Source organism: Myxocyprinus asiaticus, chromosome 20 (genome assembly GCF_019703515.2).
Source record: "Myxocyprinus asiaticus isolate MX2 ecotype Aquarium Trade chromosome 20, UBuf_Myxa_2, whole genome shotgun sequence".
NCBI classification, from domain to species: domain Eukaryota; kingdom Metazoa; phylum Chordata; class Actinopteri; order Cypriniformes; family Catostomidae; genus Myxocyprinus; species Myxocyprinus asiaticus.
Genome location: NC_059363.1, coordinates 36,204,634 through 36,276,722, shown reverse-complemented (window position 1 = coordinate 36,276,722; position 72,089 = coordinate 36,204,634). Strand labels below are relative to the sequence as shown.

The window sequence follows — 72,089 nt, the reverse complement described above, 5'->3', positions numbered from 1 at the left end:
ATGACAATTTCAGCAGATGCTGTCTGGATTAGATCAGTCAGCATGCATTCATTATGGAATGGATAATGCACATCTAAAGAACAATTAAAGCTTTGGAGAAACTCTGCAGCCAAATAAATAATTGGGCAAAGTTCTTTTATGTTTTATAATCATAATGGACCTGGGTTTTGGCAAACCAGTGGCAAACTAAAAGCCTTGTGCATGACTCTTGAAATAGGCCGAATTGATTCTTGAAGAAAGAGAGATCCAGTACAGTGAGATACATATATATTCATCATTTTTACCTTAGTAATAAAAATACAGTTCATTTAACATACTTTGTGTGACAACATGCCCCAAATGCAAGGCATGTCGCCATGTTATATGGTGCAAGCTGTCACAAAAAGAACCTGCTTTATTTTGATGGTCACTGTAAATTTGCCAAGGTCATGCTCCTTGCTCACTGATTTAAGAAGAATATATTTGTTTGATTAAAAAATAAAATAAAAAATAAATTAAAAAATAACTCAGCAATAACTTAAACAGTAAAACTATTATAAACAATTCATAAAACAGCAAAAAGGGAATAGGTAACATACAAAATATAAAGCACGTTTGATGCCTTACCCCAATATTGATGTGACAACTTGAAAACCTGACACATACACTTTTGCTGAAAATACAGTTAAACCTTTAGGGCTATCTGCATTCATTATACAGTCATATAGTCACATTATCTGACCTAGTAATGTAAAACATGCCCAAGAGAAGGGTTAGGGCAATAAATGAGAGAGCAACAAACAATACAACAGTTCCATCTTGTGTCTGGATTCAAGACCACAAAATCACAAAGAATGGTGGATAATGCTTTTAGTCTTTTAATTTGTACCTATTTGCAAGTGCTGTCTTAGAAATGGCCTCTTTGATTAAATGCTACTTAGGGTCAAAATTAATGGAAATCCATTGGCAAAATAGGTCTGGTCCATGTCCAGGTTTGGGAGGGTTACTTTTTAAATATATTCCACTACAGATTACAGAATACATGGTAAAAAACCGTTAGATTACTCAAGGTCAGTAACGTATTCTAAATACTTTGGATTACTTCTTCAGCAGTGGTAGATTTTTTCACTTGTTTTGACTATAAAACTCTGCCAATACAGTAAGACAATATACACATGTTAAAAATACATTCTCTGAAAAACATAAATATCTTATGCAGTGTTGTTTCTAAAACAAGATAAATCAAATTGATCTTGTTTTAAAGATTTTTAGTTCCCTATCTGTCACTCACTCGACGTTGTGTCGATGTAGTGACACTAGGGGTCACTCTTGGGAGCCCGAGACACCTCTGGTCTTTGATAAAAGGCCAATGAAAAATGGCGAGTGGTATTTGCATGCAACTCCCCTGGACATACGGTTATAAAAGGACCTGGTATGCAACCACTCATTCAGATTTTCTCTTCGGAGCCGAATGGTCATGCTCACTGAGCTGAATTACTACTGTTCATTCACTTCTGCTGGATCTGACGGCGCATTTCAGCGGCTTCTCCCTCCTCTGCACTGGTGCACTGCAGAGAATGCCCCTGGGTGCTTCAGCAGAAAAAAAGAGAGTATTTTTTCTGAAAGAGTTTATTTCTCTAAAAGAGTATATTTCTCTAAAAGAGCGGCACACACGGAACATCTTTTTAAAGACGCGTCTTTTTAAAGATGCCTTTCCGATTGTGTGTTATTCCTGGTTGCGGTCGTTATCTATCATCTTCGGATGGTAATGATCGCTGTCTTTCATGTCTGGCGCGACACATACGGAGGCAGCGTTTATGGATGGTTCATGTTCTCACTGTGAGAACATGACCATGGCAACATTGCGGTCACGGCTTGCTTTCATAAGAAAGCAAGCCACCCCAGCGGCTCCCCGCCTCGGTCCTTCTACCTACGGGTATGAGGCCAGCACGGCTAGCACTGCGTCCACCGGGTATCCCCCCGCAGACCTCCCATTCCCCAGCACGCTTGTCTGCCCCAGTCGGGCTTCCGGATTAGTCCGCCGTCTCGTCTCATGGCGAGTCTGGCCTCTTGTTCGGAGCCCGCGAAGATGATGAGCTCTCGAGCGCAGCATCGGAGAGTGGGCTTGTCCATTCGGACGCAGAAGCCTCAGCTGGGCTCCCCCCCTCGGGGACGACTGCCCAGTCACAGGCTGATGCAGAAATGACGGACATGCTTTCCCGGGTGGTATTAGAGTGGAATCCTCTGCTCTCCCCTGAACCCTCACGGCTCGATGATTGATTCCTGGGCTTGCGGCGCCACTCAAAGCAGCCACGCCCCGCTCCAGTGCCTTTCTTCCCAGAAGTGCACGAGGAGCTGACGGAATCGTGGGGGGCACCTTTTACTGCCCGACCCCGATTCCTCAGTTCCCCCGCCCTCACTACCCTCGATGGCGGGGTGGCCAGGGGCTAAACGGTGATTCCCCCGGTGGATAAGGCGCTCGCAGTGCACCTATGCCCGCAGATTGCCGCCACCTGGCGTGGACGCCCTAAGCTCCCGTCCAAGCCCTGTAGGTTCACATCGTACCTGACGGCTAAAGCCTACAGCACTGCTGGACAAGCCGCCATGGCTCTCCTGCAGGTCCATCAAGCCAAGGCATTAAAAGAACTGCACGAGGGTAGTTCTGCCCCAGATTTGATGCAGGAACTGCACTCGGCGACGACCTCGCTCTCCGAGCGACGAAGGCCACATTAGTGGTCCAGGAGCGCCACCTTTGGCTCAACCTGGTCGAGATGGGTGAGGCCAACAAGACACGGTTCCTTGCTGCCCCCATTTCCCAGGCTGGCCTATTCGGCGACACCGTCAAGGACTTTGCCCAGCAGTTCTCGGTGGTGAAGCAGCAGATGGAGGCTATCTGGCATATCCTGCCCCGGTGCGGCTCAAGATCCAGCACCCCGAAGAAACCCACTCACCTGGAGCTGGTAAGAAGACCACTCCATCCCCCAGTGGAGGGCTGGGTGGAGAATCTTTTGTTGCCTTTTTGTTTGATTTCGCCACATGCCCAAGTGGCTGCGGTACCCAGCAGTTCAGCAAAAGAGCGGTTTCCTTCTTCCCTGGGTCACATACCCAGTGTGCATGGTCGTCATCACGACTACCATCCACGGGTTTTCCTTGCAGGATTGGCACTCCAGCGGTGGTCTTCCCGCCCCTGAGCGCCCAGCTGTGGCACTCAGCCACCCCCGATGTGGCAGTCTCCACGAGTTACGAGGAAAGGCCTCTTCCTACCCCGTCCCAGGCTGTTCCGGGGGTGGTCACAAGGAGCCAGGTAAGTGCTTCGATGTCCCTAGACTCAGCACGGCCACAACATGGTGTGGCACCTCGAGCTCCGCCCCGCCACGAGGCCCCACCTGCCGGTATGTCCGACGACGTTGTCCCCTTGGTCCACCTTGCGCAGAACTTGGATGCGTGGCTTGCGCTTTCCAATCCGTCGCGATGGCTGATCCGGACCGTCTGACTTGGCTATGTGATTCAGTTCGCCAGGCACCCGCCCAGGTTCAGCGGTATCCACTTCACCTTGGTGAAGGACGAAAACGCTGCTACCTTGTGCGCGGAGATCACTACCCTCCTACGGAAGGGCGCGATAGAACCTGTCCCTCCGGCTGAGATGAAGAAGGGGTTTTACCGAAAAAAGGCGGTGGGTTGTGGCCAATCTTGGACATACGAGTACTGAACCGGGCCTTACACAGACTCCCGTTCAAGATGCTGACGCAAAAACGCATTCTGGCGAACGTCCGGCATCAAGATTGGTTTGCGGCGGTAGACCTGAAGGACGCGTACTTCCACGTCTCGATCCTTCCTTGACACAGAACCTTCCTGCGATTTGCATTCGAAGGTCAGGCGTATCAGTACAAGGTCCTCCCTTTTGGCCTGTCCCTGTCTCCTCGCGTCTTCACGAAGGTCGCAGAAGCAGCCCTTGCCCCGTTGAGGGAAGTGGGCATTTGCATTCTCAACTATCTCGATGACTGGCTAATCCTAGCTCACTCTCAGGACATGTTGTGCGCACAAGGGACTTGGTGCTCTCACACCTCAGCCAACTAGGGCTTCGGGTCAACTGGGAAAAGAGCAAGCTCCTCCCGGTTCAGAGTATCTCTTTTCTCTTTGACAGCACGCCTCACGAACGAGCGCGCCCAGTCGGTGCTGGCCTGTTCAAACAGAAAACAGCGGTTCCACTGAAACTTTTTCAGAGGCTCCTGGGGCATGTGGCATCCTCAGTGGTAGCCACCCCGCTCGGGTTGATGCATATGAGACCGTTTCAGCATTGGCTTCAGACTCGAGTCCCGAGATGGGCATGGCGCCGTGTGACACATCGCATGGTCATCATGCCGGTCTGTCACCGTCTTTTCAGCCCTTGGACAGACCTCTCATTTCTACGGGCAGGTGTTCCCCTTGAACTGGTCTCCAGGCACGTCGTTGTCACAACAGACGTTTCCAAAACTGGCTGTGGCGCTGTTTGCAACGGGCACGTGGGCTGCATTGGCACATCAACTGCCTCGAGTTGTTGGCAATTCTGCTCGCCCTGCGGAGGTTTCGGCCGTTGATCCAGGGCAAGCACGTGTTAGTTAGGACAGACAACATGGCAACAGTAGCATATGTCAACCGGCAAGGCGGTCTGCGCTCTCGTTGTATGTCACAACTCGCCCGCCATCTCCTCCTCTGGAGTCAGCAGCACTTCAAGTCGCTGCGAGCCACTCGCATCCCGGGCAACCTCAACACTACAGCGGACGCACTGTCATGGCAGGTTACCCTCAGGGGAGAGTGGAGACTCCACCCTTAGGTGGTCCAGCTGATTTGGAGTCAATTTGGACAGGCACAGGTGCACCTGTTCGCCTCCCAAGAATCCTCCCACTGCCCACTCTGATACGCCATGACTGAGGCCCCCCTCGGCATAGACGCGCTGGCACACAGCCGGCCCCCTGGCCTGCGCAAATATGCGTTTCCCCCAGAAAGCCTACTTGGTCAGGGAGGACGAGGAGCAGGTCGTCCTGGTAGCACCCTACTGGCCCACCCAGACGTGGTTCTTGGACCTCACGCTCCTCGTGACAGCGCCCCCCCCCCCCCCCACGAATTCCCCTGAGGAAGAACCTTCTTTCTCAGGGACGGGGCACCATCTGGCACCCATGACCAGACCTCTGGAATCTCCATGTCTGGCCCCTGGACGGGACGTGGAAGACCTAAACAGTCTACCACCCGCGGTGGTAGACACGATCACTCAGGCTAGGGCCCCCTCTACGAGGCACCTGTATGCCTTTAAGTGGCGTCTGTTCGCTAAGTGGTGTTCTTCCCGACAGGAAGACTCCAGAGATGCGCAGTCAGATCAGTGCTTTCCTTCCTGCAGGAGAGGTTGGAAGGGAGGCTGTCCCCTTCCACCTTGAAGGTGTACGTTGCTGCCATAGCAGCACACCACAACGCAGTCGATGGTAAGACCTTAGGGAAGCACAACCTGATCATCAGGTTCCTGTGAGGCACCAGGAGGCTGAATCCCTCCAAACCGCGCCTCATTCCCTCATGGGACCTCTCTGTAGTTCTTTAGGGTCTACAGAGAGCCCCCTTTGAGCCTTTTCAGTCAGCTGAGCTTAAGGCATTCTCCTTGAAGACTGCCCTCCTGACTGCGCTCACTTCCATCAAGAGGGTAGGAGACCTGCTAGCGTTCTCTGTCAGCGAAACGTGCCTGGAGTTCAGTCCGGGCTACTCTCACGTGATCCTGAGACCCCGACCGGGCTATATGCCCAAGGTTCCCACGACCCCTTTTAGGGATCAGGTGGTGAGCCTGCGAGCGCTGCCCCAGGAGGAGGCAGACCCAGCCCTGTCGTTGCTGTGTCCGGTGCGTGCTTTACGCATCTATTTGGATCGCATGCAGAGCTTTAGAATCTCTGAGCAGCTCTTTGTCTGCTTTGGTGCACAGCGGAAAGGAAGCGCTGTCTCCAAGCAGAGGATCGCCCACTGGCTCATTGACGCCATAGCTATGGCATATCATGCCCAGGACATGCCACCCCCGGTAGGGCTACGAGCCCAATCTACCAGGGGTGTAGCGGCCTCCTGGGCCCTGGCCAGAGGTGCCTCTCTAAAAGACATTTGCAGAGCAGCGGGCTGGGCAACACCCAACACCTTTGCAAGGTTCTACAACCTCCAGGTGGAACCGGTTTCATCCCAGGTAGTGGCACGCAATACAAGCGGATAAGCCCGGGATAGCCAGCCGGGTGTATCGCTTGCACATAGCGCCTTCCACCTCTTTTGAGTTTAAGACGTGCGCCATTATTTTCCAGTAGTGTTCATAAACTTTGTTCCCTGGTTGACTTCCTCCGAGCCCTGTGGCAGTCGAGTTTTCGGAGAGACTCGCTGCCGGCCCAGTACACATGCTAACTAAGAGCCCTGTTCTGGGGTAGGTGCTCCGCATGTGGTGGTTCCCTGTAAGGCAAACCCCATGCGATGTATATCTTCCACTAATTCATATCCCTGTTGGCAAACTGCGTCTTCCTTGGGCAGAGCCCCTCTGCCCCAGTCTCCATGTTTGTAGTAACTCCTCCCCCATTGGGTAGGATCTACCTTGAAGACTCTCCACATGGTCGGCAAGACCATGTGACGTATTTTTCCACTTAAATGTCCCCCCCCTCTTTGGGCGAGGTGTGGTCTCCGTGGTGTCCTCCCCTTGGGAGGGACACCCCCGACTAGACCTGGCGGCCCAGTCGGATAATCCCCCTTCTTTTTTAGGGAGTGGAAAAAAAGAAGGGGAAAAGAGGCCACAACTGGGTTAGCCTGTCTCTATCTTTTGGGTAGTCGACTTGTCCCCAAAGGTCCATTCGACACTCATAACTATGTTGGGGGAGGTTACATGTCGACTTGGTGTGCTGGCTACGAGGCACACAGTGGTCTGCCCATCACACACCGCCAGTTCACGTAACACAGTTCAGCCAGTTGTGCCGTTTCGTATAGGGACCCCTAGTGTCACTACATCGACACAACGTTGAGTGAGTGACAGATAGGGAAAGTCATGGTTACTTGTGTAACCTCCGTTCCCTGATGGAGGGAACGAGATGTTGTGTCCCTCCTGCCACAATGCTGAACTACCCGCTGAAATGGCTGGACCTTGTCTTGGCTCCTCAGCATAAAACCTGAATGGGTGGTTGCATACCAGCTCCTTTTATACCCGTATGTCCGGGGAAGTGGCATGCAAATACCACTCGCCAATTTTCATTGGCCTTTTATCAAAGACCAGAGGTGTCTCGGGATCCCAAGAGTGACCCCTAGTGTCATTACATCGACACAACGTCTCGTTCCCTCCATCAGGAAACGGAGGTTACACAAGTAACCATGACAATATTTTTACAGGAAAACAATACAAAAATTATTATCAAAAATAAGATTTTTGCCCTAATATCAAAGGTCTTTCTAGAAAAAATAAATTATGATCCAACGTGAATTTTCTTGATAAAAAATATGATCGTGCCTGGTCAAATGTGCATGTAAAATGGCTAGAAATAGCATTTTAGCTTAGAGTAAAGCTGACAATTTACACAAGGTTTATTTCTATTTCTTGTGCTCCAAACTTACTTCAAACTTACTTCTCTGTCTGCTCGTATGAATGTAACACTTCATAAGAAAGTATTTCACTGCTGTTCAAATGCACTTTGGATCGCATCATTTATAAGTATAAATGTTTTCCATCTGAAAGGACTAAATATTAAATGAAACAAATGACAATAAAATGCAAAGTAACCTCTTTAGTAATCAAAATACTTTTTTAATGTAATTATTCTGAATACCAATTATTTAAATTGTAACTTTAGTGGAATACTTATATTTTGTATTTTAAATACGTAATCCCGTTACATGTATTTCATTACTCCCAACCCTGTCCATGTCAAGGTAAGATTTGGTAATTGAAATTACACTGAAATTCATATAAATTGAAATGAATTTGCATAAGTGTCAAGCTTAGTTAGCCAGTATGGAGGGCCAAATTAATCAAAATTAAATCAGTAAATAAATATTCAAAGAAATCTTCAAATAAATAATGAAATTGTAAAAAACAAACAAACTAGAAAATAATTAAATTAATCATTAAATCTCTAAATAAATTGGGGGCCTGGGTAGCTCAGCGAGTATTGACGCTGACTACCATCCCTGGAGTCGCAAATTCGAATCCAGGGCATTCTGAGTGACTCAAGCCAGGTCTCCTAAGCAACCAAATTCACACAGTTGCTAGGGAGGGTAGAGTCACATGGGGTAACCTCCTCGTGGTCACTATAATGTGTGGTTCTTGCTCTCGGTGGGGCGCGTGGTGAGTTGTGCGTGGATGCCGCGGAGAATAGTGTGGGCCTCCACACGCGCCATGTCTCCGTGGTAATGCGCTTAACAAGCCACGTGTTAAGATGCGCGGATTGACGGTCTCAGACGTGGACAGGCGCGGACTGGCCATTGGGAAGTTCGGGAATTTTCCCAGTGGGCCGGTCTTGTGAGGGCCGGTCTTTTTTTCCCAGCCCCGGCATTATATAGCCTATATACAGATATTCAATAAGTCATCTTAGCTGCAGCGACACAGCTGGTGCAATCCGTAATAGCAGGTAGCAGTTGCCATCACAACTGATAGTATCTAGCGCTCGTTGAAAGTATCTAACACTCGTTGCCGAAACATGGATAGAAAGAGAAAACCCACAGCCGGCGGTGCAGGGAAGGTGCGCCAAAAAAAGAAAAAGGCTTTGAGAGATATGCGTGGACATTTCAAGTATCTTTACTGGCCTGTTATGTTCTCACCATTCATGGTAGGATCTCAGACATATGTATGAAACCCCAACATTTTACACTCTACTCTTCAGAAAGGAAATCACAAACAAAAACCATTGTGAATAGTATGCCTTGTGTGATATAGTGTGAATATAGTGTTCTTTATGTGAATTTAGTTTGCTGTAAATATAGTGTGCTTTGTGTGAATATGTAGTGTGAATATATTGTGCTCCTGTGGATAGAGTCTGCTGGTTCTAATTTAGTTCTGTGTTTAAACACTGTTGACTGTTTTGCAATATTTTAAATAATTCTGATTATAAAAGCAGGCTATTAAGTCAAATTAGGTGTCAGGTGATCATTACATTAATTCAACTTTGAATTTTTGCTTTCTGTACACACAAACATGGGGAGGAAAACCTTTAGAAAAAATTAGTTTCATCATTTTACATATTAGCTTAACACAAACAATACAAATGAACATATTTTTTTTTTTTTTTTAATTAATCATTGTTTTATCGAGAAACAAGTTGTGTCAGTTCGAATTTGGTGTAACAAATTGGGGCCGCTTGACAGCAAATTCCCGGGCTGCTTTTTATTGCCAGTCTGCCCTTGGACGCGGAGGCAACTGAGATTCGTCCTCTGCCACCCGGATTGAGGCGAGTCACTACGCCTCCACGAGGACTTAGAGTGCATTGGGAATTGGGCATTCCAAATTGGGGAGAGAAAAAATCTCCAAATAAGTCAAATCAAATGTCACCTGTATTTCATTTAGCATAAGTTTGCATCCATTTTCATTTTAGCATTATCTTTGAGTTGATTTCCCATTTAAGCATGAGCGTTGTGTCTTTTTTCATTTTAATTTTCAGGTTTACGACTATCTGCATGTCACTCAATGACAGTGGGCTTCACTTTTTAGTATTTTCTGGATAGTGAGTTTAGGCACGTTTTTTATTTTATTTTATTTTTCCACACCGCAACTATGGCTGAGCTTGGTTCAATAAGAGATTTGCAGATGAAGCTGCCAACCACAACAATGACAGTCACTTAAGTTTAACCCATTTAGAGAATGTAAGGGAAATATTGGCTGAAATAAATGCTGTAAATGACCTTAAAGGAAGAATATGTAACATTGACATCAAGCGTTTAAAATAGGTACTGCAGTCCAAATTCAAAATATTGGAGAGAGTTGCCCCCTCCTCCCCAGACTCGAAGCTCACGCGGGTTGCCAGGTTGATGACACGCAACAGGAACGAGCAAACTGACAATGGCAATTGATGAGCCTTACACTGTAAGTTGACTAGCTAATGTATACATTTGCAATGTTTTTGTATGAAATAATATTATATAATAATAATATTGTTTATAACTCTGTCAATGTTAGCTAGATGTATTGCTGTCTTCCATGGATGCAGCGTGCTGTGTTTGCCCGCTAACTTGTTTCAAATCTGGCAACCCGGTGTGTCGAAATACTATTGGGAAATCGCGTGCAATGGGCAGGATCACGTGACAGGCCAAAACACAAACAGAAATTCCGGGGTGTATTCCAGAAAGCAGGTTATGCAACATACCTGGATAAATTTACAGATAAGTTAACGGATAACCTCAGCTTTCGGTTCCAAAAATGGAGGGAACTTTCAGGGTTTATTAGTAGCCATAGCAACTTTCTCTCTGAACATAACCAGCTCCGGAGCAGGTTATGTTCCAGGGTTAGTTTGTTTCAGAGAGCTGAGGGAGCATGGTGTGCCCTTTTGAAGAAGATCTAGTGGACGTGGAAGCACAGATTATACGAAATCTTTTCCGCCGTGAGATGGTGATAAGACCACGTGTAGATGTGTTTTCGTATCCAAATGAATATTTGCGGGAGCATTACCGTTTTTCACGAGAATCGTTAATTTATTTAACAAACCTTTTGAAACATTTCATATCCAATGTGACACATCACAGATCGGCGCTTAACACAGAGTACATTTTGTGCATTGCCCTTCATTTTTTTGCCACGGGGAGTTTTTTTTGTATAACGTGGGTGATGCAGAGTATGTGGGAAAGGCAACTGTGTGCATGGCCCTTCGTACAGTATGCCTTGCACACAAACGGTTCCTACAAAATTTTGTGCAGTTCCCTGGCCTCAAACCTTTGAAAGTCATTAAAGAGGAATTCCACAGAGTGGCGGGTTCATCCTTTGTGATATTCTATGAGAGACCTTTTTAGTTACATATAGCACTACTTCATCTATCCATCCATACTGTACATATGTACACATCCACAATCATTTTAAAATGTATCTAATCATCTAACTTTCAATTTCAGGGTTCCCAAATGTCATTGGATGCATTGGTGGAACCCACATTCCTATTAAAGCTCCTTCAGTCAATGAAGGAGACTATGTTAATAGGAAGTCATTCCATAATATCAATGTGCAGGTAACAATAGAATATTGGGTGCTAAATCAATATTTAAACCATTAAATGCCACTCATTACTGGTCCCCACTAACTAGGTAATATGTGATGCATCCCACCTCATCACAAATGTTGAAGCCAAATGGCCAGGGTCTGTAAACGATGCCAGAATTTTCCGGGAGTCAGCGTCGTGACACAAATTTTAACAAGGTATGTTTTGCCTTACACAATACTGTATGGTTTTTTGGTAATTCTAGTATTTTTTTGTAATTTGTTATTAACTAACCACCATTATAGGAAACTTCAGTGATTACTTGCTGGAGGACAGAGGGTACCCCTGTCTGCCCTATATGATGACCCCCTACCCTGAACCTGGACCACAGACACGATTTAACCTGGCCCACAGCAGAACACGGGCCAAGGTGGAAATGACCATTGGCATCCTGAAGGCCAGGTTTCAGTGCCTGCGTGGGCTCAGGGTTAGTCCAGAAAGGGCATGTGACACAGTGGCATGTGTGGTTCTTCACAACATTGCCACAATAAGAGGCAAGAGGGCCCCCCCTTCTCTTGATGAAGATGGTCAAGAGGAACCCCCAGTGAACCCAGTGGACCAAAGAGATGGAAGGATGGTACGGGAGGTGATCTGCCAAAATCACTTTTAAATTAAATGCACAAAGTGAACAGTCAAGTGTTATCGTTTCTTTATTTCCTGTAATAAAAAGACATTTGTATTTATTGCTTTACCATTCAGCAACAAATTACAGATTAATCACCACTAGACAAATACAGTTCCCACCTTTAGCCGATGCTCCAGCAATTCAATTTCAAGTCTGGCCTTTTTTATTTTCAGCCTTTTCTCCTCCATTTGAAGCTGTATAAGGTCCATCTCCATGTCACTTTTTCTTATTTGCCTTTGAAGGTGAACCTTATACAGCTCCTTTGCAGGCAGCTAGGAACACAGAATGATATTTCAAAATGATTGCTAAAGTCTGTAATACATATACAGACCAATTATTTTAATAAAGACAACTGTAGAAAATGTTTCATACTGCTAAGATTCTGTGTAGAGGTAGATGGACCCTCCTCTGTATAGGAATCCCCAGCCATATTCTGTAACAGGACATTGACAAAGTTTTAATCTTTTAAAAAAAAAAGAAAAAAAAGGGAATGCATTATACCTCTATTGGCCTCCCAGCATTTTCATTTTCTAATTCTGTCACAGCAGAATTGGGCTTTTCATCTTCATCCTACAGTGCAAATGACTAAGGATGTTTAGTCTAGCAAACAGAAACAATACATAAAGACAATAATCACTTACAACTGTGGCAGGCTGTGCTGTTGCAGGAGGGTCCATTAATACAATGCATTAGCAACTGCAAGAAAATTAAACCAGTAAGATACTTAATGTATCTTCTCAAACAAATACAACTAATAAACAATTAGGAATATTACAGTATACACCATATGCAGTAAAATAAATTATGCATAATGCACAAGTGAAACAGTTACAGTAAATGCATTCAGAATGCTTTTATTTATTTTTTTAAAATAGTGACAGTGTTGATGGTTTAAGGATAAAAAAAAATAAAATAAAAGCTTTCTTCCTATTGGCTACATAGAACAGAAAGAAAACTTACTATAAAAAGTTGGCCAATTAGTACTTAGGTTACATTAGTTTAAGGAGTTTAGGAAATATTACCTTTTTGGAGAATGTTTTTATGTTTCATTTTGACTTGGCTCAGAGTTCTTTTGGCTCCAGAAAGATTACATCTGATAAAATAAGGCAATATATTACTAGCCAATGTACATTACTAAAGTATGTACAATGTTAAGAAATTAATGGAGGGCAAAAAGTAAATGCTTATCTTAATTAATGCTTATTAAATGTTTTTACAACATGCCCAATATGATCAATGTTCAATTTAGCATCATAATGAAAGAGAAAATGGTATTTATAATTTTATAAACTCACGCATTTACTCTATCAGTTGTTTTCTGCCAAGCCAACTCTCTGTCCTTCTCCGATGCAGCAGTATTACTTTTTTTGTTGTTGTTATAATTGACTTATATTCTTCATAAGCATGCATTAAAACCTCCAACTCCGCTTCGCTGAAGTATGCAGCTCTTTTTTTTTTTTTTTTTTCTCCTTGGGTTTCCATGGTGACTTCTGAAATCGGTGATCCATTGACAATGTCTTTAAGTACTCAGCGTGCGCACGTTAACTCTGGGTTACCAAAAGGAGGTTGATTGAACTAACCCTTCACAGGCATTTTGGAACTGACATACCCAGAGTAAGCAAGGAAGGGGTTAATCAACCAAGAGTTCAGGGTATATGTGACGGTAACTTAACCCTGCTTTCTGGAATACCCCAGAAAAATATTATGCTAATTTTATGCTTTAGTAAATATATTACATATTGCACCTTTAACATTGGCTTAGGTGTTGATTCGGTGAGAGGTCATTATGGAAGAGGACGTCCTACTTTAAAAGGCAACACTACTGTTATTGAGTGTCGAGACTCGAGAGCCGGCCCGTAACCCTGAAAATGAAAAGACTTGAAACTCACACATAAATTAGAAATCAACTTAAAGATAGTGCTAAAATAAAAAATAAAAAAAATAAATAAAAAAAAAAATTGATGCAATCTAATGCTAAAATTAAATGCAATGAACTTTTATTGGTTTATTTAATAATGTAATTATTAATTTAATAGTTTTTTTTTTAACAATTTCATTATGTGTTTCACAATTGATTAAAATATTTAAAACATTATTTAATTATTTAATTTAGATGAATTTGGCCCTCCATACGCCTGCCCAAAACTGGTTAGTTGTTGATTGAGGGGCAACAGAATAATAATAATAATAATAATAATAATAATAATAATAATAAATAACTGAATAAATGGACATTAAATAAACTACTACTACTACTACTACTACTACTACTACTAATAATAATAATGTGAATAATAATATAAACAATAATCTTAAAGACGCAGAGGTCATTTATTTACACTGATTTTAGCTGAGAGTAGGCTAATACTTATATTGCTCGCCAAAGCTAAACAGCACGTTTTTCCAGTGTAATGAGAACGAATTATATAATAAACTACATATATAAAATATAGTTAACTACAAACAGTAAATATATTTTGCCATAACTTTACTTGGGATTTGACAGTGTTGACGGACGTTGGTTAACGCAATTTGGCGGGGGCTTTTGTTTTGACGGCGACGTGAGCCGGAAGTTCTTCGATCACACACTGCCAACATCACACTGGGCTAGTTAGCGATCAGTGGGCAGTCGGTATTGCGGAACAAATATCAAACTAGATGAGTTTACCACAGCAAAACCATGTCGCCTGATTAGGAATCATCATGCCGTTAACTGCAGCATGAGATCAGAGAAGTAGACTATGACATGCTGTCACGGATCTTTTGATTTGTTTGTTTAATTTCAGGCTGCTTGTGATGATATTAGCGGTTGCTAAGCGTTTCGTGATTGTGTGATTAAAGTTGAGCAACAACATCCAGACAATCGATCCAAACCGCTCTGGCAGCATATCAACAGTGGATGTACGTCTTAGTTCTTTTGATCTGTAGGGAACAGATACACACATACAGTTCTCTGGCTAACTGGCTAGTAAACCAGTCCATGTAAGAAGGTTCTGTTGGCATCAGCCAGTGACTGATTGCTCGGATTTTGCATCTCAGAGTGAGTCAGCGCTAGGATCTTTTGTCGTTTTGCTGCTCTCACGGGTGATCGTGTGGAATGGATGACTTCAGCTCCATCAGTCTGCTGTCTCTGGCTATGCTGGTTGGCTGTTATGTGGCTGGAACTATTCCCCTGGCTGTCAACTTCTCTGAGGTGAGCTATGGCCTGGGTTGAACATGTCTGCAGGTCTGTATTTAGGACATTTTGGATGTTGAATGTAATATCAAGATTAAGTTTACTGTAGACATAAGCTGCCTAATATAGATGCCTCCTACACTGGACTGATTTAACCCTCATTTTCTGTTTTGATTGACTGTACTGTATGATGTTTGTCGACATTAACCTCTTATTTGTCTTTATTACAAATTCTTTTTTATGTGTTCCTCTGATCTAGTCAAAACCTTGTAGGCAGATACTGTAGAAACTTTAACCCTCTGTTGTATTGCAAAGTAGATATAGGCCTACTCTTTTCAGAAATGTGACTGTTATCTTATATAGTAATGTTTCTGTTTCGGGTCAGTTTGTCCCCAGTACAAATATTGTAGAAGAATGCAATATGTGTAATCCAAATAGACAATGTTCCTGTAATGCAGTTTGTAGTATACCAATCCGAGAATCTTGGCATGTAAAGTCCATTGCGTCGATTAATTCTCTTTGGTCCAAACATAAATAATGTTAAAAAATTGTAATAATAAATACATAATCAAGAAGGATGGTTGAAGCGTGTTATCAGTTTGAAATATTTTTTCTTATCAGTTCTCATAAGATTAGAAAAAGTAATGAAGTATTGTCCTGATGCATTAAAAAGTACTTTTAACTCCAAAGACTCCAAAAAGAACGTGGGTTAAACAGCGGTGCGTTGTCTTATAGGGATAGTTCACCCAAAAATGAAAGTTCTCTTGTCATTTACTCTCATGCCATTCCAGATGTGTGTGACTTTCTTTCTTCTGGGGAACACAAATGAAGATTTTTAGAAAAATATCTCCGCTCAGTAGGTCCATACAATACAAGTGAATGGTGATCAGACCTTTGTAGCTCCAAAAATCACATAAAGGAAACATAGAAGTAATCCATATGACTCCAGTGTTTAAATCCATATCTTAAGAAGCAATATAATAACTGTGGGTGAGAAACGTTTCAGATGTAAAAGTTAAAGTGGAGATTTAAAATAAAAAAGGACTTTTTGATCTGTTTCTCACCCACACCTATTATATCGCTTTTGAAGACATGGATTTAAACACTGGAGCTTTATGGATTACTTCTATGCTTCCTTTATGTGATTTTTGGAGCTACAAAAGTATGATCACCATTCACTTGCATTGTATGGACCTACAGAGCTGAGATATTCTTATAAAAATCTTTGTGTTCTGCTGAAGAAAGAAATTCGTACACCTGGGATGACATGAGGGTGAGTAAATGAAGAGAGCATTTTCATTTTTGGGTGAACAATCTTTTTAAAATTCTGTTCATACTTCTCTGGGCAAGAACAATTATCAGTATTGCTTATTTGTCCATGCATGCCTCTGTTTGTGACAGTATACTGGAGATACATTTTTTATGATAACTGACTTACACACAACATTTGTTAGTTGGATACCTAGTCTGTCTATCGGTAGGAAAAGCCAAACTGAGGTGTTTGATTTTTATTTTTTTTTCTCAGGAGAAGCTCAAGTTGGTGACTGTAGTGGGTGCGGGACTGTTATGTGGCACTGCACTGGCTGTCATTATTCCAGAGGGGGTTCATGCGCTCTATGAGGAAATGCTGGAAGGTAAGCTACGGGTTTAAGGCCTTTTCACACCTGAGGTGATAATGCAAAAATGACAGACGAATCACAGACGAATGGCCTATTCACATTAAAAGCAAGGCAAACGATTGCTGTTACCACATCCACACCTTTACAGTAGGTGGCGCTGATTGACAGTCGATTTTACTCCGGTACAGTAGGTGGTGCAATGCACCCTTCAGCAGGTTTGCCCTTCACTATCACGAATGAGAAAAATTAATTGACAAGTTCATGGAATCACAGTATGTTAGACAACTGAGTTCTCTAGCGAGCCATTTAAAAAATAAAACAGATTTCTCGACAAGCTGCTGCAGTGATGACGAGTTTGTTGTTGATTTGCTCAACAAGAAAGAAATCAGTGGAGCCATTTTCACACACTGTAAATTCGCATGCAGGACAAGTTGACTGAACATATATATATATAGGCTACACCACAGTCTGAGGGTCGATTAGAAAGAACAGAGTGTAAAAATAATATTAACTCTTCAAACAAATGTTAGCAATTGGAACAATACTGATTACCGTGTGAATGCTATGTGCATCTGCTTGTGTTGTTTACATTTGTGCAAAATCATGCATGTTAAATTAAACGTGATGATATAACACTTACAGAATCTGTTTAATATCAAAGCAATAAAAAAACAAATCCCAACCAACAAAACCCATATTCAGTCTGACCCATTAATAGAGACATTGGCAAGAAAAAGTATGTGAACCCTTTGGAATTACTTATATGTATACATTTGTTTTAAAATCTGGTTTGATGTTCATTTAAGTTACAAAAATTAACAAACACAAACTGTTTTAACTAATAACACACAAATTATTGTATTGTGCTTGTACATATTGAATACATCATTCAAACATTCACAGTGTAGGTTGGAAAAAAGTTGAACCCCTAGGATAATGACGTCAACAAAAGCTAAATGGAGTTAGGAGTTGGCAAACCTGGCATCCAAATAATGAAACGAGATTGGAGGTGTGGGTTAGAGCTACTTTGACTTATAAAAAGCACTCACACATTTTGAGTTTGCTATTTACAAGAAGCATCAGCCAGGGCTCGACCATAAGAACTGCCCAATGGCCAGGGGCCAGTATATGAGAGATTCGGGCCAGTTGCTAGAACTGTCACTTGCCCCATCGGGCCATTGCTGCATTTGCAACGTTAGTGCAAGCAGACAACAAGCGAGAGAGCACAAAAATTACATGGAGCGAACAAAGTCTTCTAACCAAGCACTCAAAGACGTGAGAGCGTGATTATATTCAGCTCGCAAAGATGCGCGAGCGCATAATATACTGGATGCGGCGAGGCACAGTCGCGTGAGCACACAAGAGTCTGCAGACACCGAGCATGCTCTCCCAGAACTGTCCTCCCTCTTTTCCAAGTGTCTTAGCAGCAGCTATTACCAATTTATAGAACATGGCAGAAAAAACCCCACTTCATGAATTTCGTAGCGGGATTGCACATCTTGCGCAATATTTTAAAGGATTAGTTCACCCAAAAATGCAAGTTTGGGCAGAGATCTCTTTGCTTGAATCCGAATCTGATTGGATATGTTTATCCATAAGAATCATGCTTTGATTTGTGGTTTGAATGGATTCCAAAGCTGTGCTCTTCCTGTTTTGGTGTAGCTGGGCACCATCATGGCCATGGGAAGGTGGAGGCGGAAGTTTCCGAGGCAAAGGTTGTAGAAGGTGTGGTGAGGCCCAGCAGTGAACACGGCCATGGCCATGAGCAGCTCCACGCATATATCGGTGTCTCTCTGGTGCTGGGCTTTGTCTTCATGCTGCTGGTGGATCAAATCGGCAGTTCTCACATGCACAGCAGTGATGGTCAGTGTGCTCGTCCTTTAGCACTGACATTTTAAAAAGTTCATCTCTGTAAGTGTTGCATGACAAACAAGAATTGATATTGTAAAGTTGCTGAATCCATTCTGTCCACATTTTTAGATCCAGAGGCAGCAAGGGCTGCTAGCTCAAAATTTACCACAACACTTGGATTGGTCGTCCACGCTGCAGGTAAAGAAAAAAATAAAAATAAAACTATGGCATATCAGAGGACAAACACAACTGTCTTCGCATGAAACATTTTTAGTTAGCATAAAGATACAATATATAGTTATTTTCTGTAAGCTATTGTGTTTAAAAAACTATGTTTGATTCTTTCTCTGGCTTTAGCTGATGGGGTTGCGCTTGGAGCTGCTGCGTCCACCTCTCAGACCAGCGTCCAGCTCATTGTGTTTGTGGCCATCATGTTGCATAAGGTACAGTCATCCTAAATCAAGTTTAGCCCAACCATCCTTTTAGTACTGAAGCTCCTTGACAATTCCCAGTGCTGTCCTAAAATGTTTCTTAATTAAGCAGGTAGTTTTTGTTTCACAGTTTTTTTATGTTTTCTTTGAAAAATGTTTAAAGCTGAAAGTTAAGAATTGTCCATGCAAAATGTATTTTGTTGGCTTAAAGGCAGATTTATTAAAGGAATAGTTTACCCAATTTCAAAAATTTGCTCATTTACTTACTCTCAGGCCATCCCAGATGTATTTGATTTTCTTTCTTCTGCAGAACACAAATGAAGATTTTTTTAAGTGGAATACCTCAGCTCTGTAGGTCCATACAATGTAAGGAAATGGTGGCTAGAACTTTGGAGCTCCAAAAAATCATATAAAGGCAGTAAAAAAAAAAAAAAAAAAAAATCCATACAACTCCAGTGGTGAAATCCATATCTTCAGAAGTGACAGAATAGGGGTGAGTGAGAAACAGATAAATATTTAAGTATTTATTTTTTTTTACTATAAATCTCCACTTTCACTTTCACTTCCACATTCTTTTTTTTGTTTTTTTTTGGTGATTCACATTCTTCGTGCATATCATCATCTAGTGGGCAGGGAGGATAATTTATAGTAAAAAAGGACTTAAATATTGATCTGTTTCTCACCCACACCTATCATATTGCTTCTGAAGACACAGATTTAACCATTGAGTCGTATTGATTACTTTTATACTGCCTTTATGTGCTTTTTAGAGCCTCAATGTTCTGGCCACCATTCATTTGCATTGAATGGATCACCAGAGTTAGATTTTCTTTTAAAAATCTTCATTTGTATTCTGCAGAAGAAAGAAATTTAAACACATCTGGGATGGTATGAGGGTAAGTAAATGATGAGAGAAGTTTCATTTTTGGGTGAGCTATTCCTTTAATGTTTTCTTTTGGATTTCAACTGGTTATAAATAAATACGGCACAATACATTAAATACCTTTGCCTTGTTTATGTTTTTTTGTTAATTGTGTAGCTTTAAGAAAGTGTTTCTTGCCCTTGCAAAAGAACTACTGAGAATTATTTAAATGTTTTGTCTGGTTTGCTGTATTGACATTTGTATTTCAGGCCCCTGCTGCATTTGGACTCGTATCTTTCCTCATGCATGCCGGTTTAGAAAGAAACCGTATCCGGAAACATCTGTTAGTCTTTGCCTTGGCGGCTCCTGCTTTGGCCATGCTCACATACGTAGGACTCAGTCAGGTATGTTCAAGTATAAGTAAGAGCAGACGGTTACCTTGTAATCGCAAAGCAGTTTCATGCAGACAATTTTGCTCTAGTCTTACATTCTCACTTCAAATGTATTGAGACAAATTTGATCCTGTAGAAATATTTTAGTAAAAAAAATAAATAAATACTATAACAATAAGCAGGTTATTTAAAGGTTCACTCAGTACTTTTTCCCCTTATTAAACAAGTTTTATACCTAAAAAAACAAAAAAAAACAATGAGTAAACTTTTTTCAGTGAAAATTTACCTAAAGAATACATGACTTGTATACGATGGGATTTTCTGTAAAGCTGCTTTGAAGCAATGTGTATTGTGAAAAGCGCTATACAAATTACAGTTACTTAAACTCTTGCTTTTGCGTGACGAAGAATATACACTGATAGGTGTCAGTATTAGTGGTCGACCGATATGGGTTTTTTAATGGCCGATGCCAATATCCAGAGAGCAGGGTGGCCAATAGGCCGATACAATGCAGATATATCACACAATTTAATATAGTAAATAACATAAACATAATATTGCTAAAAAAATAAAAATAATAAACTTATTATTATATAACTTATTTAGCACTATATTAACTCAATCTCACACAAAAACTTTAACTTTGTAAAAAATAATCTAAACAAATAATATTGTATTTTAAATGGTAGATAGCAGTTTGTTCTGATTTCTGTTTAATCATCAAATTTTAGTAATTTATTTGCACGTAAATATATTAGGAAGAAGGAAACAACAGTACACACAGTAGTCAAGCAACCATGGATGGCATGTCCACGTTAGCAATCGCATTTATTCCAAAAATACCAAATCAAACCAATTGTACATACAATGCATAGTGAATAAGACATTTACTTATACCTTGAACCTCGAATTTGCACTCACGATTGTGCGGATCCAGTGCAAGCAGCAATCTCCTGACAGTATAAACGGCCTGGATCGCCTGCTTGGATTGTTATGGACTGACCGTCGTGATTTGTGAATCAGATTAACTTTTTATCCTGATCCTGAAGTTTTGATTCTGGCTGATAGAAAATGCGCTTCAGAGGAAGATATTAGATGAGTGCTGGATTTTCGTGAGGTTCGTGAATTACATCTGTTTAAACGAGATATGCGCATATTTGCAGATGGTATATGATATTAGTTTTATTGATGTTTGCCTTTTTATCATTAGACAAGACAGTTAAAAGTTACAGGGAACTGCTGAGGAGAGGCTGATAGAATACGTGCTGTAGAGGTAAATAAATGTGCGCTCCACAGGACACTGGAGCTGCTCAAGTTTTGTGAGGTTTGTTTATTACATCTGTTTAAACGAGATATGCGCATATTTGAAGACGGTACATAATATTAGTTTTATTGATATTTGCCATTTTATCATTAGACAAGACAGTTAAAAGTTACAGGGAGCTGTTGAGGAGAGAGAGGGAGAATGAAACAAACGAGCACTTTAACATTATGAGCTCAAATGCGTCTGCCGATGCTTTGATATGCGGACCGTTTAAATGACACTGTGTTGCACACCAGTCTATTATTGTAGTAACATGATGGCACATAACAACAAAACGAACTGTGACTGGTCATTTACATGTCTCAGTCGCTTCACATGCAAGCAGGCGATTTTCGGTGCCCACAAGAAACAAATCGGCCAAACAGGAAAATGTATCGGCTGATGTCGATAATTAAAAAAGTCAGAATATCGGCCGATTTATCGGCCTCAGCGATATATCGGTCGACAACTAGTCAATATATGACACCCCTGTTGAATCAGCAAATGAAACAGAAATTACTTTAAAGTACACCTTGCAAGATCAAAACTAACACTACTACTGAAGTGATACTTTAAAAAAATTACAATTTTGAACTGTTAAAAAAAACCAGTTTGCCCAAAATTACAATTTGCTATTTTATGCGAAACTAATTATTAAATGTGCTAAATTTGCATATAAGTCAATTTCTAACTCTGACTGTGCCTTAAATTCCCCCATCATGTAGTCTCAGCCCAAGACAGCACACCCACGGATTGCCCACAATCTATTCAATGACTCTTTGATGCATATTGCACACAAAAATGGCAAGCTCTGGCTGAAATTGCCAATTTCTCTCTGATTGGCTGGTTTTATGCAACTTCTGGGAGTAAGCACAAATAAAGTCAGTCATGTTTACAAGATACTGGCTTGATTCAATATATGCTTTTGAGAAGAACTAATCACTGGATTTGCCAAAGTTTTCCAAGTTAGTGGCATGACATTAGTAATGGGTCACAATGGTCGACTTGTCGTCCAACAACCTAATAGTCTATTAGTAAGGTTGACTAAGGTTGTCAAATAAAAATTAAAATATTTGTCAAATTTAAGATAAAAATACAAATTTGAATGCTTAATCTGTGCATTTGAATTTTGGATGTGTGCCAAGCACTGACGATGACTTAAAGGAATCGTTCATCTAAAAATGAAAATTCTCTCATCATTTACTCAATCTTATGCCATCCCAGATGTGTATGCCTTTCTTTCTTCTGCAGAACACAAATGAAGATTCTTAGAAGAATATCTCAGCTCTGTAGGTCTATACAATGCAAGTGAATGGGTGCAAAATTTTAAAGCTTATGAAAAATCTCATAAATCAGAATAAAAGTAATCCATAAGACTCAAGTGGTTAAATCCATATCTTCAGAAGCGATATGATAGGTGTGGGTGAGAAACAGATCAATATTTAAGTCCTTTTTTACTATAAATGATCCTCCCTGCTCAGTCAATCTCCACTTTAACTTTCACATTCTTCTTCTTGTGGTTTTGGTGATTCTCACTCGTCATGCATATCACCCCCTACTGGCAGGGAGAAGAATTTGTAACAAAAAATGTTAGTAGTAAATGTTAGAGAATTTTCATTTTTGGGTGAACTATCCCTTTATGTCCGGGGTATTCTTGGGCTAAAAAAGCTTTATGCAGCAGAACAAATATAGGCCTAAGAGAACACAGGTGTAACAAGGCACATTTTTAAAGGTTGAAGTTCTTTTTAACTTGACACGGCATCTAAAAAGAGGAGTGAACGTTGTGCCAATTTGAAGAAAAGCACATCTCATTCTGTTGCGCTTCCATCTAGTGTCCTGGCTCAGATACATGCTGTTATCATGGTGAGGTAGAGTCTTACTGCTTCACAACACTGCGACATACACATTTAGAAAGATTAATTTGGCCAGTGCTTCTACCAATACTTCTGTTGGCTCCTATTCACTTCCATTGTAAGTGCCTCCCTTTCATCTGGATTTTTGCATGTTTTAAAAGAACGGTGGTGAATCGTGAGTCGGACGGCTCTTCTCAACTGTAAGTGCTATAAACATCGATCAGCCACAACATTAAAACCACTTGCCTAATATTGTGTAGGTTCCCCCCGTGCCACCAAAACAGCGCCAACCCGCATTCTGAGATGCTATTCTTCACACCACAAATGTACAGAGCGGTTATCTGAGTTACTGTAGACTTTGTCAGTTTGAACAAGTCTGGCCATTCTCTGTTGACCTCTCATCAACAAGGCATTTCCGTCCACAGAACAGCCGCTCACTGGATGTTTTTTTGTTTTTGCCATCATTCTGAGTAAATTCTAGAGACTGTTGTGTGTGAAAATCCCAGGAGATCACATTTGAGTTATAATCCATCCTAAATGCGTCACAGACAGCAGTGAAGCACCACCTCTCACCTTTCAATCAACTGCTGCGCTTAAACGAGTAAAAAAAAAATTGAACGTTGGTTTATTAATGTGGTATAATCGGTTTTAGATAACCCTGCCCCTGAATGCACACAAAAACAAAAAACTGTGGTTGCAGGGCTCCAGACTGCGACTAAAATGGTCGCAAATGCGACCAAAAATTATTGATTGTGACAATAATTTAAAATCTAGTCGCCACTGGCGACAGTCGGGTTGTGTGCTTTCATATGCAGTTTCGTCAGATATTATCTTGTGAGTTACTGAATACATCTTGAGAGCTCACAAGTGTGTCTCGCGTTCTGTTTCTGACAAGCTCGCTGCACCACACACAACAACAAAGCCAGTGTGAGAGAGTCATGAACAAATTACTCTTTTGAACCATTTTTTTTTTTTCGCGAATCACCTGAAAATAAATGAGGGTTTGAACAAGGAGCTCAGGTTAGCAGTTTGAATCAGATTCACTTTCTCAGCGAATCAGCCATCAATGAGTTCACAACTGGCAGCGCAGACATTTCGAAATAAGAGTCCCATGTGTATTTCGGGCTTCTTTATAATTAAAAGTCCCGCATTGTGTACCACTTTTTTTTCTTCTGGTAATTATTGATTGGGATTGGAGTAGCACAGTAAACTGCATCTGGGATTTCATTCAATTTGTACTCTTGTTGTCTCTGTGTCGGGGGCCATCCGGTAACAGTAAAGAAAGGCTAAGGCAATGTTTTAAAACAATTTTATATATATATATATATATATATATATATATACAATTGTACTGTGCAAAAGTTTGAGGCACTTGTGAAAAATATTGCATAGTGAGGATTTCTTCAAAAATAATGACATATATAATTTTCATTTATCACTTAATGTCATACAAAGTCCAGTAAACATAAAAAAAAAAGAAAAAGCTAAATCAATATTCGGTGTGACCACCTTTGCCTTTAAAACAGCACCAATTCTGCTGTGTACACCTGGACACAGTTTTTCTTGGTTGTTGGCAGATAAGATGTTCCAAGCTTCTTAGAGAATTCGCCACAGTTCTTCTATCTATATTAGTCTCGATTGCTTCTGTCTCTTTACGTAATCTCAGACTGACACAATGTTCAGTGGGGGGCTTTTTGGGGGCCATGACATCTGTTGCAGGGCTCCCTGTTCTTCTATTCAGATTTGTCTATTTGCAAAAGTAATGTTTGGGAGTCTAACATTTATATTTCCTTTTGACACACTAAAGCTGAAGATATAAATAACCATCTTAAGACATCTTATGTGCGTAAGACTTTTGCACAGTACTGTATGTATGTATATACACTACCAGTCAAAAGTTTTGAAACACTTACTCATTCTTTATTATTATTATTTTTTCACATTTTAGAATAATAGTAAAGTCATCAAAACTATGGAATAACATAAATGGAACTATGGGAATTATGTTGTGAATAAACAAAATCCAAAATAAATCAAAACTGTGTTATATTTTAGCATCTTCAGAGTAGTCACCCTTTGCCTAGAATTTGCTGACATGTACTCTTGACATTTTCTCAACCAACCTCTTGAGGTATCACCCTGGGATGCTTTTTAAACAGTATTGAAGAAGTTCCCATCTATATGTTTGGCACTTATTGGCTGCTTTTCTTTATTGGTCCAAGTCATCAATTAAAAAAAAAAAAAAAAAATCTTTAATTACATTTTAGTTTTATAATGAAATAAATTAATATGGTGGCACAAATATATTTTTGTCTACAAAACTAATTTGAAACATTTAAGCATATGCCTTTTAGATCAAAAGATTTTTAAGATCATGAGAAACATTTCAGTCAAGTGTTTCAAAACTTTTGACCGGTTTGTGTGTGTGTGTGTGTGTGTGTGTGTGTGTGTGTGTGTGTAAGCTTTTGACGCTTAGGACAATTGAGGGACTCATACACAATTATTACACAAGGTGCAAACATTCATTGATGCTCAAGAAGACGACACGCTACTATATGCATACTATACTTTATGTAAATATCTGTAATGTAGATTCTGAAGAGCAGTACTAAATCAAATAAAAAATATTTTCTCTCTTTTATTTGTATAAATTATGAGACAAAAGGGAATGCAAACTTATCTTCTCAACTATATATACTGTTTATTAAACCTTCGATGAATGGGTTATCAGCTGACTTGTTTCTGAAAAGCAATCTAAATTGAGAAAATCTGTGATTTGGCAACTAAAAACATCCATTTGGCTCCTTAATGTTTCATTTTAGGAGCCAATGGCTCCGAAATAATTTGTTTTAGTCTGGAGCCCTGGGTTGGTTTCTGGAAATGTCGGTTAGATGGTCTCTCTCTGTCAAAGTAGGTTGGTCTTGGCCAGAATGAGCTACAATGAGGACCAGAACTGATGCCATTAAGTCAAAGGTCCGAATGCGTGAATGTTATCATCTAACACTTTTCCTCTGCTTTCATTTTTGTCCTTTTCAGAGCAGTAAAGAGGCACTGTCTGATGTCAACGCTACTGGTGTGGCCATGCTGTTCTCTGCCGGCACCTTCCTGTACGTGGCTACGGTGCATGTTCTACCAGAGGTGGGCGGCATGGGGGGCCACAGCCACTCGCCTGGGGGGAGTGGAGGGAAAGGACTGAGCAAAGTGGAGGTTGGAGCTCTGGTACTAGGCTGTCTGATACCACTGGTGCTCTCCATCGGCCACGAGCACTAGTGTTCTTCACTTGAAGCTACATAAAAGACAAAACCATACCAGAAAGAGCAAATGGGACTTTGAACAGCGTTGGCCAAACAAGAACCTCACATTTTGAATCATGTCTCTGTCAGTTTATTGAATTCAGTGGTTGGATTGAATGTAAGAACATTCGAGATTGGTACAGGATTTGGGAAGCATCTATGGACTTCCGGAATGGGTGGCCCTGCCCCTCCACAAAGCACTGTGTGCATCTTACATTGACCATACACAAATAAATGCCATCATGTGTCCAGCTCTTTTTTTTTTTTTCTTTTTTTTTTCTTCAGTGGTGCAGATTTTTTCAAGTTTATAAGGATAGGTTGTGGTTGGATTGTCATGCAGGCTATAAATGTGGTATTCTAGCAGTTTTTGGATGGAATATGATCATGAATCTTTTAAAAGACAAACAGACACAGATGTTGCTGTTATAAATAATCAAATAGTTCTGAAATGTTTTTTATTCCTTACAGACATGAGCCCCAAGATTGTAATTGTAAGTTTATTTTCCCTTTTTCACACATATCTTCAGTATTGATTTGTAATTTTGAACATTATAATGAAATTATACCTGATATATATATATATATATATATATATATACACATTTTTTTTTTGTTTGTTTTTTTTTTTTGCTTTAAGCTGGTGAACACCAAAAAGCGTTGTTACCTAACAAGAAGTGCTAAACTTTTTTCTTATATATTTTTTTACTTTGATTCTCCCACCCCCTTTAGCCTTTTTATTTTATAATTTATTTGTTGTTGTTAACAAGACAACAATTTCTCCTTACTCGATGTTCTAATAGTCAATATGCTTCTGGAAAATTATGGGAATATTCACGGAAGAATGGGCTAGTTTTGTACTCAAACTTGGTTGCTGCCAAAAAGTTTTTCTTCTTGGATCGCTCATTAAATTTATAGAATTATTGGAGAATCTAATCATGTGTAGATAGTAATTGAACAAATGTGACATCTGTATTTGGTCGTAGACCATCTGGGGGACCGCTGAAGGATCAACGTTTCCAAATCTTTATATTAAGCAGTTTTTCTTTTTTTTTTTAATGAAAGAAGCTGTGTTTGAGGTTATTGTACACAGATACATAATTTAACCCAATTATGACACTGGAAATGTTCAGTGTCCAAAGGCTCAGCTATTGGACACATTGTTCTTTTTAGTTCAGTGCATGCACAGCTTTGTTATTTGACTTTAAAGTCATTACTCTAGCCTGATTGGTTGTTGAATCCTGGAGAAAGGATCTGATTAGTCAGTCAGATGTTTTGTTCTGTGAAGCCTGCTCGGAGCAAAGCCTGTGTACTGTAAATATGTATTTTCTGTATAAATGACAAACAAATGCTCCAGACAAAAAGAGAGAGAGAGAGAAAAGCTCCTAGATGCCCTATTTGAGATGCATTCAAAACCATATTGTCTTTAGTCGAACTTCAGTTTATTGTATATAACAAGTGGGGAATTGAGATTATTTTTAATTACATATAATGACATCGATAATTCCACTTTATAAAGGTCTTCAGTGTCTTAACTGGTCCTACAGAGAAATCGAGGTCAGTTGTGAAGAATACAGGATGGATCTCTGATCCTGTAGGTGGTGGTGGCATAGTGGTTACCTGGGATGGTAACCTGAAGGTTTTAGATTAAAACCGTGATTCATGAACTTGGCAGGATGTTGTGTATCAACAATATGATCACAAGCAAGTTACTTTAAGGTTGCTAATTAGAAACCAGGACACCAGCAACTACTCATGGGGCTTAAATAGATTTGCTAAGTCATAGTCTATCATAAAAGCTGTTAGTGCTTTTAGCTCTCTAGCCCCCTCATCTTAATGTAGTACGCAAGTACAGCGTCAACCTCAAACTAGTGCAAGATACACTGTTGAGCCGAGGCTTCATGGTGACTTGTATAGTATGTCACTTTTAAGACTACTTTAAAGGGCAAGTTGGAGGTAAATTAGCCTCATTTGAATCCAAAAGTGTGTCCTTCGCCTAGTGATTTGGGACGGATATTAAATGGAACTGAATTATTATGGAGATTTGTTTGGTGAAATTTGGTGCCATATTGTTTGGACCTCTTTTGACCGGTTCCATGGCCATAGCTCTGATTGTTACTTGGTTGGATCTGTTAGGATTGAGGATGGGCAGGGATGCTAATAGTATTTAGGATAGAGCTTTTACAATTACAAAGTGAGGGATTGGAGGGGTGGGGTATGTTGAAATCAGGCTGAGATTGGGGGGCTTTTATGTGATCATTCCACAAGAGGACTATGCCTTATTTTTCTTGATTGTTTAACTTTAAATGGTTGTAAAACTTTTGTTCTTGGTGATTGGAATAAACTTGTTTTCTTTTTTTAATGGATGCAAATCTTAAAACGTATCTTATTTTGCCTGTTTAATAACATTTGGAACTGCATTGAACAATATTTTCAGATTGTGTAATAATGAAGCAAATAAATGAGGAATGAGTAACCTTTTAACGAAAAAAATAAGTTATTGTTCAATAATTAAGAGAAAAACAAGCACACAGTAATTTTATGAATCACAGTAATCTGGGGCATTTTTTTACACTTTCAAGTGCAGCATTTCACTTCAGACCAATCAATCCAGCTAAAGTTTAAAAAAAAAAAAAATTTTTTATCATAGACTTGCTTATGATGAAGCAGGAAATGTATACATCAGTGTTTAGGTGTCCCAGATTACCCTAATTCACACTGTGTATACTTTCTTTTGTTTTTTGCCATTCACATTCGTCATGCATATTACCGCCTACTAGGCATGGAGGAGAATTTATAGCAAAATAGGACTTAAATACTGATCAGTTTCTCACCTACACCTACTATTTTGCATCAGAAGACATGAATTTAACCACTGGAGTCATATGAATTACTTTCATGCTGCATTTATGTCCTTTTTGGAGCTTCAAAGTTCACTTGATCTGGATGGACCAACAGAGCCGAGATATTGTTCTAAAATATTTGTGTTCAGCGTGAGTAAATAATGAGAGAATCTGTATTTTTGGGTGAATTATCTCTTCAAGGGTGCGCTCGGTAATTTTTTCCTCAATTAAAAAGTTTCGCTCCTAAAGAAATTAATTGTAATTTTGAAACATGTATAAAATCATGACCACTTACATGAGAGTAAGACTGCGTAATCTTATAAAAACTGTATTATTCTACATGAAGAGGATCACCTCATGTGGGAACCGATGTTAATATCACATGACCAGCCAAATACTGCTCGCTTAATCCCAGTAACTGGCCTCTTATTGGACACTTTCACTCATGGATTAAATATATCATGGCTGACTGAATAGTAAATTTCTACAGTAGCATTAGTAAATTAAAACTATTTTGTTTGAGTGATGTTACATCCGCAACTCACTCAAACACATTAGTTTTAATCAGCCATAATTTAATCCATATGTGTCTATGGCAGAAAAAGTATGAGTAGAATGGTAGTGTGGCATTCTGAACTCAACTAATGAGAACGCAAACTGTGCTAGGGTCCACACTTGTTCACGAAGTAAAATAACCAACGCATGCGTTTTTGCTCATTTAAGCAGGACAACATCATCAGTTGCACAAAAACACGTGTACACCACAAGTTGCTGGGCTGCATTTGCACTGCTCACAATCATCTGTCTCCTCATAAAAGACATTTTCATGCAACAGATTTAGTCGCCTTCACCTGGATATGCACACCCAGGTGCAAGTGTCGTTCACTCTGGGGCACATAATGGCATAAAATTAATTAAAAAATAATAATAAAAACACACACACACACACACACACAAATATAGCAACTTGGTGTTTTTCTCCCATTATGATGTGTAAAGCCATTAAAGGAATAGTTCCATCCAAGATGTACATGACCTTCTTTCTTCATCAGAACAGGATTTAAGATTTTTAGGGAAGTATCCTAGGTTTTTAGCTTCATCCATGCAAGTGAATGGACACCAAATTTGACAGTCCAAAAAGCACACTTAGTCAGCATCAAAGTAATCAACATGACTCCAGTCGATTAAGTAATGTCTTCTGAAGTTAATCGATATGCTTGTGTGAAAATCAAATCGCTAATTAAAACGTTTTTAACTTTAAATCGGCACTTCCACCAGCTCTCTGTATCTGTTTGAATTGAACTCTCGCGTGAAGTACATTCCTCTGCGGAACTTCTGAATTCTCGCATGAACGTGCAAACGTGATGACATTACACGACAGCGACGTGAGACATTCAGTGTTTACAGGAAGCGATTTTTTTTAAAGTTAATAAAGTTTTAATTAGCGATAAGTTTTTCACACAAATGTATCGATTCACTTCAGAAGACATTACTTGATCGGCGGGAGTCGTGTGGATTACTTTGATGCTGACTAAGTGTGCTTTTTGGACCGCCACAAATTGGTGTCCATTCACTTGCATTGGATGAAGCTAAAAACCTGGGATACTTTCCTAAAAATCTTAAATCCTGTTCTGACGAAAAAAGAAGTGATGTGATATACAACTTGGATGGCCTGAGAGTGAGTAAATTACCAGCAAAAATTATCATTTTTGGGTGAACTATTCCTTTAAGCCTGTTGAATTTCACATTATACATGCAAGGATTCTAGAAAGGACATGATTTAACTATCATAAAAGTACTGTTTACATGCAGCTAACTCCACCCACAGTAATGACAACAGTAACACATTACTAGAAGTTGCTCGATGAACTGGCAACAGTAGGTATAAAATTTGGCTGCTGAAATTGGTCTGTGCTTACCGAAATTCTAATCACTGCCCCCAGTGGCCGAAGCTGGAAATGTTGTTGAATGTATGGGCACGAGTTAGCTCCAGTTTCTGGGTGAGATTTCCACAGAGTGGTGCCAAAAGTGAGTCGTATTTGTAGTTGTAAATGATGTAATGCAGTCAAATGGAATGCATATTTTATTATCTCTACCTCATATCATAAAACCAACCCTACACCTAACCACCAGTTGACTAAAAAGGTCGTTTTAGAGCGAGAAATGTTAACGGTGAATCACGCTCACCATTGTTTATGTTCCCACAGGACTAAACCTTGCATCTCTGAGGTTGGTCACGCAACTCACCATCAGTAGCGCTAGAGGTAAATGTGTTTGCATTTGAATTTATGCAAAAATGCCTGATGGGGGATGGCACTTGTCAGTAATACGGCTGAATGGGGTTGATTTAAGGGTGCATGAACATTCGGAAGCCAAATTCACAGTGAGGTCAGTCTGAAAAAAAGTACTCCCACTGCAAAGAACAATTTAGACAACTTTACAGTTCAAATATGGGCGAGTTTATATATATATACGTTGTTTTAAATGATACAAGTGCCTAAAAATATTAATTCAAAATTCAGATTTCTGTTTTTAAACCCTCTAGAATGTGTTGCCCCAAAGACCATATTTCCATTTATACATTGTAAATGCACTGCATGATTTTTGTTTATTTTTACAAACTGTTAGAAGAGAACGAGTCAAAATTATTTTCTGTGGTAATTTAGCTTAACTTGTATTGAACCCAGAATAATCAAGCCATTAACAAATAGTCCATATATTGAGTCACAATATATAGTAGTTGTATTTCATAACACATCAGTCACTGATATGTTATGAAGTGCATCTTCAATGGAACTGGAAGCTGTGAAATATCACGGGAATATAATCCCAAACCATTAGCACACTAAATGTTCATAAATATAGGCTTACACTATACGTCCAGTGCCATTCATCTGCGAGGGTAAAAGAAAATGACTGTAAACAAGGAAGATTTATGAACATATACTGTAGATCTGTAATGTGTTTGCCTATGTAGTCATTTGGATAGGAATACATCTGTAATCCTAATATACATGCACAAAAACACACAATTGATCTTTGGGAGATTAATTTGTCTGTGAAAAAGGAGAGATTGCTTTTTTATGTAAGGATATATGTAAGGATATATATATATATATATATATATATATATATATATATATATATATATATATATATATATTGCAAAATATACAGTACTGTGCAAAAGTCTTACATAAGTCTGACTAAGATCAGTTCTTCTGTAATGCACATAAGATGCTTCACAAAAACATTTGTCTTAAGATGGTTATTAATATTTTCAAGTGGAAGCGATTGGGAATGACAGCAACTCAGCCACGAAGTGGTAGTCCACGTAAAATGACAGAGCGGAGTCAGCGGATGCTGAGGCGCATAGTGCGCAGAGGTCGCCAACTTTCTGCAGAGTCAATTGCTACAGACCTCCAAAGTTCATGTGGCCTTCAGATTAGCTCAAGAACAGTGCGTAGAGAGCTTCATGGAATGGGTTTCCATGGCCGAGCAGCTGCATCCAAGCCATACATCACCAAGTGCAATGCAAAGCGTCGGATGCAGTGGTGTAAAGCACGCCGCCACTGGACTCTAGAGCAGTGGAGACGCGTTCTCTGGAGTGACGAATCACGCTTCTCCATCTGGCAATCTGATGGATGAGTCTGGGTTTGGCGGTTGCCAGGAGAACGGTACTTGTCTGACTGCATTGTGCCAACTGTGAAGTTTAGTGGAGGGGGATTATGGTGTGGGGTTGTTTTTCAGGAGCTGGGCTTGGCCCCTTAGTTCCAGTGAAAGGAACTCTGAATGCTTCAGCATACCAAGAGATTTTGGACAATTCCATGCTCCCAACTTTGTGGGAACAGTTTGGGGATGGCCCCTTCCTGTTCCAACATGACTGCGCACCAGTGCACAAAGCAAGGTCCATAAAGACATGGATGAGCGAGTTTGGTGTGGAAGAACTTGACTGGCCTGCACAGAGTCCTGACCTCAACCCGATAGAGCACCTTTGGGATGAATTAGAGCGAAGACTGCGAGCCAGGCCTTCTCGTCCAACATCAGTGTCTGACCTCACAAATGCGCTTCTGGAAGAATGGTCAAAAATTCCCATAAACACACTCCTAAACCTTGTGGAAAGCCTTCCCAGAAGAGTTGAAGCTGTTATAGCTGCAAAGGGTGGGCCGACGTCATATTAAACCCTATGGATTAAGAATGGGATGTCACTTAAGTTCATATGTGTCTAAAGGCAGATGAGCGAATACTTTTGGCAATATAGTGTGTATATATATATATATATATATATATATATATATATTTACAGACTTTACAAACAATATCTAAAAAAAATAGCATTCCCATTTACAGAATATCCTGTAAAATACTCTATTGCACTCATCTCTAAACATAATATTAGGTACAGTATCTAATTATGTTCTATCATTATTTTCAGTGGAAAGTCAATGTCTCTCTTTCTCACACACACATGCAGAAAGGTGGAAAGAGAAGAAGTCTTAAAGGCCAGAGGTTCCCAGTTTTTATTTGTATTCATTTTTTTGTCAGCCGAACCCATTTGAGCTAAATGAATTACTTTAAGTACCACCTGATATTTTAAGCATGTTTACCTTTTGAAATATAATTTTACATCTTTGCACTTTATTTGTCTTATTATTGTTATATTTTAATGAACCTTTATTACATTTATGGTTCTTTTCTTATAAAATGTATACATTTTATTTTATTTTCTATTTGCATTTCTATTGTCCTGGAGGGTCAAGGAAATTAAGATGATCAGTTTAAGAAATGAAAAGCACCCCAAATTGTTATTCTTCTACTTCTTTTATTTTACAGCTTTTTAATTTTAAGCAAATATTTGACATGAATACATTTTAATCACTGATTAGATTTTAAATTGCAGTAATCTCAAATAATCACGGTTCCATCAAATGATCGCTGTCAGGCAATATAATAAGTGCAACAGGTCCAGTTATTAATATATCTGTGTTTTTAGTTTACAGTTATATTGTAGGTCTAGTATTTTAACCATACCAAAGTTTACTTGCATTGTCATAAGAAAATGTTAATATGAAAAATTAAGGGACTTCCTTTGAACTCGTATAAGCCATAGGATTCACCATTCTTTTTTTTTTTCAAATGCCAAACAACACAAAAACACAGCAATTGGCATCATGGGACTGATTCATTTCATGTATTAGGGCTAACGGTGTCAAAATTAAACCTGAATCGCACTAGATTAATTTAAAGTCTTAAACGAGTAGATTTTTCTTAATCTCGTTTAACGCATTTACCGATTTGACATTAGATTCTGACATTTTATTGAGCTATGTGTGAGTTTCTAAACACTGGGACGGTTGAGGCGGCAGGCGTGGGCGCTGGCTCGTTGGCCGTGGCAGACTTGGAGCACGGAGCCGTGGATGCAGGTTTTGCGCCAGGTTTTCCGCCATAATCCACTGTGAAAGGGGAACCGCAAAGTTCCAGAGCCTTCAACATATTCACAGAGTGTCCAGTGAGGATCAGCCGGAGGCATCAGTTCCTTCAGTGCACTATTCAGACCAGTCTGGAAGAAAACCACCAGAAAGCGGTCTGGATAGTGCACTAAATTCGCTAGTTCTAAGAACTCACGGGTGTGATTCTCAACTGGACGGTCCCCATGCTTGAGAAGCAGGATACGGACAGCTGCTAGATCCATATTTGGTCAGTTCTTCTGTAACGAATGTTTGCTGAGATAAGACAGGAGATGTAGGATCTGTGTGCAGGCTTTAATAAAAATGATGACAGTCAAACAACAAACGGGAACTCAAAACAACAACAAACAAGAACTGACAAAGGAATGCAAAAACTAAGGGGTATTTATACAAACAAAAGCTAATGAGGGGATGGAAAACAGGTGAGGACAATCAGGAACAGATGGCAGTGATGAGGGCAGTGCATGATGGGAAATGTAGCCTGGGGGAAACACTTCAAAATAGGAATCCTAGGAAACATGAGGGAGATAGACTGTGAAAATTCCTATCTTTATACTTTGGAAGGCTATGATTGGAAAATGTTAGAGGCAATATTGTTACATCTTGTTTAGTTTTCTTTACTAAGGAAATAAATGCATTTTGACAGAAAAAGTATATATTCAAATATAGTAATGTTTCAGCACTTATAAAATGTGCAATTAACTATGAAAAATTATGTGATTAATCACACTAAAAATTTCGACTAACAGCACTAATATATATATATATATTACACACTCTTTAAATATGAATGGTGCAAGAAATCATTAAGAATTTACAGAAGCAGACTAGCATATACAACCTTATTGTAAAATGTCATCTAAAATCTTGATGTTGTTAAAAAAGCTTGTGGACATGTAATGCATCAACTACTCATTTCTAAAAAGGTCCAACGTCACAAGTGAGATAATGGTCATAAAGTAATAGCTTTTCCCTTTAAAATACTGCACTGATGTCTATTAGATTAAATGGGGAAAAAAAGCTCTCTCCCAGAGGTCTAACCCTCCTATCCAGCCCACCCTCCCTGCCTGGTTTTATTTCCACACTGTCCGAAACTAGCTGATACCACTATTGACGGATACATCATTCCACATCGCTGGATTACTGGAGGAGGTCCACAAAGGCTTTGTCTGTTTGAGTATATCTATTTGTGTATAGGTTTATTGGAGAGTGTACGTGCTGCTATTTAGACTTTATTGATATTTTTATACCACACCTCCTCGTCTCCCACTTCCTGTCAAAGAGTCACTATGTTTTCCTCATCCAAACCCTCCCTATTCTCGCCCTGGACCTCCATGGAGCAAGGAGACTCAGATGCTCTGGACATCAGCACCAAAGTGCAACTCCATGGGGTCCTTTGGAAGAGACCTTTTGGGAGGCCCTCGGCCAAGTGGTCCCGCAGGTAACAATATTCAACAATAGTAGACTTTTTTATTATGGTGTGGTTAGTGTGTAACAACTTTCCATAATAACTTCCACATGCAATGTATTTGTCTGTTCTGGACAATAATGAGGTGCTAAATGAATGCTGAAATACAGAGGGATCCAAAAGTCTGAGACCATATTGAAAATCATTATTTTTCCCTGTTAACTTGGAAATAAACAGAAAGTTTTAGGATAAAAAAATAAACAAAGAAAAAATAAGATTTAAATGAATATATATATATATATATATATATATATATATATATATATATATATATATATATATATCACATTTCCAGCTTCCTTTGAAGCACATAAGAACATTCTCATGCTGAACATTCTCAAATGATGATGGTATAACATGCTGTTCTTTGCACAAACTTTTTGAGTGCACCAAAGCTAAAAGGGGACATATAAAAAATTATATTTTTTAAATCATTTGCTTTTCAATTTAAAATCACAAATTATTCTGCTGATAATTTAATTTATAAGGAAAAGTTTTGCATTAAAAATGCAAAATGGAAGCATTTTCACCAGTTTCTCAGACTGTTGGAACCCACTGTACAGTTTATAATGTTATAGTTCTAGGTGGTATTTGGTAAACAGCAGTGCAGGAGCTGTAAAATATTATATCTATTTCTGCTGCATAAGAAAATGTATGCATTAGATTTAAGGACATTATGTTTTTGTGTGGTGACTTGTTGTATAATGCACTTTAAAAGCTTTAATAGCTTAGAAGCTATCAAGTAACCCATCATTTTATGACTTACTGTACTGAGATGCTTTAAATGTGCCATTAAGCTGAGTAAGTCAGATCTATGAGAACATTCTGTGCTGCTGGTTAGTTTTGTACATTAGGGCTCACAAAGATCAATTTATAGATGGCATGCAAAGTTTTTATGTCATCTGCCTAGATCAACACTGCATAATTCCAGGAATATGAAAGTTAAGTTTAGGGCTATTTGCTGATTTCTTTACAAAAATTAAAAAATACATTTGCCAATGGGGTAAGGAAAATAAACTTGTTTTACCTTTAAATCCATTTTTTTATTCTCACCTGATTAGCAAATAGTTTTTTCTTGTTAAAAGACTAAACAATTCTAAATTGTGTTAGATTTCTCTGAAAAAGAAGGAAAAAAGACAATATATCTTGTTATTTTGCTTATCAAGTAAATTTATCTTGTATTAAGAATGCTTAGATAATTTTTCTGGAAAACAAGACAAAAATATTCAAATATATATATATATATATATATATATATATATATATATATATATATATATATATATATTTTTTTTTTTTTTTTTTTTTTTTTTGCAGTGTGTCTATTATGGTTGTGTGTGATGTAATTAAATTTCTCGTTTATCAGGTCAGTATGTCATACTGAATATGTTTGTGCTTTCATAACAGATTCTTTATCATCAAGGATAGCTTCCTGTTATATTATGCAGAGAATGAGAAAAAAAACTTCGAGACAAATAGACACTTCAACATTCACCCTAAGGTACACAAATCATTAGCATTTAATAAATGTGAATGGACTATGGATTGTAAAATAACATTTAAAAAAAAAAAATATAACTTGTATATCCTTTACATTTGTTACTTTTTCAATTGCATTTAGGAAATATTTTATAGTATAATATAAATAATAATAAAACTGATCTTCCAAAGAGTATAATCTTTTCCTCCATGTAAGGGGGTGATCCCACTGGGTGGATGTGTCGTTGAGTCAAGAGAGGATCAAGGCATGCCATTCGCAATGGTTATCAACCACGAGGAATTCACTGTAAAACTGTTTTTCTCTTTTTCTTTTGTAAAATATTATTACATTGCAATTCATCTTGGTTTTAATCATCCCCATTTTCTTTTGTAATTGTTAACAGACTTTGACATTAAATAATAGACATGAATTTTGACACCAAAAGCACAATATACTGTATATATACAGGTGCATCTCAATAAATTAGAATGTTGTGGAAAAGTTCATTTATTTCAGTAATTCAACTCAAATTGTGAAACTCGTGTATTAAATAAATTCAATGCACACAGACTGAAGTAGTTTAAGTCTTTGGTTCTTTTAATTGTGATGATTTTGGCTCACATTTAACAAAAACCCACCAATTCACTATCTCAAAAAATTAGAATACATCATACGACCAATAAAAAAAAAACATTTTTAGTGAATTGTTGGCCTTCTGGAAAGTATGTTCATTTACTTTATATGTACTCAATACTTGTACTCAATAGCTAGGAAATAGCTTTAAATGGCATTAAACTAACAACTTCAGAATTAAGGCTCATCACAGCTGAGAGACATAACAGTGATTAATTACTCAAACTCAAGGCGCTTACCTCTTACCGGAGTTTCCACATTGGAAAGGACATACTGTTCAAAATGTCGGAGAAGATTGCGGTTTCTGTACCGAATGACTCTTGCGCACCGGCTACCATGAAACAGGGAGGAATACCCTTGCTTGGATGGCTATTTTTCCACTGAGAAAATAGGATGAATTTGACCAAAATGACATTATCTCCAGAAAGCTGACTACCACACTACAGCATCTCTGCTTGGGAGAGGCAACAGGTCACACACACACACACACACACACACACCCTTGTTTCTCCAATAACTTGTTAGAAACAGCCCAAGTTGTGATACTAGTTCTAAAGTGACATTTTTTAAATTACTAATGAAGGCTTGGACGCATCATTTGGTGTGAACTAGCAATGGCAGATTCTGATCCGTTGTGTAAGAAAGTAGTTCCATGCACAAATACGTTTTTCATGACCGTACTCAGTTTTACCTAATTTTTTCAAATGTACTTGTTCATTGAACTGTTGTATATAAGCAATATCACAAGAGCAAGAGTGCTATATGGCCCTACATTAGCACTGCTGTGATTCCGTAGGCAGTCACAGCAGTGCTGATTTAGGTCCATATAGCACTCTTGCTCTTGTGATATTGCTTAAATATAAATATATATATATATATATATATATATATATATACATACATACATACATACAGTTATATGACAACTTATATATTGTGCTTTTGGAGTCAAAATACTCTTATGTAGTATATAAATATTTCTCACACTTTCATAGAACTAAGAGTTTCCTGCTGCTTGTCTTGTACAGGGAAATATTGTCCTAGCTGCTGAATCAGAGTCAGAGCAGAATCAGTGGGTGGAGATGCTGCAGGAGTCTGGAAAAGTGTAAGCATTTGGTCTGCTTCCATCTACAGCTCTGTATAATGTATATTTATCTTGTAATTTCACAAGCTTGCTAAAAACCAATTGCATATTTAAAGTCAACATGAAATCAAAATGTACACTATTTTTTTGCTTCATTTATGTCCATGGTCTCATTGCATACTAATTATTGGCTATTCCACAGCAAAAACACATTTGTCTTTGTAATCTCTCATCAAAATATAATAACTTGCTCAGCCTTCGTAACAGCTTACCTGTTTAGCTGACATCATCAAGCCCTCTTAATTTTCAACCCCTTTCCTCCAACCACCATACTGCATTCTGTCATGGAATCCCCACTTTCCAATTCGGTCACTCATTCAATCAATTCTCTGCAGGATAAAATCCCACACAACATAAAATTTCCTACATTTATATTTTCTTGTTGAATAACCTTTTTCACTCAGATATGTGTTACTGAAGTATATTAGGTTGTGAATTCCCTTTCATGAGGGAGTTCTTAATGAGTATGCTACTTGTGACAGTGGCCTAACATCAGTGATTATGGTGGTGTATTTTGATTTTCTGTGAAGTACTTGGAAGAACGCTCAGTTGGGGGAGGCTATGATTGAAAGTCTGGAAGCTCAGGGCCTAAAGCTGGCTAAGGAAAAGCAAGAATACCTTGGTATGACATCACTGTGTCCACATATCTTTGTCCTCAAATTTCTAAGGTGTTTTGTTGATGCTTTTTTTCAAATGGTAAATGTAAAATGCTTTTTCATTGGCTTTGATTTAGAGCTTTAGTAAAAAGCTTAGTGTTGTGAATAATTGCTTTCAAAAAAGTTACCATGGTAATCTTAGTGTCTCTCAAAAAACAAATCATAGTTATTACAGATTTGTTACTATTATAAAACATATTAAATTATTACCGATTATCTCTTTAAGTATAAGACAGTAGTTTTCTGTATTACTGCTAAACTAACTGTTAATGTTGTGTTTCCTTCTGTTTTTGATAGATAAGCTCATGGAAGAGACTGAGGAATTGTGCTTACAAAGAGAACAGAAATCGGTTAGCTCTCTTATTTATAATGAACTCAATTTGGATACAAATATGTGTAGACATAAAAAAAGCATGTACATAAATTAACTAATGGAGAACTGTGTGTTTGTGTGTGGGCGGGTTTGGGTGGTTTACAAGGACTTTTTTTAGGTTACAAAATGGTTATTACAAGGGTATTATGCTATAAATATGGTTTATGAGGACATTTCTAGTGTCCCCATAATTCAAATAGCTAAAAAAATAACTATTGTGAGAGTTAGGTTTAGGGGTAGGGTTAGGGTTAGGGGATAGAATCTATAGTTCGTACAGTATAAAAATCCTTATGTCTATGGAGAGTCCTCATAAGGATAGCCGCACCAACGCGCGCGCGTGTGTGTGTGTGTGTGTGTAGGAGCTGGAGAGACTGAATCAGTTGCTGGAGGAAGAAAAGCAGAAGTTTGAGGATGTGGTTCAAGAGTTGAGAGCCGAACAGAAGCAGATTAAACTGTACACTCTCATCCATTTATATACCTCTTTGAACACATTTACTGCCTCAAATGTGTCATCCTGTCTTGCTTGCATTCATACATTCACATTAAAATTATGTACTTTATACAGTACTATGCATGTTTATTTGAATATGCTTTTAAATTCCTGGACTTTTGTATTGTTCTGTGTTGTTAGAGATCTGGACGGTACCACACAGTGTCTCAGGGGAGTGGAGTCTGAGAAAGAAGAACTTCATAGTGTCACCAGACTGCTGCAAAAATCCCTAGAGGTATCAAATAATAAACTTTAAAATATATAGTTAAAAGTAGAGTTAAAACATTAAAATGCACTGATATTCTGCAATGGAGACACTCTGCCAGCTTATGAAGGCAGCAAGTAATAAATATGACTTGATATTGTGCAGTGTAGTTCCCGAGTCTGGGTTTTTTTCATCCATGGTGTTGCTAAGGTGCCGTGATACACAAAAAACTTGGGTCAATAGACCTTAGTCAGTTTAGATTTGTAATTTTAATTTATTGAAAACAAAGCTGTGAGGGATTGAAGTAACTCTGTTTAAAGGGTTGTACTGTTTTGTTCCTTGTGGCTGATCATTCAACCGACAAAAAAAAAAAAAAAAAAAAAAAAAAAAATCTTTCCAATTGAGGAAAAATGCCGGAAAACATGGATTGACAATAGAGCAGTTCAGGTTGTAGTCCTAAAACCCAGAAGACAATTACCCTTACAAAACATTTCTGGCAAACTTGCTGCAAATTTGCCGCTCACATTATTTTTGCATGCAAATGAGCTTACTATTCGCCGCAGATGTTTACCAGAAGTTTGCAGCTCTTCACTAGATCAAAATCCATAATGAAAGTCTCTCTCTGTCTTCAGGAGTGGTCTCAAGAGAAACAGCGCACTCTGGAGCTGCTCAAAGTGAGAGGACAGGATGCGACTGAAACAGGGAGTGACCGTCAGGCTTCTTTAGACTCCCTGGATCCAGAGGTGCAGCTTCATGGGAACCTGAGACACATCGAGGAGCAGATGAGAAGCCTGCTTAAAGAGAAGGAACAGGCAGAAGAGAGGTGAGGAAACCTGGTGGAGAAGATTGACAAATGATGACAAATGATTCTCTCCATATTTAGAATTCCAGTACTGGTCATGCAGCAGTTTCCTTTGTTTGGCATGCAGCACCGTTCGTGTATATAGAGCGATTGTCTGACCTGGAGTTGGATTACAGTAAAAGGAGTGTTGAGACCACTACAGTGGAAATGTACATTGATTCCCAAATAAGCCCATCGAACAGACACTAGTAAATGAGGCACAAAAGACAGAGTGGATTGACTTGCGGGTATAAATGACCGCAAAAACAGGATATAAATAAATGGTGGCTTAAATATATGGACCATTTCACAAAAGTCAAATTATGTCATGATCCAATACATTTAAATAGCAAATTGATAAGATGCTGTTGATTTGTTTTGCTTCAAATCTATCAAACTATGAAGCTTTATCAAGCAGTTTTATGTTGTATACTCCTGAAAAGATGTTTAGGGATGAGTAGATTATCATGCTAACGTGTTAAGAAGGCTCACTAATGGCCGTTGGAAGGCATGATGAATAGCATTATAAAAATTTTCGATACATACATTTCATTTAAACTTACAAATTAAGTGCCATTTTCCACTAAAAGATGTAGTCCTTAACATGCAAACTAAGGTTAATTGACCTGTGATTACTGATGATGTATTGATGGTGCTCTGTGATTAGGCCTACGCAGTAGCTAGGTGAAGTATATTGCATCATAGCTGTTACTAGCTATAGCCTACTTTGTATTTTAGCACAGCTGGGATACTGTATTGACTAATCAGCATCCAGGAACTTTCCATTTTACTACTGAAAATACTGTATGAGACACTGTCCTGAGCTTGCAGTGTAGACAGCTTGGTTGATTTTAGTATTGTTATAGCATTCTACAATACTCTTTCTATATATGCAGAGTATAGTAGGCTATAGCCTATACACTGCACATATTATGCACATTTTCTTATTTGATCTGATTGCCTAAAATGAAGACAATCCAATCCAAACTTTGATTATTGTGACAACAATGTACAGTAGCATAGTGCTACTTGAAACAGTTATCATTGTGGTAAATATGCAGTAGTAAGCAATACACTAGTATTTCAATTCAAACATAGCTAATTGGAGCAAACTAGATTTATCATGCCATTTTGTTGCTTGTTTGCATTGTGAGTGGTGTAATGCCCATAAATTCATATTTATCTAAACATAAGAGTCATTAGAGGCATATTTCAGGAAATTCGAAATTTGAGATTACAATTGACAAAAAAAAAATAAAAAATAATAATAATAATAATAATAAAATCTCAAGGTTAATCTGGATTATTTTAATCGACTGACAACCCAAAAAGCATGTAACATAGAGAACAGGATAAAAGCACTTAGACAAAAAGTATGATTAATAATTTAAGTCAATCACTTTTCATTCAGAAATGGAGGGCACAGTACAAGCCTCTGGAAATTCTGCATTTCTGGCATCAACAGCTTAGATCACAGTCAGTGCGGTGCTCTCTGGTGTCCTATCCCCCTAGTGTTCATGGCAGTGAGCCAGCTTTTTCCTTTTTCTGTCGCGCTCTGCAGGCTGAAGGAGAATGAACTGCGGGCAAAAGTGTTGCAGGAGGAGCGAGAGTTTTATTCTTCTCAAGCTAACGCTCTCCAGCAGTCCCTCACGCAGCTCACAGCAGATAAACAGCACACTGAGGAAGAGCTAAAGGTGAGAACTAATGTGCCCTGAAATGTAGGTGCACTACAGAGAATTAAACTATGGAGGAAAATAGCAAACACAGTTTGTTTGATTTGCTGTACAGGGACTGTAACTTTTGTTGTGGAACATTGCACAGACAGTTTATGAAGTCAAGTCAAGTCAGGACAAGTCAACTTTATTTATATAGCACATTTAACAGTGGGAGAAAACAATACATGTTTTAAAGCTTATTTTCTGGTTTTAAGAACGTTGTGATGTTTTTTTGTTTTCTGTCTTAAAGAAAGTCGTCCCCCCCCCCCCCCCAAAAAAAGAATCATAATGACCATATCTGTCAAACTTAAAAAAAGGTCAAAAACACCATAAACACAATATAAAGTAGTCTATATGACATATGGACTGTATTCTAGGGGTGGGCAATATGACCAAAATCTTATATCACATTATGAATAATTTTCAATCATGATAACGATATCACAATACATTTCTATTTTTCTAATAAAATCTATAAAAATTGTGTTTGATATTAAATAACCATATTGTAATGACTATTTTCAAATAATCCAGTAAGTGCATTAGATACTTTATAAATGAAAGCTACTTCCTCTTATACTGTATAAATGTTCTCTTCATTTGGAACTTTTATAAGCTATACACAGCTGCGCTTTGTCAGAAGCCTATATAGAACACGAAATGAAAGTCATTGAATTTCGGTGGCTCTAATTGTCTTTTTCAAGTCTCACGTGAAGCCGCTCCACCTTCCTCCTCCATTTCTCTGACAGAATGTGTTGTGTGTTTTTTTTGGTTGAACTATTTCTTGAGTGCATTTTTTAGCTTTGGATTTAACATTCTACAGCATTATCAGGTTACATGCAGCATATTTCTCTCACATCAGACTTATCTAGATTTACACATCTTTCCTCATTATGTTACTTCTCTGTGATACAAAAATCAACTGAAATTTGATAAATGCCCATGTCTGTCTCCTCCGCCATACCTCCATGTTTAAAATGTATCTAATTTATACTCTATCAGTCTTCCCTGTTATAATACATATTATATGATGCTTGTGTGTATTTGTTCTCATTGTATGTGTATATACGTCAGGCTGAGATGGAGTCTCGTGTGGAACTGGAGAGTAGGCTGAAATTGGCTGAGGAGGTGCTGCAAGATCTAGAACAGGGTCTAAACACAATAGAACGCACCCGTGAAAGAGAGGAAAGAATGAAGGGAGACGTCAGCCATCTCCGAAGTGAGTGCACTCAGTAAATATACCAGATAGAGCCTGAATATGCATTTCCAAAACATAAGACAAGGGCCATGTTCCAATATTACTGGGAGACTCATACTGTTGGTTGAAAAAAATTGACTTAAAGCTGAAGTTAATCATTTCTGAGCCTCTAGCTCAAAATTACAAAAATAATCTGTTTTGAAATCAGTTTTTATTGCAGAAAACTCCCCACTTCTGTCATTGGCTGTATTAACAGATAGTCCTGCCCTCACACTGTTTGTTAAGCTAATACTGCTGTGTCAGGTTGAACCGGTCTCTCAAACAATCTGAATCATTTTTAGGAGAGCTCCACTTTTAGGCGAAATCAGCTTACAGTACAACTGACCACGTTTACATGCACTTAAGAAAGCGGTTTGTTACAGGGTTTTCACAGAAAAGGTTTTCAGCGTTCTGAAATGTCTTATAAACGAGAATGCTATTATCTTTTAAAGGGATCATGACATACTCCTTTTTTTTATAAATGTTAGTAAAGTTTTTTCCACCAAAACAGTCATAATTTAGTTATATATAATCATTTTCCACCATGTCTCTGGCACTCTGTCTGAAACGCTTGGTTTTAAGCTCTCTAGCCCTTTAAGACTTTAATGTAAATGCCCACTGTTCTGATTGGCTAACATTGTGCAGCCCCTCAAATACAGCTATATTTGAAACTCAATCAGAAGAAAATGAACAAGCTCTACAACATTATAAAACTAAATTTCAGGGTTTACACATAACGTACACCCAATACATTGCATCCGAATCCATTAAAGTGTTCACTCAAGCACAGCAGCGCCATAAACTATCAAACAGTCATATATCCATGAATGAAACTGTTTACTTAAGGTTTTGTGTTGGATACAATAGAGTTTGTAACTACCCCATCTTTAATAATGCTCTTTCAATAACAGTTCCTCTGCAAAGCTTGAATCACATATTGACTGTTTCACAAGCAATCCACGGTGATATGAGCCCAAAAACACATACAATCCATGCTGAAATGTTCTGAATACGTAAATGTAATACAATCCATGGTGATGTTGGGTGCTTTAACCAGCTTCAACAGGCCAAAGCAGAGATGCTCGTCTTCCCATCTTCCGTGTTTATTACACAGAACAGCATGTGTTTCTCCCAGTCACTGGCAGCAGCAGAATGAGATACGTTTTTAAAAGTTGAGCTTGTACCGCTCTTAAAATGTGGCACACATTGCCAAAAAACACATCAAAAAGATCAAAGACATCCATCTAGTGCATGTTTACAAAAGACTAATAATTAAAAACAGCACAGATGGGTGCAAAAACAGTCCAGATTACCTTTCAAACAGCAAGAAACAGCGCAGCTGTTCTTATATTGTCTCTTTTAAAAACGGCGTGAGATGCATGATAATGGTCAAAGACATTCGTCTAGTCAGTGCATGTTTATGTAGAAAAACGTTTAAATCCAGATAGGCAAATGAAGGTGTCTGGTGTAAGTCCCCTTTAAAGTGTAGATGAATCTCCCATGACAGGCCCTCTCTCCTCTTCACCTGTGTGACTGAGCACCAGTGGGCAGGGCCAAAGGTGCAATGATGAAAAATAGGCATTGATGTCTTGCTGAAGAGGCAGTCATTTGCAGATTTATTTGATCCTTGTGACATCACAAGTTCCACAAATTCCAAATGAGCTGTTTCTGGAGCTTGGTTTAAATAAATGCTCCTTTTCTGTTAAGGAGGAACTTTTCGGTTCTGAAACTTACAGTATGTTTTTATAGTACAATGACCTCTTATATGTCAAAACATCAAGGAAAAATGTATTCCTCATGTCATGACCCCTTTAAGGGATTAAGAGAAAGTGGTTTAACACACCTGGGTTTCTCCTGGAGATGTGGCCATGTAAATGCATAAGCTGCATTCTTACCCTTACAAAAAATCTAGAGTTGCGGCAAACTTGCCACGACTTCGGCACTCATTCATTTTACCATGCAAATGACCTTTGCGGCAAACTCATTTGGTGACGCTGTTTCCTGTGGTGACGCATTTTCCTGTTCCTGTTGCTGTTGCTGCTTTAGCTTGAGTCTGTGTTTGTAGCCTGCTAGCCTGCTTAGCATTGCTTATCTTTCTATTTTCAGCACTTAATCTTTAATCTCTTCCATTTTTTTAACATATATTGTTTTTCCACTTCTATACTTTTTAACGTGATAAAAAGCACATCCGCATTTCTACTTTTATTGCGATTAAACTGTGTGCTTTACCGCACACATTATTACATGGATCATTGCATCGATCTCAAACCACTGGTGATCAGGAACCACCACAACAACAACAATTATGTGAGGGATTCACATCGATCTCAATCTGAGGCTGATCAAAAGCCACCACCAAAACAACAACAAACAATTGCGGTAAGTCATGGCATCACCTCACATAATTGATACTTGCACCACATGTAACATGTTGACTATAGCTTCTTCCGTCAGCAGTGAGGGATTTACATGTGATAAATGTAAAGAATTAATCAAGCTGAATGAGTTAGAGACACGCATACGAACGCTAGTGGAGGTCAGTGAGAAAGAGAAGCCGGTAGATACTGTTTCAGATGCGGGTAGTACAGCGAGCAACACACACAATTTGGTTCTGGCTGTAGAGCCCCCACATCAGTGCATTTGGGTGACATCTCAGCAGCATACTTGTAGGGCAAAACGACACCACTTGCCCATTCCTGTCAGGATTTCCAGTCAATTCTCCCCACTCATACCCACTGAGAATCATGTTAAAAGCGCCCTTGTTATTGGTGACTCTGTTGTAAGAAACGTGGAAATAGAGACTCCAGCCAATATTGTTAAATGCATTTCAGGTGCCAGAGCGTCTGACAACAGATCAAATTTACAAGTGCTGGCTAATGCCAAATGTAGATTTTCTAAGATTGTTATTCATGTCGGCACTAACGATGTCCTGCTTCACGAGTTGGAGATAGCTAAAGATAATGTTAAAGAGATGTGTGAACTTGCAAAAACGATGTTAGACACTGTAATATGCTCTGGCCCCCTCCTTGCTTTTCGTGGTGACAAGATTTATAGTAGATTAGTGTCACTGAATGACTGGATGTCTGAGTGGTGTCTGGAAAATAGCATAGGATTCATAGACAATTGGAAGAGTTTTTGGGGAAGACATAACCTGCTAAAGAGAGATGGACTCGATCCCTCCAGGGAAGATGCCGCTCTCCTCTCTAGTAATACGGCTCATAGTCTTAATAGTGATAGTATTTGACTAACTGGGGCCCAGGTCAGGAAGCAGACAAACTGCCTAATCCAAACGTCTGTTAGCTGCCTTGAGACGTCACACAGGTCACATAAACTACAACACATAGAGAATGAATCACCTATCATATAGAGACTGTGTCTGTTCCCCTAACTACCAAACACAAAACCCTTATTTAGTAATTTAGAAAAAATTTGATTGATTGAAAGAAAAAAAAAAAATGAAGATAAACATCATATAAATGTAGGGCTACTAAACATTAGAATATTTTACCCGTGAAATTATTAAAGATCATAGTATGGATTTGCTCTGTTTGACTGAATAAACCTGGATAAACAGATTAATATATTGATTTAAATGAGTCTACTCCCTCAGGATATTGTTATAAACATGTGCCTCATCTGAAAGGTTGAGGAGGAGGTGTTGCTACAATTTACAGTGATATTTTTAGTGTCACTCAAAGGTCAGGATATAAGTTTAATTATTTTTAACTGATAATGCTTAATGTGACATTGTCAGATATAAATAAACATTTTAAAAAAAAAATTGTTCTTGCAACATTATATAGACCACCAGGGCCATATTCTGAATTCTTTCAAGAATTTGTTGATTTTCTGTCAGATCTAGTAGTTGCTGTCGATAGAGCTTTAATCATCGGTGGCTTCGACATCCACATAGATAATGAAAATGATACAGTGGGATTGTAATTTATCGATATTCTCAACTCTGTTGGGGTTAGACAAAATGTGACAGGTCCAACCTATCACCAAAATCATATGCAAGATCTAATTTTGTCATATGGAATTTATGTTGATAATATAGAAATTCTGCCACAGAGCGATGATATCTCAGAAGCGTCAACTTCTACAGCAAAAAATGTAGGCATTATATTTTATAGCAAGCTTACCTTTGTAAAACAAATTTCCAATATTTGTAGAACTGCATTCTTCCACCTCAGAAATGTTGCTAAGTTATGAAACATGCTATCTGTTTCTGATGCGTTCATGACCTCAAGACTAGATTATTGTAATGCATTACTAGGTGGATGTCCTGCAGGTTTAATAAATAAATTTCAGTTGGTTCAAAATGCAGCAGCTAGAGTGCTAACTAAAACCAAGAAATATGATCATATCAGCCCCATTTTATTGTCGTTACATTGGCTACCTGTTAAGTTTCTCATTAATTTTAAAATTATGTTAATTACTTACAAAGCTTTGAATGGTCTAGCTCCAAAGTACTTAAATGACCTTCTATCACACAATAATCTATCACACTCACTATGATTGCAAAACTCTGAACAATTAACAAAACCTAGAATATCAAAATCCACAAAAAGAGAGAGATCATTTTCATGTTTGGCTCCTAAACTATGGAATAGTCTTCCCTGCAGTGTTCAGAACTCAGACACACTCTCTCACTTTAAGTCTTGACTAAAGACTTATCTATTCAGCCAGGCAAACACCTCATTTATCCCTCAGTTCATAGTTATGCTGCTTTAGTTAGGTCTGCCGGAACTGGAAACACTTCTCTTATTCTTTAACCCTGCTTTCAAGTCAATGGTATCTACGCTAATTTTATTCTATTTCTTTCCCTGTATAAACCTCGGGATCTACATACCGAGGTTACCAGAGGCTGCCAGATCCATCTCTGGTCCTGCCTGATGTCTGACTCCCACTGTGTCGCTGAGTGATGATGACCAACTGCAGCATGTGCCAGCCAGACTTCACTTCAGTCTACTAAGACGGACTTCACAAAGGATGAATTGATGCAAACTCAAAGACATGGGATTCTTCATGAGCCACTGTCTGAAGCATGGGCTCAGGATGGAGTTCACCAAAATTACCTGCCATAAGCTTCCAGCCAGACTGCGATGCTCCTCACTGAATGACACCTATTTCATCTTGGTCAAAGGAGGGACAACACTCTCTTAAAAAAATAAATTACATAGAAAATGAATTAACCACTAACAAAAGCCTTCATCAGCCAAAATCAAAGGACAATGCATCTACGTGTATTTCCTCAGTTAATTCGGGATGACTTCAAGGACTTTAACACTAAAACTTATAGTTCATACAAAATCATTTTGTTTAACCATTGACCCACAACACTTACTTAGTTTACTCATTTTAACCACTTATAGTTCTAAACACAAATAACTAATATTGATATTATATTCATTCATTTTCTGTTATAGCATAATTTCATGTACAGCTGCTTTGAAACAAAGCCTGTTGTGAAAAGCGCTATACAAATAAATTTTACTTGACTTGACTCTTCATTATCGCCAAAGGTTTGCTACAGGTCCATCACTACTGGTGAAGAGCTGCAAACTTCTGGCAAACATTTATGGTGAATAGTAAGCTCATTTGCATGTGAAAACAATGAGTGGTGAATTTTCTGCAACTATGCAGAAAATTTGCGACAACTCTAGATTTTTTGAAAGGGTACAGGTTTTTGAGAAGTGCCCATGTGCGAAAAACAGACCGATTAACTAACGGCATAGGATGGAGCCCTATATCATATCAATAAGTCAACACAGCAGAAAGAAATCAACATTTCTAGGGGTTGAGTGGGAAAAAGGAAAAGCATATAAACCATGTAAAATGTACCCATATACACACCAATGTAAAATATAGACTACTGTCCCTCACATTGTAGTTTACAATTTACATAAGAGGGAAACCCCACTATTACAGTGCAATTCTGCTGCAGGTTGCAATATAAAGTTATGGAAAAAACCCCAGCAAAAACTCTGGAATATATGGAAATAAAGAGAAGCAACAGAGAATAAAATAGCAAATTCTTTCTTGGATGCCATGATTTCTATTACATTGCTGTGGAGAAAGTAGCTTACTGACTGAGCCACATGTATCCACCTTATTTTGCAATGCGGAAGTAAGCGGCTGCATTTCTGGCAAGTGTAACAAAGTTCTTTTGTCACTGACCGTAATGTAAATAACTAGAAGGATAATTAGACCAGAATTTAGTGATATGGGCTTATAAACTATCACACAACCACAGCATTCGCAGCAGAATAAACTCCCATTGTCGAATAATCTTTTAACATCAGCATTTACAGCATAGTAAAAGAGTTAGTAGATCATTCACTTGTTGCTGTGTGTTATTTTGAAGGGACGATGGTGACTATGCCATGTATCTTGTGTCCATGTAAACCTCCATTCATATTTATCTGCAAGCCTTAGATAATGCCTTTTATTTATTTATTTATTTCCAAAGGCGATATTTCATGAGCCATGTTGAATGCGAGACCTGTGTGTCTGTTTACTATTTACCGCTAAGAAAGTGATAATGCTCTCTTGCAAGAATGGAGAGAATAATGCATTTATTATTTTGGCAAAATGAAACAAGATTCAGTTTTGTGTGCAAAGATAGTTGAGGCAGCATTTTCCCAGCAAATTTCTGCTCTCTTTCTCTCTATCTGGCTGTGTAAAGTTTCTTGTGACAGATGGAACTGAGCATTTCAGCGCCTGATCTCTCATTCATTCTGCCTGTGCGACAGCATGTGATAAAATGATGGCAAAATATGCTAAACTGTAAAACTATATGCACTCCAAACTAATGTGTTTATGAAAATAATAATGAATGATAATAATAATATTGTCACATATATTGCCAGCCTGGTCTGCAATATAAAGCAGTATAAATTAGTATTATTGTATCACTGAAATGGCCGGAGGTGGCTTCTAGGGTACAATGGGGCTAAAGGTACCCCTTAAGGAAATATAGCTTTTTTCTGGTCACAACATGTATCAAGGTCCAAACTTTTTATTTATTTTTATTTAATATTGATGGAGCAACATCACAAAATAATAATGGAAGGTTGTTTCGATTAAAATTCTGTAAAAAAAAAATAAAAAAATAAATAAATAAAAAAAGTAGTGAGGGAGCCTTTTACCCCACACTTGGTTTAAAAGGCTCCCTCACTTAAGCCCCTAGGGGGTTTAAAGTGATATTGTGTAGATATAGTAGATATATGTGAGCCTACTTTGAAAATGTTTCATAAAAAGTCTATTCGACCCACTTAAAAAAAAATAAAAAAAAAAAAAAAAAATTCTTTTTTTTTTCTTTTTTTTTTTTTAATAGGGGCCTTTAGCCCCTGCAACAAGGGGGCTTTTTACCCCAAATACTATCCACTTATTGGGCAGTTTGCTTTAATTACCTTAAACAGAACTGTAAATGATAAATAAGTATTTTGTCTCAAAATAAATGTGTTTATTTCAGGGATTTACATTAGCTAAATAAATGTGCAACATTTTTAATATATAAAAAATTAGATCAAATTGCCTCAAAATCAACCTTTAGACATTGCAAGCAAAGATATCATGGAAGAGAACATTTTTGCTGTGCATAGTGTCAAACAGGTGTTAAGGAAAGTACTGTGGTAGTTTTTGTTGCTATTTAGTGTTTTGGGAGAAAATAAAATCAATGGAGCCTTTTACCCCACGGTGCCTTTAGCCCCATTGTACCCTACCAGAAGAGCTCCACATTCAAGGTTGATAATGGCGGCACCCAAGTTACTCTAAAAAAACAATATGGATACAGGGGTAAAGTGAAAGCCAAAAACACAGTGCATGTAAACGCGTATGCCAATTTCGAGTCTTAAATAGCTTTCTCATAATCAACAGTATTCTGGTGTCCATGAAAACAAGCTCATTTTTGACTGGAGTTGTCTCTGCATATTAAGCTATGTTATAAGAAAAGATCCAGACAAATTACATCAGTGTTACTGTAGTCTTACAAGTCTTATAAGTCTTTGACTGATAAGAAAAGTATATGGTTGTGGAGCCAGACATTTTGCTTTAACCTTGTGGGACCCTGTGTCCTCATGCGAGAACATTTTGTTTGGCTTCGCTGTATGCTACGCATAATTTAAATTAATTTAAACCAACTGGTCTCAGTTCAGAACACTCTAGGCTGTCATAAAAGGGTTCAAATTTAGACACATGGAGTCATGTGGCAAAACAACATGCCGCTGATCTCAATGAAGTCAGTGATGTCTTTGGGAGAATTGGCAACAAAATTACATCTGGTAAGAAACCTCATTAAGTTTGTACATTGAAACCTGTTTATGCCATTTTGAAAATTTCAGTAATTTACCGTGAACCAGCACACTGTTAAACACAATGACCCCCTGCAAGGACATTTGGTCATACTTACCATATAAATCCTAAGTCCACTGTGCATTATCACTTTGAGAATCAATGGGTGCTTCTAAAAGCTGGAAAATGTTGCTTTCAGAGGCTGTACACAGTGTTAGGATGAAAATAAGGTGCCTTTCTAACTATTCTGAGACCAGTGCAGTCAGACAACACACTGTAGGTTAAGTCATTCACCTATTAGGGAGTAAGGGAGCATCATATAGATTTCCTATATAGCCAAATGCTTTCACTCCAAACATTTAATCATAAGTTCAGTTTCAGGCTGCAGAAGATGTTTGCACCTGTCAACATAGTTGGCAGACATGGGACAAAGGTAATCAATACATAGATTCAGAATGTATGATGCCAAATTTTATTTTAACATGGTTAGCAGTGATTGACCAATGCTGACCATTACTTGAGTCAGAATTAATTATACTAATTTCTGATTGGTAAAATGCTACAGCACTTGTTTGTTTGACAGTGCAAAGAGAGAACAATGAGATTATGTTGCCAAAGTAGAGAAAACATTGTAACATAAAAGTCAATTCAAATCAAATAATATGTATTTGTTAAATTTTTTATTTGTGCTTTTCCCAATCAGGGGCGGAGCCAGGATTTTTTCACAGGGGTGGCCAGGCAGGGGCCAGCGATCAGTCTGTGGTGGCCAGAAATTTCGTCTGGGTGGGTGGGGGGTTGGGTGTGGGCCGGCAGAGGTGATCCTAGGGACACTGGGGGCCATAGGCAAAAAAAAAACAAAAAAAACAGGCCGTTCTGAATGCCTGTTGTAATACACTCAAAGTGCACTCAGGACTCCTTTTTCACTATTTCACAGCACACAGCATCACTTGACACTTAGCCATAGTATGGGTCATCTGATATTATTAAAGAGATCTGACTGCCTTCTGTTGTTGTGGTGATGCTGCTGGGGAGTGGTGTGGCCTCTTTCTCTTTATGAGGTGTTGATGTGATGGAAGTACCTGCTGTTGTGGTACTGCTGATGGCACTGCTGGATGTGTGAAGATCCTCTTCATTATGAGCAGAGCAGGAGGCTGCACTGGAAGTCCATTGAACTGCTAAATAATTAAAGTAAATAATTATATAAATTCAGATATCAGTAAATAATTATATACATTCAGATATCAGATACATTTACCTTGAATATTCTCATTCAGCATGAATATTCTCATTGTATCACATAGAATTAGGTAAAATCATTTTTGAGAGAAGGCCATACCGATATCAATAATACCACACTGTGATACATTGAATTCACATTCAATATGTGCTTGTCTGGGGTGTTGTAAGACTTCAGTAATGCTCTTAGAGAGAGAAAAGAAAGCATGGAGCTTTTAAGCTACTATCTTTCACTAACAAGCATTAATTTTTGTAACATACAGTATAGGTTCAAAAGCTGGCAATGCCATCTCACAACCACTCTTTTCATGAAAAATAATTGATCTAAGCCATATAGTAGAAGTTGCTTATCTAAACTCGATAGAATAAAAAAAATAAAGTAGCTGTGCTGTAATAACTCTCTTCTATAAGTAAACCTCTTTTTCTGTACATAGGTAACATACCATGAGAGTCGCATAATTTAGAGGAAAACTGAATGACAATCCAATCTTTTCTAAAGAAATGTGAAGTAAACATATGAGAATCCATAAAATTGTCTCTAAATGCACACATATTTGGACTACAAATTAATGGACATTGTTAACTGAAGCCTTACAATGACAAAAAGACCAGAGCTTACACCCTTTAATGGAAATCTGACTTTATTAGATGTTTATGTCCGTAACTCTCGTTTTGATTTTACATGTCAGATGTGTACTCCTGCTTCACTTTGCTTACAGTTGTGCTCAAAAGTTTGCATACCCTGGCAGAAATTGTGAATTTTTGGCATTGATTTTGAAAATATGTCTTTTATTTAAGGATAGTGATCATATGAAGCCATTTATTATCACATAGTTGTCTGGCTCCTTTTTAAATCATAATGATAACAGAAATCACCCAAATGGCCCTGATCAAAAGTTTACATACCCTTGAATGTTTGGCCTTGTTACAGACACAAGGTGACACACACAGGTTTAAATGGCAATTAAAGGTTAATTTCCCACACCTGTGGCTTTTTAAATTGCAATTAGTGTTTGTGTATAAATAGTCAATGAGGTTGTTAGCTCTCACGTGGATGCACTGAGCAGGCTAGATACTGAGCCATGGGGAGCAGAAAAGAACTGTCAAAAGACCTGCGTAACAAGGTAATGGGACTTTATAAAGATGGAAAAGGATATAAAAAGATATCCAAAGCCTTGAAAATGCCAGTCAGTACTGTTCAATCACTTATTAAGAAGTGGAAAATTCGGTGGTTTCTCTTGATACCATCCAAGGTCAGGCAGACTAAGAAAGATTTCAGCCACAACTGCCAGAAGAATTGTTCGGGATACAAAGAAAAACCCTCAAGTAACCTCAGGAGAAATACAGGCTGCTCTGGAAAAAGACGGTGTGGTTGTTTCAAGGAGCACAATACTTGTTGACCCCTCTCCAAACATAGCGCTTATGGTTGTGACCATAAAGCTCTATTTTGGTCTCGTCACTCCAAATTACAGTGTGCCAGAAGCTGTGAGGCGTGTCAAGGTGTTGTCGGGCATATTGTAACCGGGCTTTTTTGTGGCATTGTCTTCTTTCTCTGCAACTGTTCAAGTATCGTCGTATAGTGCTCCTTGAAACAACCACACCGTCTTTTTCCAGAGCAGCCTGTATTTCTCCTAAGATTACCTGTGGGTTTTTCTTTGTATCCTGAACAATTCTTCTGGCAGTTGTGGCTGAAATCTTTCTTGGTCTACCTGACCTTGGCTTGGTATCAAGAGATCCCCGAATTTTCCACTTCTTAAGAAGTGATTGAACAGTACTGACTGGCATTTTCAAGGCTTTGGATATATTTTTATATCCTTTTCCATCTTTATATAGTTCCATTACCTAGTTCTTTTCTGCTCCCCATGGCTCAGTATCAACCATGCTCAGTGCATCCACGTGAGTGCTAACAAACTCATTGATTATTTATACACAGGCACTAATTGCAATTTAAAAAGCCACAGGTGTGGGAAATTAACCTTTAATTGCCATTTAAACCTGTGTGTGTCACCTTGTGTGTCTGTAACAAGGCCAAACATTCATGTAAACTTTTAATCAGGGCCATTTGGGTGATTTCTGCTGATTTAAAAAGGAGCCAAACAACTATGTGATAATAAATGGCTTCATATGATCACTACCCTTAAATAAAAGACAGTTTTTTGCATGATCGGTCATATTTTCAAAATCAATGCCAAAATTTCACAATTTCTGCCAGGGTATTCAAACTTTTGAGCACAACTGTAAATTAAAGAATTACTTTCAATGTAGCATTCTATCATAAAACAGTGGTGAAGTATAAAATCTGGAGATGATGCCTTTCTAATGATGTATAGTTTGTTGCGATTAAATAAGAATTGTGTATAGAATAATGTGAAGAGTATGTAAACAATACCAATCTCGAATCACGCGGCTGTTGGCAATCGTTTCATATATAGGGATAATTCAGTAAATATTACAGATTCTGTACAAGTCAGCACTGTCATGCTTCTTCTCCTCCTCCAGTTTCTTTTTTCCTCTTCTGAATCCATGATTGGTACATCAGACATCCTCTTCATGATTCCTGCATCCCACTCTTAGACTACTTGAATTAGTAGCTAAAGGGATGGGGGCCCCTCTAGGAGGATATCACAGAATTTTGAACGTTCAAAACATGCAGCCTGATCTCATGAAAATGTTGTGACTGTCGCAACATTTTAAATTCTGCTCGTACTTGAATTTGTAGCTAAATGGATGGGGGCCCCTTTAGGGTTTCGTTTTGAAAATGTCATTCTAGTCTGCTAAGCATTGCCAGTCATTGGTCTCAAGTGTCGTGAACTACTGTTATTGTCGCCTACGGGGGGCCCCCAGGCAATTGCCTGGCTTGCCTGTCCCGTAGGTCCACCTCTGGGTGCGTGCATCATTGTCGGAAGCACGTGGATACAAAAACGGAGGGGAGTGGATTCAGTGACTCCCGGGACGGAGAGGTGCGGTTGCGAGTGGGTTGGACAATGAGGTGGCCAGACTTCTATCCGTGGTGGCCACGGCCATCCCCTAGCTCTGCCCCTGTTCCCAATACAAATTGTTCCAAAGCAGCTTTACAGAAAATCAGCTGTATTGTCTATATGGTCTCAAAAACATGAATAACCAACACTTGGAAACATAATAAACAATTTGATTAGGGAAAAAAAAAAAACATTCTCGGACATTCTATAGCTTGGTTTTATTTAAAATTCCACAACACACTAATTTTTAGGAAAACTATTTGCTCTTCAAAAATTATTATTCATTTATTTATTGCATGTTTAGTAGTTTTTGGTTTGCATGTTTATTACTGGTTACAAATCAAAAAGGTAAATGGAATATTCACACAGCAGTAGTGCTCGGGTGTGAGGAGATAATTGTTTAGAACAATTAATGGATATCTAAAAACATTGTAGCAAACTTAAGAATTATAATACTTTTAATGAAAGAAATTTTACAGGTTCAATTCCAGTTAAGTCATTTGACAGCATTTGTGGCATAATGCTGATTACCACAAAAAATAAATAAATATAATAATAATAATAATAATAATAATAATAATAATAATAACAACTTTGACTCATTCCTTGTTTTTTTTTTGTTTTTTTTAAAGAAAGCAAAATTTGTGGTAACAGTAAGTCACTTACAATGAAAGTGAATGGGGCCTGACCATAAACATTAAAATATACATAGTTTCAAAAGTATGGGTTCAAGACGTCAACATTATACCAGTTAACATGATTTCTGTGTGATAAAAATAATCAGGGATTTGCCAGCTTTACTGCATTTACAAGATTTTAAGGTTTACCTGCATTACATTGTCACAATAACAAACTTGTAATATTGGATTTAACTTTACACAGGTAAGTTTAGTAAGAAATTTTACCATGCTGAAATCATTGAAAACACATACTGTATAATGTTTATGTCTTTCAGCTATAAATTTGAAACTTTTGTGTATTTTAATGTAATATATATATATATATATATATATATATATATATATATATATATGTGTGTGTATATAGTGTGTGTGTGTGTGTGTGTGTGTGTGTGTTGGCCCTCAGCTAGGAACCATACAGTATATTGTTACACTATAGCTGCATGTAGTCAATCTGTTTTTAGTTTATATATGTTAAAATATTTTTAGTTTGCCGTGTGGTACTGTAACTATAAAGAGGCGATATTTACAAAGATAATTATTATTTCCCCAAATGCTTTTTTTCTTCCTTAAGTTATCCAGAATATTTTAATCCAAAGTTATATGCATTTCTTTATTATTTTAAAGTAATTTGCTCAAAAATGTAATGCTAATACTGACCGTATGCACATTATTAAATGTGAACCTAAAGTTGTGCATTTTACTCCCAGAGTTCTTTGAGGAATGTATCTGTGCTGCTGAGATTGAGGCCAAGTTACCAGCCATCATGAAGAATGCAGTATATCTGCATAAAGCTGCTGCTCGCCGCATCAAAAGCTGCCGTATTCAGAGAAGGGCCTCAAAGCAGCACTGGTGTAAGTTTTAACAAGCACAGGTGCACATAGTTTGAAGTTTGTTAAATGTTACAGAGTAACACTGGGAATCATTTGTGGTCACAAAAAGAGTCCAAAATAGGCCTTGAAACTCTTAGGGCTCTATTTTCATGAGCACGCAAACGTAGATCTGTTTTCAGCGCAAAGTCAAGAATCAGTTCCTACATTTGCAGTTTGGAGATTCCATCATCAGGTGGTAAAAAAGTTTATTTCCAAAATCTGAAAATATAGTGGAACATCAAATGATGTCCCTGAGGATCAGAGTTTTATGAAACAAAAATGTATGAGATTTGCTTTAAACTATCTGTAGGTCATGGTTTATTTTTTCAAATTTTATTATTATATTTACAATTGTATTTATGATCTAATTTGTATTGGTATTTTCTACCTGTTGTCGTAGAATGATTTTAAATTCACTGCAAAAGGTGCCGGTGAAAGAAGTTGGTAGAGGATAAAATGTTTGGATGTTTTTTTTGTTTGTTTTTTTGGGGGTTTTTACCATTTCATTATTTTGATTATATTTTCGTTAAGGTTGATTTAAATTTTGAAATATGTTTGGCTTAATAAATGAATTTAATTGTTCGAAATCTAAAGGTGTGTGCAGATACTATCACTATTAATACTAGTCAAGATTCGTTTGTCAGTAAATTAACATTATTAATAATACTTACATTCCTTATAATTTAAGGAGCATATAAAAATCCTGACGAGAATAGCATTATAATAACATCTAAGCATATAAATGGAGCGTGTGCATATTTCTATTCTTCTAATTCATTGCATACAGTCCATTTACACTACCAGTTTCTTATGAATGTGCTGTCTTTGTTTATATAGCTGGTGCTTGACAGGGAATGGACTATATAATAGGACGCAGATGCAACAATAACCAGAAAAGAACATCAGAATTAAATTGCACTTGACCCAATCACGCTCTTTACGTGCATGATTTCGCCAAATCCACTTGCGCCTAGACTTTATTACTTAATACCAAAACACTACTGACTTTGCGCTTATGACTTATGGCATAGCTCTTTGCTTAGTGCTAGTGCTCTTAAAATAGGGCCCTTAAAGTCAATGAAGGATCAATGAAAGAAAGTTTTATTTATTTTGTATGAGGTTTATAATTTTTGCAACTATTTTACCAACATTTGGGAGATGTCTGAATATAGTTTAAACCTCATTTTGTGTGGTTTTTTGATTTTTATTTTCTAGCAATAAACATTAAATAAGCATAAAAATAAATAAATAAAAATCATAAGATTAAAAGAAAAATACACCAGAATTGGTAACAGGTTTGCAGATGTAGCCTAAATTAAGCTATCATTTAGTAGAACCAGCTAGTTTGGCTCCACATGTTGGTTTGTAGTTATTGATAAATTTATATTTGTCATTAATAATAATAAAATAAAAGAAAAATTTTTAAACAATATTTGTACATGTTTGATAACATGGTTTAATGGTTGAGCTTGGTAAATGCAGTAAACACTGCAGTCTATTCACAGACATTTGATTAAAAGTTACTACTTTACATGCCATGTTATTTTAAGTTAGAAAATAGTTTATAGGTAACACTTAGGTTACAGTAAGGTTGTATTCGTTAACATTAGTTAGCTACATTAGTTAACATGAATTGACAATGAACACTAATTTAACAGCATTTATTAATCTTTGTTAATGTTAATATCAACATACTGTGTATACTAATACATTTTAAGGATCTTAGTAGCTAAGTAAAAGTTGTATATGTTAATATAAATGCATTATCAACTAACATGAACAAACAATGAACAATTTTATCTTTATAAATTAACATTAACCAAGATTAATAATAATAATAATAATATATATATATATATATATATATATATATATATATATATATATAAATGTTTTAGTTCATAATACCTAATGCATTAACTAATTTTAGCAAATAGAATGTTAGTTAAAGTTACCTTAAAGTTACTAGTTTATCTATCATATCTGAGAGGTATTTTTTAAAGAACATTAAACGTGTGCCTTTATTGCTTTAAAACAAATAATGGGACGCCACTTTGTACCCTATTCATGGAAAGTATCAAGTAGCACCTTTATATTGAGCTAACCAATGTATACATGCTGGTATTCTGATTAACCATCACTTGGAACAGCACTCCAGCTGGCTCCTAACTCAAAGTTAAATTTAACTTATTCAGCTTGATGAACTTACTCCATCACCATATTAAAATGCTCTTCCCTTTTTTCCCTGTGTGCAGTGAAGCACTCTCAGTCATTTGCCTCTTCGCACAATGAGGTCCCCAGTTTAGACGAGCTGAGAGAAACTGCTCGCCATCTGACTTCAGACAGTTGTTTGAGACAACGAGTCTACAAGATCATCACCCGACAGGAGACTGTACAGTCTGATGACTAAATATTCTGCCTGATGGACTGACAGACCAACAAGGAGGGAGGGGGAGTTGCTTTGTCATCCTCAATTTCTCTCATGTAATTATGTCAGTGTTTAGGGAAAGTTCAACAGTCAAGTTTCAGAAAGGGGATTCTTGCTGTGTAATTTGGCCCCTTCAGTTGTACATTATAACACTGGAGAATAACACAGTATTATAACTTGACAAGCAAAGATATGCAAAATATATTTTAAAATGCTTTTAATCACATCACTTAAGTGAAAACAACATGAATCTTATACAATAAAAACTAACAGGTACTGTATAACCATATACCCTTCACAACCTACAAATTAAAATATATATGAAATGTAGACAAATTTAATGCACTGAGTAATTTGGGCTCTAAAATTATAGGTGAAGAATGTAATTTCTGTGCAACTAACGTTCCTTAATGGAGTTGCAAAAATGTTTTCAAACAGGTTTCCCATACACTCTGCCATCTGCCACTTGGTTGTCCCTCTCCGAAGTCACCCTACTGTTAAAGTCAATATAGCTCTGTTGAGCTCATCAGGATGCTCAGATAAAATGATTTCAAAATGTGAAATGTGATTATAATTTTATAATCTGAATTGAGTAATCAGCCTACTAATGGCTTACTCATATTTGTTTCTGCATATTAAACTGGGACAGGAGAAAGTAATTTATTGTAAGGCGTAAAGAATAATATTATTTTATTAAGTATTACACATGAAAAAAAAAAAAAATCACACATCACCTATATTTAAATCATGCTATTTATGTTAAAAGTTATCCTGAAACCTAATCCTGTCAGTCCTCTATACTACAGGTACATACACCCTTCCAAGTAAATGTATTTATTTATTTATAAAAAAAAAAAAAAAAAAGGTCCAAAATACATAACTTATGAAACAAGGTTGGAATTTATTTCTCCTTTTAATAAAATATGCCATTAAAAAAAACAACAAAAAAAAAAAAACAGTTGGTTCTCAAGTAAAATGTCACCCTGCATGTCCCTTTTAATTAACCACTTTTTTTGTTTGTTTGTTTTTGCAGTAGGATGTGATTTGGTAAAGTTTTTTCTGCTTAAAAAAAAGAAAAAAGAAACAATAAATCACTCTAAGTAACAATTAGTAGTGCTGAGCCAAAATATATAATACTTTGATAAGATAGATATTTTTAATGCTACAATCATTGTAGATTATGAGATTGCTAGCAAAATTTACAGCTAACTTAAATATTGATTGCATTAATATAAAATCTGTAATGAAATCAAAATGTATACCTGTAGTTTACACTTGCTTTTTTGATTCATGCATGAACTTACTGTCTACATTAAGAGCATCGAGATTACTAGCTATGAAACCTTCACACTAATAAGGAATTGTCAATTAGCTGTTTAATATTTAGCAGCACCACTATTTTCTTTCATTTAAAAAGCCCCTCAAATTTAACCTGCAATGCATAAAGTGTACACAAATGAAATGGTTTCTTTGGGATTTGATGTTGTTAAAAGCAGTGTTGATGTGTGATCTTGGATATCCTGTAAGTAACATGGCTTCAGTGTTTATTAAACTTTCCAATTACATCATGCTTAGCTGAGTCACTGCCAGAAAGTAATAAGGAGCCTGTGATCAATTGATATGTCTTTTGCAGTCTCTTAGGGCATATTTAACTGAATTAGTCCACGGGTGTCAACACCATCTTCTCCACTCCCAAACCTGCATCAGAAGAGACAAACCAGAGTCAATTAGTTCATAGAAGCATAACACTCTTTTATTAAATAAAAAAAAATAATCATCAGGCTGCTGTATGAGGACATATAATCAAATGTTTTAAAGCTAATCTCTCTTGAAGATCGAAATGTTCAAGAAATGTGCAATAATTTTCCAAAGAGCCCATACATAAAGGTATTGTAAAATTTGATACCCATAAAATACAGTTTTTGATCAGATTCTAGACTGCTGTACAGTAAAAAAAAAACAAAACAAAAAAATCTGTGACATATGGCTGGTGTGACAAGCATCACTATGGGTTAGGTTATCATAGGAATTTACTGTGAGGTGTGCCCAGAAATGCCAACTGCAATGCTTTTCACACAGAAATTGATGCTCCCTTCGAATCTTGTCCTCTGGATATGTACAGGGATGACATGGCACTTTTAGAAACATGAGAGCAGAACACAGCTAGCCTGACTCCTCTACTTCACCATGCCCTCTTCAAAACCTTGACTATGCCAACTTAACTGTTAAAACAGGGCAGATAAGATACATTAATACTTCACACCACAATGCTACACACTCGACTTGACCTTCCATTTCCACTGTGACATCTGAACCGCAAGTACAGAAGCAATATTTATACTTGCTATATTTGCTGTCTACTGCGATCTTGGCTCATTATCTGATCGAACTGCCAAAAAATAAGACATTTCTACACAAAATGGATAAAACAATGTTAAAAACAATCCAAACCTATTTCCAAAGTGATAACTAGACTCCACTCACATGCAACAAGCTGAGGTCATGTAACAATGTAACAGATTACTGCTTGAATCTTTATCATTGCATAATGCCTACTGTTTCACTTGTAATTTTATAGAGTACATACTCGCAGTATTCAGACATAGTAAGCTAATATTCAAATGGTAAGTAGCATGCCCAAAATGAAGTTTATTTAAAACAAGAAAAGAAAATCGAACACACCTGAATGAGTGTGGATGTCAGTGTAGATTTGAGAACTGATGGTTCTGTTGCTGACCGAAGACTCCAGTGCTTCATCAGCAGCTACACTGTGCTGAGATCACGTACCTACTGTCGGCAGTAATGCACGGTCAGCATTTCACTGGAGTTTGGTTTTCACACAAAGTCATGGCTCACCATCTTACAACCTATATTCCTAAAACAAGAGTCTCCTCTCACTCTTATAAAGGAATTCTGGATGCTTTTCTTCTTCATCTAGGAAATAAAGCCAATCTTAAACAATGTAAACAATTAACTCTTTATATACAGTTCCCAATGCAACACGTCTGCCAAGTTCTGAAAAAAAGACAAGCATGCCCTTACATATGATCATTCACACATAAGCACACAGTTCTGAGATTACCATTTAAAAAAAAAAAAAAAAATCAGGAAAATATTTCTCCACATGACATGATGAAAATGATCCAGCATCAGGAATAAAGGGATAAAAATATGAAGATATGACACTTGAGGGCACAATCAGCAGTACTGTTGCCGTGGTTTGGTGATGAGGCTAGCATGTTAGCTCAAGCACAGCGTATTTCTAGACAGATGTGCATGGAAAGGGTAAACAAGTTAAACATTGAAGAGCTCACTTCTCAACTAAATTTGCTTTTAACTGAGCCTCCAGGGCCATTTTGTCAAAGGTGCGCATATTTGTCTCTTCGCGAACACGATCCCGCACGTGGAAAGAAGCACGTGCCACTGATCTGGCGCTTTCCAACACTGCACGCTTTTCTCTGAAAATCTGTTCGCTTTTTTCTAGTTTGCGCTCAATAGACTGCAGTAATTCTAGGCGGCGCTGTTTCTCCTCCTCCTCCACACGCTGACGGTTAAGCCTTTGAAGCCTTTCCTTTTCCTGCCTGCTCTGCACCGCACGTTGAGCCTTCTCCCACGCCCGCTCTTCAGCCACTTGCGCAGCTTGTTGTGCTCGTTTTTCGGCTTCCCTTGCCCATGCCTCCATCTGTTCCTTTTGTTGTTGCTCACGTTTCTCAGCAGCCCGTCTTGCTCTCTGGATCTGCTTCTCTTCTCGCTTAGCTTTTTCCTTTAACTCTTGCCCACGTCGTTCCTGTATCTGCTCGTAGTTTTCCAAGGACTTACTTAGTTTTTCCTCTGCTGTTCTACGTGCTTCTTCACGTTCATCTGCCTCACGTCGCGCGATCTCTTGGATAAGAGCTGCATGCCGCCTTTTCTCTGCACGGTTGAGTCCACGACGTTCTTCTTGAATTTGATGTTCTCGCTCTTGTCGCTTCAGCTCAGCGATGGTCAGTTTCTCCTTGAGGAGCAGTTTCTCCTGCTCAACCATGGAAGCTCGTTCCTCCTCCAGAGCTTTAAGATTCTGTTCCTGTAGTGCCTTCTTGTGTTTCTCCTCGCGAGCAGCCTGTTGCAGCTTCTGCAACCTGCTGCGCTCTTGTTGCTCAGCCAGCTCCCGCCAACGCTCCTCACTTTCTGCCACCTGGCGAAGCTTTGCTTGTGCAGCCTCTCGCTCCTGCTGGCTAAGCCAGCGCTGCCGGGTGGAAACTTGTGACTGCCATGCACGCTGACACTGCTGCACAGCCCTCTGTTTCTCCCGCTCTTCGCGCTCTCGTCGCAGTTCTTCTAGTCTCCGCTCACTGTCCCATTGTAAGTGTGCTACATAGCGAGTTTGACTCATTATGTCCTCCTCTTGATATCTGGCTAGCATTAATGCAGCAATCTTTCGGTCACGTTCTGGAACAGCTTTAAGTCCACGACGTTTCACCTCCTTTACAATGCGTTCCACTTTCTGCGTTGTCTGTGGAGAGTGGCTAAGGTCTCCCAAGCTCAAACTACGACCCATCAGGGAGTTAAAGGTAGCTAAAGTGCGAGCACGAGGGCTTGATGTCTTAGCCCAATGATCTCTACCATCCCAGCTATAGGATGAGGAAGCAGATTCTGAGGAGGTACATGTGGTAGTTGTGGTGGTAGTTGTTGAAGCAGTAGAGGTGCATATCGTTTCACGCCTTCTTTGCAAAGACTCCAGCGAGTGACTTCTGCATCTAACCTTTGATTTGGTGTGTCCATTTTGCTGTGCAAATGGAGCAGTGATGCCATTGGCAGGACTTTGGACAGCAGATTTTGACACTATTGGAGCAAGTGAAGTTGGTGTCCTTGGAAAAGAAGAGAGTTTTGGTATTGATCTGGGAAAAGTATTTGCAGATTTTGTGGGAGTACTGGAGGTTTTCTTTGGACCCTGGCCTGCTGGAGCTGACTGGATTGACCGTTGGATTACTGAAGGCTTTGTCCATGGAGGTTTTCCCTCAGGTTCTGCTTCACGAGAAGACTTGGTCTTTTTTGCAGAAGTTCCTTTAGCAGTGTGAGCAGAGTTTACTGGACTGTTTTTTGAGACAGGAGGAGAGCTGGATGTTGACACTTTAGTAAGCTGTCCTGATCCTGGTGTTGTATTTTTAGGGTCCATTGATGTGAATTGTTTTTTCAGTACACCACAGCAAGCAGGTGACGTTTTAGGAGCTGGGCCAGAAGTAGTTAAACTGTGATTGGTTTGCTGAGACAATCCAGCATTTACAGCATCCTGTGACTTCTCTGAAGCCAGCGTACTACTACTGTTGTTGAGAGCTGCCTGCAGAATCCGTCTTTTTTCCTCTCTTATAATCCGCTCTCTCTCCTCTCTGCATTGTCGGAGTTTAGCATGTCTATCCCTCTCGCATATTTCAAACATTCCAGTAGCAACACGCATGCTGCGACCGGGTGCCTCACGGGCAAAATCAGACAGTGGTCGTGGCAGAAGTTCCACAGGTTTCACCCCACAGCGTGCACATGCCTCAAGTGAGCGAGGGCTTGTCAGCACATACCGGCTGCCTTCTGCAGCAGGCGAGTCAAAATTGAAAAGATCCAAATGCAGTTTATGCTCTTCTGGTTGACTATTCTGGTTGTTTTGTGGCTGGCATGGTTCTTCAGAGCTCAGTACAGCTTCAGGACTGGGTTCTGTCTGCAGACTAGAATGTACACCAATATCTTTATCTCTATCATCAACTGATTCAGGTAGACATGGTGCTTCAGAGGCTGCAGAAGGGGTTTCAAACTGCAGCTCAGTGAATTTACTCTGGTTGTCAGGTTCCAATGGGTCCACCATGGTTTGCTGTACAGAAAACAGAAGAGACAGAGGTAATGTGAATACTGCAGTGCTTCAATGACAGTGCTGGATAAACCCAAAAGCAGAATTTCTAGAGTGGGAATCACAGGGATTATATTATTTTCTGCCTAGAGATCAGAACTTAAAGGAATAGTTCACCCAAAAAAGAAAATGTGCTGATAATTTACTCACCCTCAGGCCATCCAAGATGTATCTGAGTTTCTTTCTTCATCAAAACAGAATTTAAGACTTTTAGGATTTCATTTCAGGCCTCCTCCTCTAAACAATGCAAGTGAATGTACTCCATTTTTTGATGGTCCAAAATGCATATTTAGGGTGCATAAAAATAATCCACATGACTCCAGTCGACAAATAAAGCTCTTCTGAATGCAAACGATTGATTATTTTGAGAAACAATACAATACTTATATACTGTTTAACTACAAATGTTCGCTTCTGTACGTCTCTGTGATGTGCGCAAATGAGATTTCAAGCTTGTTGGTAAGGTCACGCGTCAAGTGGAGGAGGAGGCAGGAATACCTCAGGATGGCCTGAAGGTGAGTACATTTTTAATTTTTAGGTGAACTATTCCTTTAAGAGTGCAATTTAAGGTTCAGGGACGCCAAAGTTTGCACATGCATGCATATTTTTTTACGATCTGCATCTGTATGTGATGACGGTTCCTTGCCTTAGGGTGATTACATAAGATTACACATGCATGCTGGGTAACAGTAAGAGACTCATATGTGTTTGCTATTTTTGGAATCTGTGATTCAGATGCAACCATGCATGCATGTAAAACCACTTTAAAATATCTATCTATCTATCTATATATATACACACACACAGTTGAAGTCAGTTTACATACACTTAGGCTGAAGTCATTAAAACTAATTTTTGAACCACTCCACAGATTTAATATTAGAAAACTATAGTTTTGGCAAGTCGTTTAGGACACCTTCTTTGTGCATAACATGAGTAATTTTTCCAACAATTATTTACAGACAGATTGTTTCACTTTTAATTGACTATGTCACAATTCCAATGGGTCAGAAGTTTACATACACTAAGTTAACAGTGCCTTTAAGCAGCTTGGAAAATTCCAGAAAATTATGTCAAGCCTTTATACAATTAACCAATTAGCTTCTGATAGGAGGTGTACTGAATTGGAAGTGTACCTGTGGATGTATTTTAAGGCCTACCTTCAAACTCAGTGCCTCTTTGCTTGACATCATGGAAAAATTAAAAAAAATCAGCCAAGACCTCAGAAAAAAAAAAAGTGGACCTCCACAAGTCTGGTTCATCCTTGGGAGCAATTTCCAAATGCCTGAAGGTACCACGTTCATCTATACAAACAATAGTACACAAGTATAAACACCATGGGATCATGCAGCCATCATACCGCTCAGGAAGGAGATGCATTCTGCGAAAAGTGAAAATCAATCCCAGAACAACAGCAAAGGACCTTGTGAAGATGCTGGAGGAAACAGGTAGACAAGTATCTACATCCACAGTAAAACGAGTCCTATATCGACATAACCTGAAAGGCTGCTCAGCAAGGAGGAAGCCACTGCTCCAAAACCACCATAAAAGAGCCAGACTACAGTTTGCAAGTGCACATGAGGACAAAGATCTTACTTCTTGGAGAAGTGTCCTCTGGTCTAATGAAACAAAAATTGAACTGTTTGGCAATAATGACCATCATTATGTTTGGAGGAAAAAAGGCGAGGCTTGCAAGCCGAAGAACACCATCCCAACCGTGAAGCATGGGGGTGGCAGTATCAAAATATGGGGGTGCTTTGCTGCAGGAGGGACTGGTGCACTTCACAAAATAGATGGCATCATGAGGAAGGAAAATTATGTGGATATACTGAAGCAACATCTCAAGACATCAGTCAGGAAGTTAAAGCTCGGTCGCAAATGGGTATTCCAAATGGACAATGACCCCAAGCATACCTCCAATGTTGTGACAAAATGGCTTAAGGACAACAAAGTCAAGGTATTGGAGTGGCCATCACTAAGCCCTGACATCAATCTGATTTGTGAGGCAGAACTGAAAAAGCATGTGTGAGCTAGGAGGCCTACAAACTTGACTCAGTTACACCAGTTCTGTCTGGAGGAATGGGCCAAAATTCCAGCAACTTATTGTGAGAAGATTGTAGAAGGCTACCCAAAAAATTTGACCCAAGTTAAACAATTTAAAGGCAATGCTACCAAATACTAACAAAGTGTATGTAAACTTCTGACCCACTGGGAATGTGATGACAGGAATAAAAGCTGAAATAAATCATTCTCTCTACTATTATTCTGACATTTCACATTCTTAAAATAAAGTAGTGATCCTAATTGACCTAAGACAGGGAATGTTTTGTACGATTAAATGTCAGCAATTGTGAAAAGCAAGTTTAAATCTATTTGGCTAAGGTGTATGTAAACTTCTGACTTCATCCATCCATCCATACATCCATCTATCTATCTATCACCCCTTACCCTATAAACGCAGTTACTTACGCATAATGCCATTGACTAATTTCCTGTGCATTAAAAGCATTGCCTGTCTAGCACGATATGCTAACATTAAACTATATAGGCCTATTATATAAAATGTAAACAGGCCTCAACCTCTGCTAAATTCGTTCGATGTTCCGTTTAAAAATACTAGCATTTTTGTCAGGTTTTGTTTACTCACCTTAGAAACATTGAGGATGTGTGTCGCAAGTATCACAAACGTTGATAAATATCAAATATATTTCTCTTGGACCCTAAAAGACAAAGGTTGATGGTAAACAGTGTATAGAGAAGACATGTCGTACACATCTTCTTAACAAAACAAATGGAAAGCATTTAGCAGATCATTTCTAGAACAGATGCTCTGATTTTGTACTGTATACAGTATACGGCCCCCTCACACCCTGCACAATAGCATTTGATTATAAGCGGGGCATAATGCGCTAGAAATCTGTTTCCCACAGCAACAGCGCACCAAGATATTTCGAAAAAAATATCAGGAACACATAAAAGTGTCTTACCACTATCACGTCTCACGCATTTAGAGCGGATCGGGTATCTGATATTTCCTCTTTTCCTCATCAAATGTGCTTTTAGATTCTGTGGTCGGTTCGCGTCTGTGGTTCGGTTATATTTCCTTCAGTAGTCAGTCTCCACCTGCTGTATGACACTCGCAACCCCGGCCGTCAAGCATCCGCTCTCCGCCTCCGTGTCACAGCACCGCGCTCTAAAATATACCGCACATATTCAGCCCTTTGTGCCCTGTTATGACTGTATTGCCCACGGCGAGAACGGAGAATGTGGGGCAATTCTATATTTTCATAAGGGATGATGATGGATAAGCGCAAGGACGGCGTTGTTTTTTGTTTATTTATTTATTTTATTTGTGTAGTGAAAAATTTTACTGACAAATTTACGTAGGCTAGGTCAGTCTGCAGGTAGGTATTCCTGTTTTTGACTAAGGTTAATCCCCATATTTGACTATAAATATTGCTTATTTTCTAAATAAATACAATAATAAATCAACATAAGTGATTAATTTGTGGGTGGAAAAAATACACGCAAAAAATATAGATGAATTAAGAGTGATTGGGACAGTTTTTGAAATTCCGCCTTGTGTAAGCTTTCTTGCCATAAATTAAAAACATTAGCCTAACACATGGTACATTTCTGTAATACTTAAGATGTCACCTATCCACTTGAGGAGGAAATAAGGTTATATCATACTAAAAGGTGGTGTTTCATACCCTTGTATGTAAATTGACCCAAATTTTTGTAACATTTGTGTGATTGGGACAGCACATCTTATCATTGATTTAGGTTAGTGTAAGCACATTTATTGCACAATTTAATTCATACTTTGATAAGAACTTATATCATTGGTTTTCTCATGGGGAACCCTCTCTTGCTCAGATCGTTGACTAGCTCTGCTAACTGGGCCTCAATTTTTGGGGAATGCGGGACTTACTCCCAACAATGGGCTTATAGCCCTTTACAACTCCCTTCCAGGCTCTGGCCAAGAACCTAAACTTGGGTGTGTTCCCTGTCTCCACTATCTCCCTGTACGCTTCAGTGGCTCCCTTCAGCCTTTCCTCACTCCACTTGTTGTATTTCTCCTGTCTCCTTTGTTCCTGCCTCACTGGTGTCATTCTAATCTGCAATAGCCTAAATTAATCAGGATTAGTTAGGAATGGGTTAAGACGTCAAGGCTAAACTTAGTGTTAGCTTTAGCTTGGTTAGTGTATTAGGGTAAATTGTCATAGTTAATATATTGCACAAACCTTTGATGGAAACATGAATATGATGTACTACTGCAACAAAATCAGTAAAAAAAAAATGTGTTAATATAATTTCTATTTTCAGAATTAGTTTGATTTATTTTAGCAAAATCCAGCTAGTCCATGAGCATTTTTTGGTTGATTAGGGGTAGCACAAATGAAGAGGTTGGGAACCACTAAGTTAGAGCATACAGAGCATACACAATGGTTCTCTGTTGCAAGGTTAATAATTTTCTTCATTAGCAAACCTTTAAGCACTGTCCCAATCACCCAAATTTTTTTTACTGATTTTGTTGCAGTAGTACATCATGTTCATGTTTACATCAAAGGTCTGTGCAATA

General features: G+C 38.4%; 4 protein-coding genes across 8 annotated transcripts; 3 read left to right on the top strand and 1 right to left on the bottom strand.

The window, feature by feature from the left end:
* Positions 1-10,474: 10,474 nt before the first annotated feature.
* On the top strand, positions 10,475-11,799 carry LOC127411112 (putative nuclease HARBI1). The gene is given in 4 exon segments (XM_051646471.1): positions 10,475-10,549; positions 11,034-11,159; positions 11,236-11,347; positions 11,435-11,799. Coding segments are annotated over 4 exon segments (678 nt in total).
* A 2,605-nt stretch (positions 11,800-14,404) lies between these two features.
* LOC127411238 (zinc transporter ZIP9-like) lies at positions 14,405-29,077 on the top strand. The gene is made up of 7 exons (XM_051646654.1): positions 14,405-15,007; positions 16,515-16,623; positions 18,271-18,471; positions 18,589-18,657; positions 18,817-18,902; positions 20,022-20,156; positions 26,337-29,077. The coding sequence occupies exons 1-7, from the start codon at positions 14,912-14,914 to the stop codon at positions 26,568-26,570; spliced, it is 930 nt and encodes a 309-aa protein (XP_051502614.1). The 5' UTR covers positions 14,405-14,911; the 3' UTR covers positions 26,571-29,077.
* Positions 29,078-36,130: 7,053 nt separating this feature from the next.
* LOC127411227 (pleckstrin homology domain-containing family D member 1-like) lies at positions 36,131-61,618 on the top strand. Its single transcript, XM_051646642.1, has 13 exons — positions 36,131-36,342; positions 37,777-37,870; positions 38,066-38,155; positions 39,511-39,587; positions 40,157-40,248; positions 40,580-40,632; positions 41,015-41,109; positions 41,287-41,380; positions 41,983-42,173; positions 43,753-43,885; positions 44,981-45,125; positions 59,043-59,186; positions 61,460-61,618. The coding sequence occupies exons 1-13, from the start codon at positions 36,191-36,193 to the stop codon at positions 61,612-61,614; spliced, it is 1,515 nt and encodes a 504-aa protein (XP_051502602.1). The 5' UTR covers positions 36,131-36,190; the 3' UTR covers positions 61,615-61,618.
* Positions 61,619-61,620: 2 nt separating this feature from the next.
* On the bottom strand, positions 61,621-70,896 carry LOC127411216 (coiled-coil domain-containing protein 177-like). Of its 5 annotated transcripts, XR_007892238.1 has the most exons (5): positions 70,492-70,896; positions 70,152-70,224; positions 64,315-67,468; positions 63,667-63,740; positions 61,621-63,330 (listed from the first exon to the last, which is right to left on the bottom strand). XR_007892238.1 is itself a non-coding variant. In XM_051646615.1 (3 exons), the coding sequence occupies exon 3, from the start codon at positions 67,460-67,462 to the stop codon at positions 64,943-64,945; it is 2,520 nt and encodes an 839-aa protein (XP_051502575.1). In that variant the 5' UTR covers positions 67,463-67,468; positions 70,152-70,224; positions 70,492-70,896; the 3' UTR covers positions 61,621-64,942. The 5 variants fall into 5 exon arrangements, 1 of the variants encoding a protein (XP_051502575.1); XR_007892235.1 differs by having other exon boundaries at positions 63,667-67,468; XR_007892236.1 differs by having other exon boundaries at positions 61,621-63,740.
* Between the last annotated feature and the right edge of the window lie 1,193 nt (positions 70,897-72,089).

Excerpts from the sequence above, each read along its gene's own strand:
- LOC127411238 (XM_051646654.1), top strand. The coding sequence starts at position 14,912 with ATGGATGACTTCAGCTCCATCAGTCTGCTGTCTCTGGCTATGCTGGTT. Across the intron at positions 16,624-18,270 it reads CTATGAGGAAATGCTGGAAG|CTGGGCACCATCATGGCCAT; the intron begins GTAAGCTACGGG and ends GTTTTGGTGTAG. Across the intron at positions 18,903-20,021 it reads TGGCCATCATGTTGCATAAG|GCCCCTGCTGCATTTGGACT; the intron begins GTACAGTCATCC and ends TTTGTATTTCAG.
- LOC127411227 (XM_051646642.1), top strand. The coding sequence starts at position 36,191 with ATGTTTTCCTCATCCAAACCCTCCCTATTCTCGCCCTGGACCTCCATG. Across the intron at positions 38,156-39,510 it reads TCAACCACGAGGAATTCACT|GGAAATATTGTCCTAGCTGC; the intron begins GTAAAACTGTTT and ends TGTCTTGTACAG. Across the intron at positions 43,886-44,980 it reads ACACTGAGGAAGAGCTAAAG|GCTGAGATGGAGTCTCGTGT; the intron begins GTGAGAACTAAT and ends TATATACGTCAG.
- LOC127411216 (XM_051646615.1), bottom strand. The coding sequence starts at position 67,462 with ATGGTGGACCCATTGGAACCTGACAACCAGAGTAAATTCACTGAGCTG.